This window comes from Solanum stenotomum, chromosome 10 (assembly GCF_019186545.1).
Source record: "Solanum stenotomum isolate F172 chromosome 10, ASM1918654v1, whole genome shotgun sequence".
Taxonomy (NCBI): domain Eukaryota; kingdom Viridiplantae; phylum Streptophyta; class Magnoliopsida; order Solanales; family Solanaceae; genus Solanum; species Solanum stenotomum.
In genome coordinates this window covers 29,735,605-29,807,693 of record NC_064291.1, presented here as the reverse complement: position 1 = coordinate 29,807,693, position 72,089 = coordinate 29,735,605, and the positions used below count along the sequence as shown (strand labels likewise).

The following is a 72,089-nucleotide window of genomic DNA, read 5'->3' as shown; positions in this document are numbered from 1 at the left end:
CTAATTTGTCTTCAATACCATGTCTGCTGATCTACGGTCATAACCTACGGACCGTGAATGGACCTACGGTCCATAGATCACCTCCGTGGATGCCTTTATCTGCATTTCCTTCAGCTGTCTCTAAACTTCCGCGCCTGAACACCTTTCCTACAAAACATGATAAAACACATAAAAACCAATATAAAAAGACCCTAGACACACACAACTTGTAAGTGAAATGTATTAGAAATATCGTAAACTCACGGTATATCAATCATGAGTAGGAATTCTACAGGGACCGCAAATATCACAATGCAACAACTCAAAAATAGACTTAGAATAGGTACTACTAATAGGAAAATGATGCTTAGTATGTTTTGCCAAAGGGCATACAATACACATATGATGTGAATGATGTAAATGTTTAAGATGTTCATGCTTTCTGATGACATCCAAAGGAGCATGACCCAGCCTTCTATGCCAAAGAGTGTTGGACTAAGGAGAGTTATTAGGAGTATTGACACATCTAGTTGTGAGACCACATATAGCTGGCTTCACAGACTTGCCCTTTAAGATGTACAAACCCTATTCTTCTCTACCAATCCCCTTCACCATGTCATTGGAGAGATCCTGAAATATGCAAAAAGTCGGGAAAAAATGCTACAAAATAGTGTAATTCCCTGGTTAACCTTGAGACTGATAACAGGTTAAATTTAAAATCTGGTAGTAGTAGGACATTGGAGATAAGACTATCGTTGAATATTTTTGAACTCCCTGTATAAGCTATTGGTACTGCCTGTCCAGTAGGAAGATAAACCTTATTGTCTTCATGTTGTGCAATTTTATGACATGTATGTAACACCTCAGGATTAGATGTCATATGATTAGAAGCTCATGTGTCTACTATCCAACTAATATTTACATTATTGGTTGAAGTAAAACTTTGAGTACCTGCATTTGCAGTTTGAAGAGTAGGTGGTGACTCATCATTCCCTTTGTTCAACAAATGAAGTATCTGCTGGTACTGCTCTGGAGTGAAGGAGGGAAGAGGAGGTGTTTGTGCTGCAGTTCCTTACTTGCCCTTATTTGTTCTATCATAAGAGCTTGAGTTCTCTAACTCGGATTAGAGGAGACATAGTTTCCTAGTTGATTTGCAAACTGAGATGATCATTTTTTCCTGTTCTTAGGCCAATCAAAAGGATATCCAATAAGCTTGAAACAATGCTCCTTAGTGTGCCTATTGTAGTTGCAAAACTCACATATTATTGATCCCTTCTTTTGAGGTCTGACTACACCTACTGAGGACACTCTACCATTGTATTACCTCCCGAATTAGAACCCCTCCTGAGAATGTCATACTAGAGTTGATACCTCTTCCATTATAGCTAGACTGACTTCCCTTGTGACTGAAGAAGGCAACACCTTCCAACAACTCAAAGACCTTACTTACTGAAGAGGTCATGGCAATAAATCTTTGACTTTCGTGATTTATCACCAATGAGTAGGCCTTGTTCAGTGTTGGAAGAGGTGTTAACATCAGGATTTGACTTCTACATTGGGCATATGTCTCATTAAGGCCTATGAGAAACTGTAGTAGCCTTTGATATCCATAATGTTGAGCATAATTGCGAGACTCAGGACAATTGCACCCAGGACATGGCATGAGTGCATCAAACTCATCCCATAGGTTTCTCATCTGAGAGAAATAGTCAGAAACAGATTGATTGCCTTGTGTGAGTGTAGCAATCTCTCTATGGAGATAGAACACTCTCGAACCATTCACAGTATCAAATCTCTCATGCAAATCTAGCCAAACCTTATGAGCATTTGATGCATAGATGATGCTGCTTAATAGCTCAGATTTTACAGCATTCATAATCCATGACAAAACCACTGCATTCACCTTCTCCCACTGATCATGCAGTGATGTTTCAAACTTATCTCTAGTGTGTCTTCCATCCACAAAGCCTAATTTGTGTTTTCCTAACAATCCTAATCTTATCGATCTACTCCAAAGTGCATATTTCTCATATATAGTAAGTTCAATTGAGATAAGTGAGCTACCCGGAGTATCATTAGGTTGTAGGTATAGAGAATGTGTGTGATCAATCACAGATCTGCCCGAAATTGATGTATTTGTTGTAGGAATTGTACCTTCCATTTCCATGATCTCGATCTTCTTATCAATTTGAATATGAGACTAATCTAGACTGTTGCACTCTCTGATCGAGGCTCTGATACCATGTTAACTTTCATGGATGAAGAATTCCTAAGTTCTCAAACAGAGGAAGAAGACAAGTGTAAAGGGAAGAAGAATTTGAAGAAATCTAAATTCTCATTGAATTCATCTTAGCATACAAGTTACATCATATGGACTATTTATACACACACTTTACAGTAGCTCATCTAGAAGATTCTCTTAGCAGTTAGTTTAACTGCATAACTAACTTTTAACTGCTTTCTAACAAACTTAGTTAAGCCTAACTCAAGTGTGGTTACATCAGCTTGCTTCCTTGGTTTAACAGTATAAGAAGATGAATCTTCAATTTATAGAGTTTTAAATTTTTCCTCTAAGAAAAGAATAACCAAATATGATAATGTTTTGATTTCTTTGCGAGAAAAAAAATCAAATAAAATAAGAAAATGAGGGCAAAACTGTTAACATTTTTCCCAGATGACATAAACTTTGTGCTTAGCAACTTCGGAAACGGGGAGTTCAAATGGTTTCAACTTTTAAAGCTATTTGTATTCTTTTCATGCATGAGAAATGACTGAAGATTTAGATAAGTGAATCAATTGCGAACGTATAACAGGTTCTTTCTGTCATAAATATCAAATCCGAACCTATAAATTATTTTCTATATATGTACCTTCATAATTTTCATTTGATAATACTGAGTTACTGTTTCATTATAGTGACTAATTTTATTGGGATTTTGTTTACTAAGAGACATTTGTATTTTCTTTTTTAATCATTAACATCTTAAACCTCTGATGGTGAATATATGCAGGGGCGGATGTACAGTGTACCGATGAACCCCCTCGATAAAAAAATTACTCTGTATATATAAGATCGATTTTTTGTTTACGTGTATATAATTAAAATTGAACCCCCTGAGTATATGTGAAAGGAGTAGCTCAATGGTAAACTGGGTTCAGGAAATTGCGTTTGTGAGCTTGGTCACGGGTTCGAATCCAGCAAGCAACATATTTTGTTTCCTAATTTTTAAGCGTTTTTGTTGGCTATAAGTTTTAAGGGTTTTCATTAAAGTAAATAAACCGAATGACGACGTTTCAAAGGATTAAATTTTTTAAAATTTTAAATCACTAATTGAAAAGTCAACAAATAAAAAAACCCCTCTTTTCTAGGGATTTCAATATTTTAATTTTTCCTCCTCCTAGTCTTCTCTTTCAACGGAATACTTAGTCTGGTTTTGCTGCTTGTTGTTGCCGCCCCCTATTCCTGCTTGCTGTCGCTGCTCGCTGCAGTGCCACTGGTGGTCCTCCGACCTCGGCGGATCATTTCATTCTCTCCTCCATTCATGATTCAACCATTGATGGCAACCTCTATAAGTTCTTGTATTTTTTAAATTTTTTTCAAAATTCTATATGCTTTGATTTTGGTATTTGTTGATGTGCTCGTATATTTAGCTGATTTAACTCGGATATTCACTTCTCTTGACAATTTTTTTTCATATGAAAATTTCAATTCTATTCCGTATTCACTGATTACATGAACATGAAAGTTATACTCTTTTTTGTTTTGGCTTATTGGTTGATTTTATATATTTATTCGTTGGCATGGACTATGGTGTATGGACATTCAACATTTGTTCCTGAACATTCAACTTTTATTTTGTTAGAGATTCAAACTTTGGTTCACTGCCTTATGCCTATAATTTTGTTTTGGTCCTTATTGCATGTTTAATTTTTGTAAGTTCTAACTAAATTATTATTTTACGATTCAATCTCAATATGAAGAAGTATTTTACTCAAGTACCGAAATCAAGTTTAGCCCCTCATAGTCATAGTCAATCTAATCAAAAAGAAAATACCAATCATTCAAAAGTATCATTAGATTCTTCTCAAGAATTTGATTTGAGTTCTTTAAAGTTTGATCCTGGAAAAAGAACATCAATATTGAGCTATCATCCAAATCATCATGATTTTATTAGAATAGCACACCTTTTGAATGGTCCTTGTCAACCTCGTCTGGTGGTGCATGAGTATCCTCAAACAAATATTTATGGATCAATGCGTCGTTTTAATCATGAATGGTTTGATGATATATATCATGATTGGTTGGAGTATAATGTTAGTAAAGATGTTGTCTATTGTTTGTATTGCTATCTATTTAAAGATCATAACACTAATCAAGGAGGAGGGTAAACATTTTCAACTATAGGATTTAAGAGTTGGAACAAAAAGGGTGGTCTTGACAAACATATTGGTCTACCAAATCGCATACATAATCGGTCAAAAAACAAATGTCAAGATTTACTACGACAACAACAGTCTATTCAATTTGCATTTGAGAGGCAATCTAATTAACTCAAGCATGGATATTTGATGCCCTTAAGTGCGTCGGTTGATGTAGTAAGACTTCTCATAAGTCGGGGATTTGCATTTCGAGGTTATGATGAATCTAAATCATCACTTAGTAGGGGTAACTTTCTTGAAATTCTCTCATGGTATGCAAAAAAATATGATAAAATTCATAATTATGTTTTGGAACATGCTCCTTCAAATGATCAAATGACTTCTCCAATGATTCAAAAAGATATTGTGAGTGCATGTAAGATAGAGACCGTTAAAGCTATTCTTGAGGAATTAAATGGTGACTACTTTGCTTTACTAGTTGATGAATCATTTGATGTGTCACACAAGGAGCAAATGGCTATTGTATTTTGAAATATTGATAGAAAGGGATTTGTAATGGAGCGATTTATTGACATTGTCCGTATTCAAGATACTAGTGCTTCATCTTTAAAGGAGGCAATTTTTAATTTACTTGCTCAACATTCTTTGAGTCCATCAAGTGTGCGTGGACAATATTATGATGGGGCAAGTAATATGCAAGGTGAGATCAATGGCCTTAAAGTGTTGATTAGACGAGAAAGTAAATCGGCTCATTCCATCCATTGTTTTGCGCATCAACTTCAACTAACTCATGTTGGGGTCTCTAAAAAGTGTATTGAAATGGGAAAACTTGTAGTATTGATCTCAAATATTTTTAATGTATTGGGATCTTCTTTTAAGCGTATGGATATTTTACGAGATTCTCAAAAATCAACAATTCAAGTGGCATTAGATATGGGTGAACTTACAAACGGTAGGGGCATGAATCAACAACTTGATCTTTCAAGAGCTTGTGATACTCGCTGGGGATCTCATTATAAATCCTTTAATAATTTTATTATTATGTTTGGCTCTATTCTTGAGGTTCTTGAATCACTTGCTCTTGATACAAGGAGTATGGATGAAAGAGCCAAGGCAATGGGACATCTTGAAGCTTGTCAAACATTTGAGATTGCGTTTATGTTGCATTTGATGAGAGATGTCTTAGCAATCACAAATGATCTTAATAAATGCTTACAAAAAAAAAAGAGCAAGATATTGCTAATGACATGCTACTTGTTGAAGTAGCAAAGAGAAGGTTGCAAGTCTTAAGAGATGATGAATGGGATTCTCTTATTGCCAAGGTATCTACATTTTGTATCAAACATGATGTTTTGATACCTAACTTTGAGGAGCCATATGTTAGCTCTTTAAGATCACAACGAAAACTTGCTAACTATACAATCTTACATCATTATCGTGTTGAAGTGTTTTGCAATATCAGTGATTGGCAACTTCAAGAACTTAATGATCGTTTTGATGAGGTGACTACCGATTTGCTCCATGGAATTGCTTGCTTGAATCTAATTAACTCATTTTCAAGTTTTGACTTAAGAAAAGGTTCTCCGAGCTAAATGGTCTTTGTGATCTTTCCAAAAGATTAGTTAAGACAAAGAAACATTCAAATTATCCTCTGGTATTTCGCTTAGTGAAACTTGCTCTACTCTTACCAGTTGCCACTGCCTCCATTGAAAGAGCTTTTTCGGCAATGAAGTTTATCAAGAATGATTTGCAGAGTCAAATGAGTGATGATTTTTTTAGTGGTTGTTTGGTGCCTTATTTAGAAAAAGATGTATTTGATAATATTTTTAATGATGTTATTATTAAGACATTTCAAGATATGAAACCTCGTAGAATACAATTGTAATAATGTATGTAGTTGCATTTTCAAATGTAAAATTATGTTTTGATGGTTTCTTAACCTCCCTTCAAAGTTGTGTAGATTTGTAATGTAATGAAGCCATTTTATGCCAAAAAGAATTTTTGTGAAGAAAAAGTGTTTTTGCTTTGATTTGTGTTTATTGTTAGTCTTTCTAATGGTAAATTTGTGTTTGCTCTTCATTTGCACTTTTAGGAGTCGAAGAGAATTCTAAAGGAATTGAAGAACTTGTACAAATTTTTGAATGAGTTGTGCTATTTTATTATCATTTTATAGATATGTACTTTAAATTTGTTTCTTAAGATAAGTTGTAATTGTAAAAAATTATTTGAACTAAGGATTTATTTTGTCAACCCGTTTGTTATTCAATCCGTTCATATATGATCCGACCCGTTTATTTATGGATATTATTAGCGTGCTTAACTTTTTTTTTTGAACTCCCTTGATTGAATTCCTGCCTCAGCCACTGAATATATGCATGAGTACTATCTTTATCCAAGCTAAATAAACTAATCAATATTTTTTAACTTTGCTGTAGGCAAAATTATGTATAATATAAAATGTAAAAGGTGTGTTTTATTAATTTTGACCTCTGCTACAGTTAATTAATAAAGCTCTCTACTTAGGGATCCACGATGCAACAACGTATGTGTCCAAAACTAGTAGTGAAAGAAAAAAGAGAAAAATCTGGTTGACGTCCAATTTTTTTTTTCTGATCATCAAATTCTAAACAAATTTTCCCTCTGTCTCTCTATCTATCTCATTCTTTGTGTTTAAAGAATGTCCTCCAATCAAAAGAGATTCTAAATCTAATTCTTTAACAATAAACCAAAGCAAACCCCTTTGAAATAGAATGGGAAAGGGACCAAAAATGGTGTTAGTGAATCAATGTACAAGTCAGAAATAAGAAGAAGATTAATTGAAGGTTTGCATACTAATATTAGTCATGCAGACCTCAGACATAATGGAGGACGAAGATGTTAGCCCGAATGCTTCATTACAAAGGAATGGATCATTTATTTGTGTAGCAGCACCATTCTTGTATGATAAGTTACCTGAGGAACCCCTTAAGCTTTCCATCCTCAAATTGGATGGCTCTTCTTTCGGTAATTAATTATACGTACATTTCTATTATATTATATTATATTCATGTGTATGGATTTTTATTAGTTGATGAATTTTGAGATTTAATTGTAGATATTGAAGTGCCTAGAAATGGTAACGTGGAAGATCTCAAACGGGCCGTGGTAGAGGCCTTCAGCCATTGCAAGATTTCATGGTATGTACTATATATGTATATTGTCAATCCATATCTTTTTTTGTTCACCTAGCTAGCTATGAGAATTAATGAAACAATTTGGTAGAATAAAAAGAAAATTTTATGGGATATTGTGAATTTTATTTTTCTCCGTCATTCGATATTCATGACATTAATGAATTTTAAATGTCATTAAAAGCAGCGAGTGCTAGCGTTAGATCACCCTAATTTGAAACTTTTGCTATTGCAGGTTACATGTATGGGGGCATTTTTGTCTGAGCTATGGCGGACAGAAGCTACTTTCAGATGATGATTTGATAGGAACCTACGGGATCAAGGATGGCGATGAGGTTTATTCTCTTCCATTGGATGTTTTCATAAAAAAATAACATTCATATTATCTTATATAATTTAATAGTTGTATGCTTGTTGTAATTATATTGGAAACTGCATTCCGGAAAAGGGGATGATATAGGGTCAGAGTGAAAAAAAGTTCAAATTGTTGAATCCTAGAGTATCTTTAGGTTTTATGATATCTTCACGTTTCATAGCTATAATTTTATTCACTGTCCATCTGGTTGATTAGTTTCCTTTTTTCATGGTCGAAAAAGGATCTTTGATCTCCTAATCTTTCAAGATAATAAATCTGAAAAATTCCAATAGACATATTTGGTATAAATTGATCATATGCAATAGCTACACAACATAACCCTGGAGATAGTTATGTTTGACTTGGATCTCTTAGATATATTTATAATCCTTTGTCTGAGAACCTGTATTGTTATAACCCTTGATTAGCATACAGCTTCGAGTTGATTTTCTGCATACCACATTATTGATGTGCACTTATATATGCAAATGTATTATTTTCTTATGTGCTAGCTGTAACTGAAATTATTGGAGTATTTCTTTGATACCCTAACATTGATAATTGTTTTTGTTGATTTTGCAGCTTAGTTTTGTGAGACATGTATCGGTTGGTTACAATCCAAAAATGACACAATCAGAAGGAGAGGAGCATCAGTTTGATCATCATAAAGTGTAAGTTGTATAATATTGATTTCATCCTCATCATTAGGGGTGTGCAAAAACCGATTTAACCAATAAACCGAACCGAAAAAAACACTATTGGTTTATTGATATTGGGTTATTGGGCTAACGGTTTTTAAACGGTTTTGCAAATTTTTTTATTGGGTTATTGGTTCGGTTTCCGATTTTATAATTTTTGTTAATGGTTAAACCGATAACCCAATAAGACTATACTAAATTTACTAGTCTTATTGTTAATGGTTAAACGATTGTTACTTTCACACTTTTTGTTAATGGTTAAACGATTGTTACTTTCACACTTTTTCCTTTGAATGTGTCTAGTGTCTAAACTTGCAAGAAAAATGATTGTTACTTCTATGATTATTACTTTCATGCCAAATGCTGGAAAAATCATATGGTTTATTTGAAAATTTTCTTATCGTATATATAATATATATGAGTATTTTCTTATTGGTTAAACCGAAAACCGAACCGTTAAGTACCATAAACCGATTAACCAAAAACCGATAAGAAATATGTTATTGGGTTATCGGTTTGAAGTATTTACAAACCGAAAACCGATAAACCGAACCAATAACACCTAAAACCGAACCGAACCGACCGATGCACACCCCTACTCATCATTTTACGTGGATATAGTTGTTTTTCATAAATTCAACTATTGTTTTTCCTCTAGATTTGCATTTGAGCTAATAATATTGTTGGAACACCTACTCAATCTGCAGATCGAATGATTTTGATGAGGAAGAGCTGAAAGGTGAAAAAGAGTATAATGATCACCAAGATGATGAAGACAACAGTTCGGAGGACGAGAATAATGGGTGTGGTGTTGGTAACTGCCAATACAGGCTATTTCATTTATTTAGAGGATTATTCTCATATCAGAAACTGGAAATTTCAGAAAGAAGTGCAGAACAGAAGACAGAGTAATGCATGCATCAAGAGTTGTAAAAATGCTTAGGGATCCAACTTGTAAAAATAAGTATATTATGACATTCAGAGAGATGGACGTACGTGGAAATAAAGCATGCAGAACAATTTTTGCAGTTCTAGGATATGAATCAACTTGAACGAACATCTATTGTAATCAACAATCTGATCCGACCTCTAGACTTGTAATAACTTTGCGGAGAAAGTTACAATTATTTGAAAGAATATTTGTTACGGCTAGCTACTCTGTCTCATTAATTTATAGATGACAAATAATGTATATAGGTTGAAACGAGATGGATTCGACCTGTGTTGAGAGCTACATAACTTGGATAATTGCACTAAAAATCTCATGCAGCTCTACTGCAAAACATCTAAAAGAAATCCCCCTGACTGATCATACTTAAATGTTGACAAAAATACTCTATGTCATAAATCATAGCTTGTTAATTTTAGACTCTTTTAACTTTATAATTTCTGTCTATCTATATATTTCGAAAGATAAGAAGATAAATGGTTTAGTCCATCAGTTATTAGATATCATACCAATGTTTAGTCATACCTTTATGCATATTATTTCAAATGATTACAACATCTACCATAAAATTCGAATCAGCAGCATCTACCAGATAGATTGACATTTTCCTACCTTTAAATCTTATAATATTGTTTTGAAGACAATGTATGTCACAAAAGCTTCGATTATTTCATTGCACACCTGTTGTATTCTTTATTTTGATGAATTAAGAAACTATGGTGCAACGGGACTTGGTCCGCTGAGGGATCTAGCAAAGGTGTCTGCAGTAGTTGGTGGGCACTGTAGCAGATGGAAGGAAAGGACAACAGTCCTCGACCAATGGCGTTGCTCCTAGGTTTTTGTCACGAGCCGAGCCTATACCCTGGACGTGGCCGGCACTCAAAGACCATTGCTAGTCCCCAAGCAAACCCTCATCCTGGCTGACTACAAGCGAAAAACTGATTCAAGCATACAAAGCTTAAAAACTGAAATAAAAGTTCATAAAACTTAAATAGAAAGCTTTAACTCAAAAGAAAACTCCGAATAGAATAAATTATTCAACTCGCCATAAAATAGGCAACTTAAGTCTTTAAAACATTAATAAAATAAATGAATAATACAGACTTCTCAACTATACTGACTATCTATGAAGCCTCTAACTTATAAAGATGGAAGTCAGGACAAGACCCACGACATCCTAACAACTGATATAACTGAAAGGTAAATGAAATCCTCCGAAAGCAAGGAGGCTCACCATAGCTAACTCGAACTCTCGGATGTATCAACGAACCTCCTGTTGATGATCCTGAATACCTGTGTCTGCATCATGAGAAGATGCAGGCCAAATGGCTCAGTACGTGGAATGTACGAGCATGTAAGAGGAATTCTAAAACATAAACGTAAGCTTGAAACTTGATAGAAATGAAACATACTTACCTCTTCTCAAACTTACTCAACTCAAGGAATACTCAAGGGTACTCAAATCTACTCAAACTTACTCAACTCAAAAGTACTTAAGGATTATAAGATACTCAACTCCGAGATTAGATACTCAACTCAAGGATATGATATTCGACTCTGGATACTCAACTCTGGATACTCAACTTTGAATACTCAACTAAATATGACTGAACTCATTTCATTATAAAGCAATTTAAAACAAGTGCAATATAAAGAAACAAACTGTTTAAAAACATGCTGTCAAATCTGTGTGTATGCAAGGATACAACATAACTCTGAAATGTATATAAAAATACAATAAACTGATGTATATAAAAATACAATAACTTCTGTGGGAGTTTCTCTAACCGACAACCATCACATAAGAGCTATAGTGATGATACAGCGATCTACCTCACGCTGCCAGCGCATCCTATACCCGGCCAAAGGTATAGAACCTGAACTGCCTAATGGATCCACTAGTCTATTTCGAAAAAGGTTCATCTAAAAAGTATGACCCTTTTCTACCCATGGTGGCTACATGGTTTATGGAGGCTGTGAGTTGTCTAAACTCTCCCCCATATCGGTGCTCAATACTACTCCCAAAAATATACTAGCTCTTATGTTTTAAAAACATACTTCTTTCTGCTGATTTGAGATAATTGCTCAAAAACTTAGCTCAAAGGCTATCTTGGAAATCTCAGTTTCCCTGCTTGCTTCATTTAGAAAGCTATTACTCTTTTCTGAAAACTAGCCCGAAGGCCCTTTGGAAATCTCAGTTTCCGTTCTTATTTAAATGTGAAAACATTTATAAACTCTTTGGGAATACTTAGTCCCCATATACTTTTGAAGAAAAAGACTTCAAACTTTACTCTTTACTCTTTACTGAACTCAAAACTTAAGTCTTAAAACAAAGTTAAAACGTTTGTAAAAGACTTCTTAAAATATGGTTCATACCGAATTATGGACATGAACTACTCAATGCAAGGTTTTCAATAACCATAGATAGAACTCAAATACTTGGAACTCAAGAACTTCAATGATATTACTAATTTCAAGAATGCTCAACTCAGAGGGTTCGTGCGGAATTATAAGCATGAACGACTCAACTCAAAGACTCAAAGATACTTCTCTTCTCAAGACTGCTCGACTTATAGGATTCATGCGGAATTATGGGCATGAACAATTCAACTCAAAGACTTTATGGGTAACATGTAATAGTCCCATGCTTAGAAATATAATCTCAAAGGGGATTAGGAACTCAATACTCAAGACTTAGAACTTGAAGATACTACTCCTCTCAAAGATACTCAACTTCTGGAGTTCATGCGGAATTTATGGGCATGAACGACTTGACTCGTAGGTCTACATAACATTATGAAACTCATGTATGTGACTCTTCTCATTCTCTGACTTACTTCCTCAAAACTTAGTTCAAATCGATAGTTGATCTCAAAGGATTCACAATTGAACTCAAAGGCTTCCTTGAACTCTACTCTTAACTCTCTCTTGAATTTGAATTATGAATTCAAGAGTTATGATTCATGATATGAAGGATCTCAATAACAATATAGCTATTCGATAATTAGGAATATAACTTTTAAAAGAAACGTGAATTCAAGAACTCAAAATCAACTTATCTCAAGAATACTCAAATCTAGGGAAAGTTTCCTAGATTACTCTTTTACTGATCTGAAAGTAGATGTAGGGTGTGAGGACGAACTAGTCCAACACTATGATAGCCTTACATACCTAGAAGAACAAGATTATTGAAGAATCTTGAAGAATCTTTAAGAATCTTGAAGAAGAACTTGATTAGAAGCCTTGAAACCCTAGCTTGAAGGTAAACAATCAAGAAGACCTTTCTTGAGATTCTCGAGTTAGTTTCTTAAAATCTCTATAGCCAAAAATTATGATTTTCATGAGTGAAGATGAAAATCTGATTGTTTTGAGCTTTTTATTAGTCAAGAAATTCGTTGATGGTTTTCTTGGAGGTAAAAAGACAAAAACCGATTATTTTCAATATTTTCCCGTCGGCTAATTCGTAACAGCACTGTATAGGTTACTAAAATAGTCATAACTTTTTACTCAGATATTGGATTGACGTGAAATTGGTGGGGTTGGAAAGTAGATTCAATTACCTTTAATTGGATAGGTTATGGCTCACGTAACTCTTAATATTCTAAGAGATATGGTCGTTTAAAGTTGACCTAAGCAGAATCTTACTTCAAAACTTAATAAACTTCAAGAACTCATCAAGAACTTAAATCCATAAATTTCAAGAACGAAATTACGCTGAATAAATCATGATTGGCGTGTGGGTGAAAGAACCCAACACTATGGAAGCTTACATACCTCTTAGGGATTAAACCCATGGCGAAAATCCGCAACAAGATGCAAGAATCTCGACGAACGCTTGATCCTCTCCTCTTTTCTCCTCTTTTCTCTTCTTGAACTCTCAACTAAAACCCTAGGTGTATTTTAGAATTATAAAACTGAACCTAATCAGATTAGACCCCTAAAATATTACTAAAAACGAATTAAATCTGTTTGGATAAGGAAAAGACCAAAATACCCCTCTAAAACCCGATTTTGACTTTCCTTAAATGGACAGCCTAACTTCAAAAGGCCATATCTCACTCATCCGACCTCGAAACTTAGCAAACTTGGCGGCGTTGGAAAGATAATTCAAATATCTTCCCTACGGTATATGGTAGTACAACTTAATCATCCTGAGCTATGAGTTATGGTCGTTTGAAGTCGACCCAAAACTCATACTTAGCTTAACTTGCAAAATTTCAGATTTTGCTATTTCCAATTTAATTCTTTTTGGAACTCAAGGTGCTACATCTAATAACCTTAACACTTAAGAAATTTTTAATTCCTTGCAAAAATCTCACCCACTATGAAGAAAGGTTCGGGTCTTAGTTCGAAAATTTTCTGGGGTGTTACAGTTTTTGTCACTCTTTAAAGAGAACATGTTGACAAGATTAAACCTAATTTTTGCAATTAGAATTATTAAAAAGCAAAAGCCACTCTCAAGGAAGAACTGCTAACATACATAACAAGGGACCTGATCGAGTGTTGTAGCACCTTCAATTCTTGTTCATATTGTAGATCTAATCCTATGATATAAAGGATCATAAATCATCTCATCTGTTGTTATTGTTGAGTGAGTTTGTGGCTAGAGTTAGCCAAGTTGTGTTGTTGAAGTCTGTATTAGCTAGAAGTAGTTGATATAGTAGCCAATAGAGTTATTGTTTTGTGTCTTGTAATAGAGGAGTTACAAGGTGTATAGGATTCTGGGTGTAATGATTTGTAAGTATTTGATAACAGTCAACTACACACTTATAATTCGATGTGTAAACAAACATATGCAATATAAAGCCCAACGAAGAGATGGGGTTGATCTCACATGGAATGGATGATAGTAATTCACCCTATGATGTATTCTATTTCACTATGGATTTGTACGTTGATCCAATTTGGGGGNGGGGGGGGGGGGGATGACGATTCAAATTGATGACGATTCAATTACAAATTTGAACGCTTGATATGTTGTAACAAGTTCTCGAACGCAAAGCCTTAAACAAGGGATGTTCACAAGTAATTGGGGACTCTTAGCTAGCATTTGGCCACAGATTTTTAAATATTTTTGGCAAATATTATTTGGGCGAAAATTTAGGCGAAATTTCCACATGTGTCTGGTCATAGTATTTAGAAAACATATTTTACTTTTTTAGAAAAAATATGATTTATACTCATAAGTTTTAAAAACTATAAAAAATAACCATAAGTTTATATTACAAGTCAATTGAATCTTCGTTGCAACAAATAACAAGTAGTGTCCGTTACACTAGAGCAATGTGGTAGTTTGGAGTGAGTGCACCAAGCATCATTTCATACAATTGACAAAGCACCTAACTTTGTTATCCTAAGCCGATTGATCTTCATTTTCACCAACAACCATATCATCACTTTCAAGTGAATATTTCATTACTACTTTAGTGTTCACGTAAAAATTTATGTAATATAGTACAAACAACTACTATAGAGTGTGTTTTTGTAAAAGATAAAAATTTGGTGTAGAATTTGAATTTTTAAAAGATCACAAATAATGAAATTTGGCCCAAATACTAATTTTTTCTAGTATTTGAGAATTTGGGTTACTTGCCAAAAGTATTTGCCAAATAATGACAAATTGTATGGACAAACACTATTTGCCAAAAAAAATTTCCAAACTTTACTTGGAAATCTATGGCCAAACGGGTCCTTAAGAGTGTGCTAGCATGGATTATAATTCTACAGATTGGGTATTAGCAATTGCTAAAATTGGTTAATTCTTAATGGGTAAGTTATATTCAAGGTAATGACTACTATTTATCAATTGACAATCACAAATCATGTAGGTTTTCATCAAACCCCAACAATAGCATTAAAAATTTGACTTGAAAAAAAACATGAATTATGGGAAGAAATGGTATATATTGCAGAAGAAGTTCAAGAACCATAGGTGGTGAAGATCTCAATTATGATACTAAGTGAAGAGGAGAAGTTAGCTAGGGGGATTGTGGTTACCTAGAATAAGGCAACTAACTTTGCCTTCTGCATCAATAGTTGTGCATTAGCATATATTAAAGTGATTGAAACAGATACACCAGTGGAATGGGAGGACAGAAGACGGGTATATTTTCAAAAGACCGGACAAAATCTTGATAAATCAAGCCTTCATAGAGAGTTTCCCTTCAAGCAAGGTTCACCATCTCATTACGCAAGGGTCAAATCATGGCACATTGCATATAATATTTACTTCTGAAGAAGAACCTACCGTCAGACCATTTAGATTCCTAAACTTTTGAGCCAAACAACATCAATTTAAAGGAATAGTGTAAGAGAATTGAAACACTGATTTTGTGGAAAGCTCTATCATGAAATTTTAGTTTAAACTCAAAGAAGTAAACATAGCCCTGACTAGATAGAGTAAGGAGGTGTTCGACAATATTTTCCAACAACTAGCCACTTTGGATGATGTGATAATGGTTAAAGAGGCTTAATTGGAAATTCATTTAATAACAACTATTATAGAAAGAATATTGGTAGCAGAAAATCGGGGATGAGGTGGTTTTCAGAAGGACACAGAAATACTAAATTCTTTCACTTCTATGTCAAAGGAAGAAGGAAAAAATTCCACCCAACTCAGATAAACCATATATATAGGGAGATTTTGTAACCACCAAACAACAAATAGGAGAGGAAGTTGTTGATATTTTCTCAAAGCAATTCACTGAAAAGGTTTTTAATCATGACTTCTCCATGCTCCAGAACATCCTACAGGTGATTACAAAGGATCAAAATAAGGATATAATTAAATTGCCCATCCTGGAGGAAGTAGAAGAGGTGGTTTTTGAGCTCAATGAGGATAGTGATAGTGGCACTGATGGCTTCTCAGTATAAGATTAAATACTTTCAGGATCTTGAACACGATAATCTTACATAGAAATTATTAGGGGCACATATTTGATGCGGAAGACACCATCACAGAGAGAAGCGGAAGCGTTAGTCGTAAATTGGTTTCTACCTCCTTGCCCAAACTTTATGTTACCACAACTGTTAGCGATGGAATTATTGTAGAGAATATGTGATAACCCTAATGGGTGGAGGGATGACTAATTTATAGAGATTATGACTTAATCTGGTACGTCCATCAAGTAACTAATGTACGGACGAGATCTATTCCTAACGTGGGCCATAATTAAGAAATAATTAATAATAATTCTTACATTCTCCCACTTGGCCCAATGACCATATAACATTAATATTTCATATTAGTGGCACATGTAATAAATTTCTTCTATAATGTCCATCATACATACCACAATATAACAAACTACTAATGCGAGTTATGGCGGTTGTACATAAATTTTAAGCTGCATACTTCCTTCCATATACTACTATATTAGCAACTCATTATACTAGGTTCATAAGCTATAAAAACATATAACATTATGGTCCACAATAACGTCTCATAGAGACTTATCTCGTAATATCTCAAAACAATAATGTATACACCATTATGAGAAATAAGAAATTCATTAATGTATATCAGAAACACATAATTTGAGCTCAGAGTGTAAAAACATCATAAATATATCAATCATACGTACAACCAAGACCCATTCTTTGAACATGTTCTTTAAATGTCTTTGGTTGTAAGCCTTTTGTTAACGGATCTACAATCATGAGATCAGTTCTAATATTCTCAAGTAACACGATTTGTTTCTGAACTTCTTCCTTAACAGTAAAGTATTTTAATTCCATATGTTTGGCACATTTGGAGTACTTATCGTTCTTGGAGAAGAATATTGTTGCAGCATTATTACAATAAATTTTTAGCGGCTTCATAATGGTGTCGACAACCTCAAGTCCTGAAATGAAGTTCCGCAGCCATAATGCATGAATTGTGGCTTCATAACATGTCACAAACTTTCTTTGCAGTTTTTTCATTAATCCATTCCAGGATTACTTTAATATACTCATAGCATTCCGATCGCAAAACTAATATCTGGTCTTGTGCAAGTTTGAACATACATCAAACTTCCAACAATAGAAGATGAAGGAATTGATTTCATTTCTTTTCATTCTACATCATTCTTTGGGCATTGCATGAGATTAAATTTGTCTCATTATTTTGAATAGGAACTATTCTTAATTATTCATGTTAAATCTCTCTAGAACTCTTTCGATATAACCTTTTTGAGACAGTCCCAATAATCCTTGTGATCTATCACGAAATATTTTCTATCCCTACCACATATGATGCCTCGCCCATATCTTTCATTTCAAAGTTCATAGAGAGAAAATCTTTCGTCTCACGCAATATGCCTAAATCATTAGCAGCAAGTAAAATGTCATCAACATACTGAAAATACAAACTTACTCCCACTAATCTTTTGGTATATACACCGATCAACGGTAATCTCCTTAAATCCAAAAGATGATATGGTATCATTAAACTTTATATATCATTATCGTGAGGCTTGTTTGAGTCCATCTATTGACTTCTTTAGCTTACACACCATTTGATCTTTTCTTTAATTTTGAAACCCTCTGGTTGGTCCATATAAACATCCTCATCAAGGTCTCCATTAAGAAAGACAGTTTTCACATCCATTTGATGTAACTCTAAATCATAATGAGCTACCAAGGCCAAAACAATTCTTAATGAGTCTTTCTTTGAGACTGGTGAAAGGTCTCTTTATAATCAATGCCTCCTTTTTAGTGTATCCCTTGGCAACAAGTCTGGCTTTATATCATTCAATATTACCATTAGAATCGCATTTGGTCTTGAAGACTGATCTACACCTGATTCTTTTAGAATTTTCTGGTAATTCAACAAGATCCCAAACTTTATTGTATTCCATGGATTTTAACTCTTCATTATAACATCAATCCATTTATTAGATTCAGTGCTTTCTATGGCCTGTGAAAATGAAACCGGATCTTTATTAATTCCAATGTCAAAATCTGACTCTTGTAAATAAATCACAAAATCATCTGAAATGGCCGATTTTCTTAATGGCACTGTTTGTGGTTCATTTGCGTCAGATACTTGTGAGTTAGTTCCTTTTTGAAGTGTTTCACCCAAATGTTGTTCAACATTGTTAAAGTGTTCTTCAACAAGAGGAACAACATTTGTGATTGGTGCGGAAGTAGGTACATTCATGGGCAATGAAATATTTACCCTTACCTCATTAATTTCCACACTTTGTCGTTCAATACTCCCACTAACTTCACCATTCTCAAGGAATTTTGCAAATGGATTTGGACATTGTTCGGATTCGTTATACTTTCCATAATATTCACCACCTCTATCTGACCTAATGATTTTCACCTCTCTATCTAATTGTCTTTCAACCTCATTAATGTACACTTTTAGAGCGTCTGCTGCTTGAGATTTTTCTTTCAACAAATAGATAAATCCATAACATGAAAAATCATCGATAAAGGTGATAAAATATTTTTCTCCACCTTAAGATGGAACATCAAAGGGTCCGCAAATATCAGTGTGTATAATTTCAAGAAGTTGAGTGCTCCTTGTGGCACATTTCTTAGCATGTTTGATTTTCTTTCCTTTAATGAAATCCAAACATATATCAAGATCAGCAAAATTCAATTTCGGAAGAATTTCATTCTTTACTAATCCTTTTAATCGTTCTTTGGATACATGGCCCAAACGTTTATGTCACAAATAATCAGAACTTTCATTTAGTGAACTACGTTTAATTTCAACATTTTGATGAATAGTAAGCAGGGAGTCAGAAAAATTATTATCGAGTTTAAATCTATATAAACCATCAATAAGAACACCAAAACCACAAAAATAGTATTCTTATATAAATTGAAACATTCATGTCCAAACTTAAAATCAAATCCAGAAACATCAAGTCTTGAAAGGGAAATCAAATTCCTAGAAACTGAAGGAACATAAAGAGTCTGTAATAGATCAAGGTGATGTCCAGTCTCCAAGAACAATCGATAAGTCCCTATGCCTTCAATTTGAGCCTTCATGCGATTTCCCATGAACACGAAATCCTTAGTTGGATTTGTAATTTGGATCGTAGTGAATCCCTGCAACATAGTGGATACATGAGTAGTTGCACCAAAATCAAGCCACCAAGTATTATTAGGAATTTCTACTAAATTTGATTTGAAACATACAAAAGCACTAAATGTACCTTTCTTTTCAAGTCAGGCTTTACGTTTCAGGCAATATTTCTGATAGTGTCCTTCCTTTTTACAAAAATGACACACATCATCCTTGAGTTCCTTATGAGTATCCTGTGGAACTTTAGCAGGTGCTTTCTTTTTCTTAAACTTGTTGGCCTTCACTTTAAGTCCTTTATCAGCTCCTTGACCTATTAGGTTAATGTAATGACCTCATTGTTTCTTAAGTCTTGACTCCTCTTGAGTAAGCATACTGGACAATTCACTAACATCCCACTTATCCTTAATAGTGTTATAGTTAATTTGGAATGGTCCATACTCAAGAGGCAATGAGTTTAGAATAAACTAAACCAAGAAGGTGTCATCCAATTTCATCCCCAAGGTCCTAAGTCTTGCTGCAATGTTAGTCATCTCGATGATATGATTTTGCATACTACGCGACCCATCAAACTTCATGGTCGTGAGTTCAGCCATTAGTGTACCAGCGAGAGACTTATCATCAGAACGAAAACGTTCTTTCACAAACTTCAGGTATTCCCTGGCACTTTTTATTTGTGGAATAGTACTCTTAATGTTGTTAGCAACAATCATTCGCATAAACATAAGGCTTAATCTGTTAGAGCGTTCCCATGATTTATGAAAGACTTCTCATCCTCACTACTCTTATTAGTAATGGCAGTAGGTTTGTCATTCAGCAGAGCCAAGTCAAGATCCATTACACCTAAGTGGAACACAGTAACAGACGAAGCATGCAAATGAAGATGAATAACTGCAAAATAGATATACATGCTCACAAAGCAGAAATTAATGTGAATTCAGTAAAGCGATAAAAATATATCGTAATTCTCCTTTGGGTAGATACTACGACATCATAATTTAAATGCCAATTTTATCTTTAATAGGTAATTGAATATATTTTAATCAAACATATACGATATCTTTGGATATACAATATATGTTTGACTAAAAAGATTAATTTACCTCATAATTTTCACTATTCGTAGAATGATTGATTCACCTTTGGGTAAATTCTTAAGTTCTAGCAATAGTGAAAGTCAATTTATCTATTTATTTTCAATATAGGCATTTCATTAACTTTCATAGATAAATGACAATTTTATGAATGCACATTTTTTTTAATCATACTAGTTTGGCCACTTTGGTGACTAACAAACAATATAAATACAAATGCACACATAATATCATAAAATTTTGTGCATGTGCATAATTTTATACATTTTAGTTTGGTCACTTTGGTGACTAACAAACTATAGAAACATAATAAATGCATCACGTGATCATAAACATGATATGTGTAGACGTTAATTTCTCTAGTTTGGCCACTTTGGTGACTAACAAACTATAGAAACATAATACATGTATCAAGTGATCATAAACATGATATGTGTAGACGTCAATTTATCTAGTTTGGCCACTTTGGTGACTAACAAACTATTTTGCACAAAAAATACACACATATTATTTATTGCTTAGTATAACGACCACTTTAATTTATTGAATGATTTGAAACAAAACATATTAATTATGTCATAGAAAAATTATTATATGGTATACAAATTCATACATTCTTACACAATATCTCATCAGAGATCATAATATTTTGCAGACTTATAAAGTTGGAAATCATAAATGTATGCGGATATGCAAAATACGTGCACAAATTGTTCAAAACAAGAAGAAATAATTTGTGGGAAATTCGTCAGAAGAATGGTACTTATGCACATGACTTTATATATGTACCAAATTTTCAATAATAAATTAGTTATTATTTATTTATTTACTTAAGGGCTAAGATCACACACGTCTTAAACAAAACCTTTCCATACACACAAAGGTTTGAGGCACTGATTCGTTGACATTATTGTATCAGAATTCCATTGCGTTACATGATAAATATTTCCATATATATGTAAGATTATTCGTTCAAACAATCCAGGCTCTGATGCCACATGTAAGATTAAATACTTTCAGGATCTTAAACACGATAATCTTACATAGAGATTGTTAGGGGCACATACCTGATGCAGAATACATCATCACAAAGAGAAGCGGAAGCGTTAGTCATAAATCGATTTCTACCTCCTTGCCCTAACTTTATGTTACCACAAACATCAACGATGGAATTATTGTAGAGAATATGTGATAACCCTAATGGGTGGAGGGAAGACCAATGTATAGAGGTTATGACTTAATCTGGTACATCCATCAACTAACCAATGAACGGACGAGATCTATTCCTTATTAATTATTATTTATGGTATTACTTGGGTTACAAGTAAACTTGGGCCATAAGTAAGAAATAATTAATAATAATTCTTACACTCAAAATTAGTTTTTCACAGTTACGGGGACATTGTGGGAGAGGATACTACTAAATTAGTGAGGTCTTTCTTTTGTGGGCAAGAGTTGTCCAAATTCATTACACATACTAATTTTGTACTTGATTTCAAGAAAGAATAATGTACAGGAATTCATAGACTTGAGGACTATCATTTTGAGTACATTAATTGATTAGAATATTTCTAGAATGCTTCATGAGAGATTAATTGGGGTCGTGTCATTGATAATATATCAAAATTAATCTTGCTTTGTCAAATGAAGAAGCATAACAAAAAATATCTTGTTGGAAAAAGAAATCATCAAAGACATTAACCTTAGGAACAATAGTATCAATATAATGTGAAACTAGATGTAACACGTCACGACTTTATTCTTAAAATCTGAATCATTCGTTGTAAGTATATAAGCTTGAATTAGGTGATGTCCTACTTGTGCTTATGTGTAAAGGTTCATTCCTATGTGTGGGAAGTATATTGAAAGTGGTTTAGGATCATAAGATCCCTCTACTACCAAGTCTAGTTCAAAAATTTCCTACCAACTAAATATTTCGTATTAGTTCATAAAAGGGTTAACTTCAAAAAACTATATCTCTCATCAAATAATGAATTAGGTGGCTCATGAACTATAATTAAAGTTATATGAGTCATGTTTCAATAACACCAAGTTTGCACCATTTGTAGTGTGGGTTAAAAGTCCTGATCATTTTTATTAGAGACTGCCACAACAGAATTTTTAGATTCTGATAACAAAGAACCTCATTTATGGGTTATAGAAGTATGACCCGTACTATGAAATCTTAAAATAAACTTCAGAAATTTAATTTTTTGGTCTGATTCTTATGGACCGAGTTACGGGTTGTAAAATCATCTATGGACTATAATTTGGACTCATACAATGATGTTCTGAAACCTGTTTTCGGGTATGATTTCCATGGATATGATTACGGTTCGTAAACCCAATTACAGGCCGTAATTTTAGCCTACAGAATGAAATTCAGAAACTCAAAATCTTAGTCTGACTTCCATGGATGGGATCTACAACCTGTAGATCAAACCATGGACCATAGATGGCCTCAGGGAAGGTTTTTGACAGCTTTTTAATTGGGGTTTCTTTAAATTTTTTTCCCACTTTTCCTAAGTCTAAGCCACAAAATTACCCATATCCTAAAAGGGGTTTCATGCTCAAGACTCGATTCCTACACTCATAACTCCCTCAAACTCAGAAACTACATAAGCAAGGCATACATTAGGGCTTCAAGTCTTTCAAGCAAGTTCTTCTTTCAAATCTCAAGCATGTAAGGCTTCAATGAGAGAAATCCTTCACTCTCATAACTAAAGTATTTTGATTCTCAAAAAATTCACAGCATTACTAGAAACAAAGCTAGGGTTTCTATGAAATTATGATTTTTCTTCAATAGTTTACGTTTTCATTTTTTCACTTTGGTTTTAAAATATTATTATACTACTTTAGCATGACTTTTATGGTCATTCAAACCTTTGTGACTTTTAAGCTAGAAAACTAGTATGATAAGAATTTCAACCTAAATTTAGGTTATTTTAGGTATGACTTTCGAGCTTAGTCTCACATATAATTCAAATAGATACATGATTTTCATATCTATAAGCATTATATGAATATATGTTATTTTGGGAAGACTATTTAGTAGCGAGAGGACACGTGTTTATGAAACCCAAGTCTCATAACTACGTGTCATCGTAGGTTTATGTTTCACCACTTTGATGATTGACCATAGTCACGCCTTCAGCTACACCCTGGACGTGACCGACACTTGAGAACCATTGCTTGTCTCCAAGAGAACCGTTGGCATGGCTGACTACTTAGCAGAATACTTAATCAAGCAATGATAGGCTCAAAATAGAATTAAATCAATTAAACTCAAATATTGATTTCATAAAGTCTGGAAAATACTCAATAATAATATAGTTTGTTAAAAAAACTTACAAGAAAATAAATGCTAAGAGACACCTCGTACTATTAACGAAGGATGTCGGGACAAGATGCACGACATCTCAAAAACTACTAACTAGAAAGTAAATGTGAAGTCCTCCGGAATGCAGTGAGGCTAACCAAAAGCTAGATGGAGTATAGAGTGATCTTAACGAAGCTTGATAATCCTGAACACCTGTATCTGCATCATAAAATGATGCAGGTCGAATGACATTAGTATTTTGAATGTACGTGTATGTAATATAGCCGAAGCGAAAATAACTGAATGAAGGGACTGCAATAGATAAGATATACTCAAGCTGAATGTAAAGAAACAAAGCAGGTAAACCATTTAAAATTTTACAAAATACTTATTCATCTCTGAACTCAACTTAATATGTGATATATTAAAATATACTTTAAATCTATTGGGAGATTCTGTAACCAACAACCATCACTATGAGCTACGTGATGATACAACGTCTCGCCCACGCTTCCATAACGTTCCTATACCGTGTCGAGGTATAAAACCTCTCAAAAGTGGATCCACTAAGCAATAATTATTCATCTAAAAAGTATGATCTTATACCCATGTTTGCAAGACATTGTTTATGAGGATTTTGAGTTGTCTAAACTCATCCTCATAGCGGTACTCAATACTACTCCCAATAATATATATACTCATGCTCAAATATAAAAAAACATACTCTTTATCTGGTTTGAAATAAATACTTAAACTATCATCTTAACAGAGGTAACTGCTCTAAAATATCTGTGAAGTCATTGCTCATTTAGAAAACAAGGTTTCGCTTTGCTCAATGTAAAAATACTTTCTCTGGGTTGAGATAATTACTCAAAAAGACCTCTTTAAGAGGTAACTGTTATGTACTCAATCTTTTTTTAAACTCTTTTACTTTTCTCAAAAGAGTACTCTCTTTATTCATGTAAAAATGAAACATTTGGGAAATACTTAGTTCCCTTATACTCTTCCTCAAATCTTGGTTAAAACTCTTACTCAAATTCCTCTTTACTTTCTCAAAAATTCAGTTTAAAACAAAAAATGTTTGCTTTATAAGATTCTCAAAATTTATAACTCAAAATAGAGTTCATGCTGAAATATAGGCATGAATAACTCAACTCAAGGATCTCAATAATAATATAGAAAAACTCAATACTCAGACCTTAAGAACTCAGAACTCAACGACTCATCTTAAGAATACTCAATTAATAGGGTTCATGCTAAAATATAGATATGAACCAATCAACTCAAGAATCTCAATGCATAACATAGAGAAATTCAATAATTAGGAACATAATTAAAAAACAATTAGTAACTCAAGAACTTAGAACTCAACATCAACTCATATCAAGAATACTCAAATTTAAGGATAGAATCCTAAATTACTCTTTTACTGATTTGAAAGTAGATGTAGGGAGTGAGGACGAACTAGTCCAATATTATGATAGTATTATGTACCTGAAAGAACAAAGTTCTTGGCAAAATCGATGAAATTCGAAGAACGCTTAAAACCCTAGCTTATTCTCCTCTTAAAACCTTTCTCTAAAGACTTGAAGTGTTAATGAATTTAAAAGAACTGATTAACACCTTCTAAGCCCTTAACTAGGTGTAAAACATCGTGGTTTAGACTTAAAATAGGGATTAAAACGACGTAGCTTAGGTAACAAACACATAGGGGAAAGAACAAAACGACCCTAACTTAAAAACTGATGAAGTGCCCTAAAAGGAAGGATTCACGAATCGTTTTGGGTTCCACGGTCCGTGAAACACTTCACAGGCCGTATAATCATCCATAAAACTTCAACTATCTGACACGGCCATACTAAAACAAGCATAACTTTTTACTCTAAACTTGAACTAGAGCAAACTTGGTGGAGTTGGAAATAGGACTCATAGACCTTTAATTTGATAGGTCATGGGCCACTTAATTCGTTATGTGCCGAGGGATATGATCATTTGAAGTTGACCCAAGTAAAATCTCATATTGAAACTCAATCGGTAAGAAGACTTTCAACTCAACGTTGTGCTAGGGAATTCTAGTGACCTTAATTTATATCCAAAATCATTTCTATACTAAAGAATTAAACTTATACCTAAGAACAATTAAGAATCACTTGGTAAGACCTTATACACAAATGAAGAATGGGTGCATAAGAATAAATGTTGTCAAACCCTAATAAGAATGACACGATTATTTTGAATTGAGGAAGTATTGCATTTGAGGGATAAAAATTGAATAAATATTGGTAAGTGCTATTTAATAGATTGCGCAAATATATTTGGGCATCTACCAATTTAAGAAGCAACAAATGGCGTGAAGATTGATGATAAAGTGGAAGAATTTTAGAGCTTAAGTAAAACTCTCATGACGCAGATCAAATGCTAAATAGATTCTATGAAAGGTGGAACTAATGAAAAAATATTGCTGGTTAGAAAAATAAGATTATACCCGAAGGGATTTAGAAGAGCTTGAGAGGGTAGACGTTTAAACACCCAAGTTTTTTAATTTGGGACACCCAGAGCTTGCGCGAGCTTGAAATAATTATGCTCTAGAGTCATTAAAGTGTGTTAAGCACGGAGAAATTATTATTATATGAAATGAAAAATGTATAAACATGACATAAAACTTTTTAAAGATGCCATAAGTAATCAAATAATAAATAAATAAAGGCAAATAATTATCTCTTCTAAAAACAAAAAATAAATAAAGATGATGTTAGTAATAATCAATTAAAATTATGTTTCATATAAGTCACGTAGCAAGTAAGCTAGCAAATATTTATGAAGCACGTAACACAAGTATATTAAATAATGTGTCCCATATATAGGTGACATCTTTATGCCAGAGGTAGGCCTAACATGTATTTAAAAAATAAATGTTTCAAAATATGTCATGCCATTTCTCTTTAATTAATTAAATGAATCTATTACCCAAATTAAGTACAAAAATAAACTTAAGCTTTATTACATGTAAAATAAAATAAAATAATAAAGTTCTCCATCGCATCTACACATTTTCGTCTCATGACATGCTCGTGGCTCAATCTTCATAGGCCAAAGCTTAAGATCTGTAGCTATATGCATTATAAAAGGGTTAGTAATATCCTCTATCCTAAAGTTTAATTAATTTAGAACAAACGGTCCATATTTTGGCACAACTATTTTCAATAATGCACACATAAATAATAAGAGTCACTCGGGATTGTGAACTCACTTGGACATTTGGATAAAACTGACTAATGAACTTAATATACCAATGATATTAAGTCTCTTAAGTTTACATGATGCATGTACCATAAAAGGTGTTGGTTTAGCTCTATCCTAGATAGAATAAGAGTGGGTGTACTAGACACAAGGTTCCTCAGTGGACAACTCGAGTGAGTAGGCTACACAGTCACACGAAAAAATATTCGTACACCCCTCACATATGTCAACTCTCCTAAAATAATTAAGCTCAAGAATGTTTGAAAACATTCAACTAGCTAAAGAAGGAAACTCAAGTCTTAAACATTAACAATGGAAATGGAAAAGACTCCTCAAAACACTACTGTTTATGAAGCCTCTAATAACTATGTTGTTAGTCGGGATAAGATTCACAACATCCTAACAAAATAAAACTGAAAATCTCAATGTGAAACCCTCCGGAAAGCAAGGAGGCTCACCAAAGCTAGCTGGAATATGACTAGATCAACAGAGTACCGGTTGATGATCTTGAATACTTGTATCTCCATCATGAAACAATGCAGTCCAAATGGCGTCAGATCAATACATTGAATGTATCAGCATGCAAGGAAAACTCTGAAATATAAACATAAACTTGAACTGGAAGAAAGGAAGACATACTCACCTCGTTTCAACTCAACATGAAAGCAATGATAAAAGATGCAATGTATATATCAAACTTTTAAAAAAGTAAGTAATAACTCAGATGTATATAAAAATACAATAATAAACTCTTTACTTTTATTTGAAAGATTCTCTAACCCACAACCATCACTATGAGCTACGTGATGATGCAACGTCTTGCCACGCTGCCAGAACTTTCATATACCTTGTCGGGGTATAGGACATCCTCAACTAAGTGGGTCCACTAAGTTATGCTTAAAATCAATAAAAAATCATCTAAAAAATGACCCTTTAGCCATGTTGACATACATGGTTTATGAGGATTTTAAGTTATCTAATTAAACTCATCCCCATATTGGTGCTCAATACTACTCCCAATAATATATAACTCATTCTCATATGTTTAAAAACATAACTCATCCTCAACTTGAGATTATTACTCAAAAAGGTTCTCCTAAAAAAGATAAAGCGCAAAAACTTCTAATGAACTCATTTAGAAATCAAGATTAGAAGCTCAAAAAATGTAAATTGAAGAAAAGAGGGTCAAAATTGGGTATCAACATCAACAATGTCAGCTAGCAGTTAATCAACGGGATAAAGGTCTGAAAAATATCTCAACTTTGATCGAATTTGCTGTTGCGATACTAAACTTTCATGAGGACCTACTACCTCCCTAGACTATTTAATACCATATTTTAAACATATATATTTGCCCACGTGGACATAAAAAATAATGCAAAATTATAAATAGTAATGTGTGCACGTGGGCGCATATATACCTTTAAAATGCACTATTAAATAATTCAGGGGATAAAAAATACGGTATTAAATAATCTAGGGAGGTAATAGGTCCTTATGAAAGTTTAGTATCGCAACATTAAATCCGACCAAAATTGGATATTTTTCAGACTTTTATCCCTTAATCAACTCATCATGGTAAAGTACCCTTCGATGAGGAGGATTCCAAACCACTTGTAAGGGATGGTTGATATGCTACAACATTATAGACCGTCACTTCATTAGTATCATATTGTGAAGTGAAACCTATCAAAGATTAGTTGGGTGAAGTGCAATATATATATATGGGGCTAGCAAAGGCAATCCAGGGAACAACTCTTTTACGCAAAGCAAATTAAGGACATTTAAATTGCAACTATCTTGGAAGCTTAGTCGATGGCCATTTGGAATGCCATCCAGTTTTGCACTCTCCATAACTTCAACAACATCATTCTGGAGACTGTTTCGCTAGCTCTCAAAAAGATGATTGTTGGAGAATGCAAAATACCCTGGGAGCTAATAGAGAGGATGGAGGAAATCAAAGATTTAATGAGCAGATCAACATTCAAGTCAAACATATTTTCAGGGAAGTTAATCAACTAGCCGATTACTTCACTAACATAACCATCAATCAAGCAGAGAAAAAAATTCCAAACTAAAAGGATCACCATTAAAAAAAAAAGGGGTTTTGAAACTGAATTGGCAAGACTCAACTCGTACACAACTGAGTGCTCAAACGGAGGAACCTGGGAGCAAGTTAGTTTTCTCATCCACTACATCAAGTAGATTCAACAAAAAAGTTATCACACTCTAGATAATGAAAGAAAAATGGGAGAACTGGATTAACTTACTGTGAGCTACAAAACTTAAATACCCAGTTCTAACCCCTTTTCGAGTTTATCCCAAACTCTTAAACCTCCACTGAAATACACACCTGAAAATTTGGGATGCCCATAACCCGGGATTTTTGAACAAATATCAGGAATGAAAAATGAAATAGCTACTTCTACAAGTTGAGGATGAAGATCGAGAATCACCGGTGAAGAATATTGATCACCCAGAGGACGAGCTGGTGACGGTCTTTGTTATGAAGGGTGCGAAGCGACATTTTGGTGGTGGCAGCGGAGGAGACAAAGCTGAAGTTGCTTTCATTAGGAAATCCTATTTTTAGGTGTGCAGTCTATCTGAACTTGGTCACTTTTGGACCGAGTTCATGTGTAAATATTTTTTGCTTCCTTTTTCCTTTCCAGTTTATTTTTTGGGAAAATTATGTGGTTAAATAAACTTATACTACTTAATCACTCATCATAGTTATAGTTTGCTATAATTATTACTCACGACTAACATTAACCCTTAATTACGTGGGCTGCCTTTGAGTTTGTAAAATTAGCCACGTTTGTATATGTATAATTCGCCACATTTATATAATTCACAACTAACAATTCTTTGTTTGATTTGTATTTGTATATGATTGTTTGTATTTGTATATGACGATTATTTCCTTTGGTTTTTCAGTTTTGTCATCATATACATTCAATTTTTTTGTGTATAACTTTTTAAAGTTTGTATAAACGTGTAGTTTTCGGATTTTGTATAATATAATTTGTATAATTATTTAAAGTTCATATGTTTATATTTGTATCAATTCGTTATTTTAAGTTTTATTATATTTGTATAATTTCAGACTTTATATTACTCAATTATACAAAAACATGCGAATTATACAAATGTACCTGTGAATTATACAAACGAGATGCGAATTATACAAATTATTGTCCTCTCTCGCTCGCCTCTCTCCTCCCTCTCCCAATCTCGCTCGCCTCTTTCCTCTTTCTCCCAGTCTCGCTCGCCTCTCTCCTCCCTCTCCGAATCTCTCTCGCCAGAATATACAAATACATATGTATAATATATAATTATCTAACCGATATACATATACAATTCACCTTTCTCCCACTCTCAGCCCTCTCTCGCTTGCCTCTCTCCTCCCTCTCCCAGTCTCACTCGCCTCTCTCCTCCCTATAACATGTAGCTACGAATTATAATTAGCAAGCTATAATTATGGAGCGTAATTAGGTTATTTTTGAATGGCTATATGCGAAAATTCCTCTTATTTTTTGGGCTCTTTTAGAGCCTTTTGGACTGATATTGAATAAACGGACCTTAGTTCATAATTTGCACAAAAAAGTGTTTCGAGCAGAAATTCGTATTGATAACGTGTTATAAATAATAAAGCAAGAAGAAGAATATTGTAAAGAAAGGTAGGCATAAGGGATGACAAATCTATTAATGAGAACACATGTATTAATAAGAAAAAAATTAACCTGGTGCCAAAGTGACTACCATAACTTTTTTGAAAAAATAAAATAAATTAGAGATTCAAAATATTATATAAAATATATTTATAAGAAATTCTCCCTTCATCTTCAGATTTCGAGATTTGAATAAGTTTTTCTTTGATCGTATATTTTTTTATAGTATATTTAAAAAAAATTGATTATTTATATGACTTGTACTTTTTATTTAGTATTGTCAAAAATTAATGGTTTGACTCTCAAAATTTAAACGTGGCAAGTAGAAACATAGGCTAACTAACATTTTCACTTACACAACTAGGATATGGAACTTGGGCTAACACAGTAAGTAAAGGCTCGACACATAATGTGCAAGTTTTGACAGAGTAGAAGGTTAATTAGAAGTGTTAGTATCATTAGTTGTGGACAAATAATTTGGCAACTACCATAGTGTGACAATAACAATAATAACATGAGTGGAGAGAGCACAAAACCGTACATAGTGAAGAAATGCATTGCCCTTTTGCTTTCATGTGCTTCCTCAACTTACAAATTCAAGCAAGTTCATGCATTTTCCATCAGGCGCCGCATCCCTTTATCAAGCCCAGAAATGGGCAAATACTTGATTTTCACTCTAGTTTCTCTTTCGGGTCCAATGTGTTATGCTCAAAAAATCTTTAATCAAATTCAATTTCCCAATATATTCACTTGGAATACAATGATTAGAGGTTATGCTGAGAGTGAAAATCCATATCCAGCAATTGAAATACATAACCAAATGTGTGTTAATTCTGTTGCCCCTGACACACATACATACCCTTTTCTTCTAAAAGCTATTGCCAAGGTGATTGGTGTTAGGGAAGGAGAAAAGGTGCATTGCATTGCAATTAGAAATGGGTTTGAATCGTTGGTGTTTGTTCAGAATTCTTTGGTTCATTTTTATGGAGCAATTAGTCAAGCTGAAAAAGCACACAAGGTGTTTGAGGAAATGTCTGATAAGAATCTTGTGGCATGGAATTCAGTGATTAATGGGTATGCTTTGAATAGTCGACCTAATGAGACGTTGACCCTTTTTAGGAAAATGGTTTTGGAAGGTGCTAGGCCTGATGGGTTTACTTTGGTCAGTTTGTTGACTGCTTCAGCTGAGCTTGGTGCGTTAGCATTGGGTAGAAGGGCGCATGTGTATATGTTGAAGGTGGGATTGGATAAGAATTTACATGCTGCAAATGCACTTTTGGATCTTTATGCTAAATGTGGGAATGTGAAAGAGGCAGAGCAAGTTTTTCATGAGTTGGAGGAGGATAGTGTAGTGTCTTGGACATCTTTAATTGTAGGTTTGGCTGTCAATGGTTTTGGTGAGAAAGCAATTGAGCTTTTCGAGGAAATGGAAAGAAAAGGATTTGTGCCTACTGAGATCACATTCGTCGGGGTCTTGTATGCCTGTAGCCATTGTGGTTTGGTGGACAAAGGGTTTGCTTACTTCGAAAGGATGCAAAAAATGTTTGGAATTAAGCCGAAAATTGAGCATTATGGCTGCATGGTTGATTTGTTAGGAAGGGCTGGTTTAGTCAAAAAGGCATACAAGTATATTAAAGACATGCCATTGCAACCCAATGCTGTGATTTGGCGAACATTACTTGGTGCCTGCTCAATACATGGTCATTTAGCTCTGGCAGAGATGACTAGAAATCACCTTAAGCTGTTAGAACCTAATCATTCTGGGGATTATGTGCTCCTTTCAAACCTTTATGCAGCCGAGAGGCGTTGGTCAGATGTGCATCAACTAAGGACCACTATGCTTAAAGAAGGGGTGAAAAAAGTCCCAGGGCATAGCCTTGTTGAGTTAGGAAATCGGGTGCATGAATTTGTTATGGGAGATAGGACCCATCCTAAAAATGAGGCTATATATGCTATGCTTGGAGAAATGACTAGATTGCTGAGATTGGAAGGTTATGTCCCTCATACATCAAATGTGCTTGCTGATATAGAGGAAGAGGAGAAGGAGACTGCTTTGGCTTACCATAGTGAAAAAATTGCAATTGCATTCATGTTGATTAGTACACCGCCTGGGACCCCTATTAGAATTGTGAAGAACTTGAGGGTCTGTGCTGATTGCCACCTTGCCATTAAACTAATATCTAAGGTTTTTGATCGCGAGATAGTGGTTAGAGATCGTAGCCGGTTTCATCATTTTACCAATGGATCTTGCTCTTGTAAAGATTATTGGTAGGACATAATTGTGGAATTCGAACTAGACTTTGCATAAGTTGCTTAAATTAAAGCATAGCCTTCTGAAAAAACAAGATGGTGGAGAACAAGATCTGACAACATCTACGTAGGTTACGGAGAGCAAGATATGAATTTCTAGGTCATTGCTTGGTGGACAGATATGTAAACTCTATACGTTCTGAAGAAAAATTCCTCAACTCCCTTCTACAGTGTTTTGGGTATCATATCAAGAGATCGTCCTGGGCTCTATATAAGTCACAAAAAAGGGAAGGTGTTTTCTGATCCTAAGCAAATGGGATTCATTCACTTTTCACTAAGCCTTTAATAACATCAGGTGATTGCGCATTCTTTTCAGCTAGTATGGATATATACTCAGTATTCTTGCATAATCTGCTAGATTTTAGATGTTAATACCCAATTGACAGCTATGTTCCATGTTTCAGCAGGTATAAATCAAGTATCTAAGAGTTCTTCCGAATTCCTTTCATAACCTGGTGATACACATTCCATTTCAAGTTGACAATGACCTACATGAGTTCTCAAACTTTTATGCTCAAAATAAATAAATATCTTTTTAGGTGTCTTCTAGGCCCAACATGCTCCCACAACAACAAGATGCATGGTCAGGACACACACCCCTGGAGCTGAAGTATCCAGATCTTTTAGGTTAGTGGAAGCAGTTGAAGCAACTGTTGCCCAGTGTAGATCAGGAAGTGAGTGGATTGGGAATTTTAGAATAAACTGCTTTGATTGGGAAGTAACAAGCATGTCCATGGAATATGATCTGGAATGGGTTGCTTCAGTTGGTTGTTGAAGCATGATGCATGTTTGACTAGTGGTGGCATAGTTCCAGAAACCAGACAAAGATCAATCATGGGGTGGACTAAATTGCCTGGAGGACTTCTGTATTGCATAGAGAATCACTTACACTGTTCACCAGGAGAAGTCCTCCATGCCTGAAGTCTTTGTTAGCCATCAGCAATGATTCGATCAAAATTGCCAATCCTGGCCAACCTTCTGTTCTGCTACAAAGTTTCTTCATTCCTATGATAATGAATTTCATGGCTTCAGTGCGGTTTTGTCCAAAGATAAAATAGAAACTTTGAAGAAGTCTCGGATCTCCAGCCTTCATTTCAGCTCATAATTAATGACAGGTCTATTGAACTACAAAACTACCCAAACTTCTGAGGTCTTTGACCCAGGTATGATCAATGGTAAAGTTGATTCAGGCTTCTGGCCAGATATGCTATTTAGCTATAAGGATGATGGTATGCCTGAAATCCCAAAAAAGATGGAAGGGAATTGAAGTTTAGCCAAAAAATCATTTTTTTTTATCCATTGTTTGCCTCACCTTTAGTATTTTTAATCGTTTTTTAGTACAAATTATAGGGTATTGTTGTACTTAATATTGTGTGTTTAGGGCCGTTTCGTAGAGTGCATAAGAATAATACTTAATAAGGTGTATTAGTATTTAGTAATGCCGAAATTAGTAGTGCTGGGCTTGTTTCTTATACAATATTTGGTTTGATATGTTAAAAATAATATGTATTCCTATATTTAGTTAAAAATATTGTTTGTTTACAAAAATACCCTCCACTTTCTATGACTCTGTGTATTTTCTTTGCAACTTTTTTTTCTTTATTCATTTTGATATATCACTTGAATTATTTGAGGGTAAATAATTGTCATCTTAAACAGTAGTAAAATCGAATAAACCATCTATGTTTACTCATAAAAATTGCAAGTTGTAGTTTTACTCTGTATACAATTTTATAAATTGTTCAAAATACAAATAATTAGAAAATCATATATATATATATATATATATGACCAAACAATACATTCAATTAAGATCACAAACGTCATGTGGTCATATATTGTACTGATTTGTATTAGATTTATTTAGCAACAAACAACTCTCTCTAAATAATAAAATTTGTAAACTAATTTATTTAAATAAATTTACTAGTACAAATATAAAACATAAAACTAAGAAAATAAACAAAATGATAAGAAGGATTTGAAAGGTATTTTTATCTTTACATATATTAATCTCATGATATTAAATTCTATGTATTACTAATACCACCAAATGAAAGGTATTAGTTATACACCCTATAATACCAAATAGAGTATATAACTAATACAGTATAACTAATACAAGTATTAGTTATGCATAAGCCTAAAAATTGCACCTAACATAATACTAAATAATACAACATATAATACATGAACTATTTCTCCTAATACACTTTACCAAACGACCTTAATATATACGATTAGAACACTGGAAAGATAAATTCAGAGCAAAAATTTATTGAAGCTCACATTAAATTTTAATTCAACAAGGAATAAAAGTAAGGAGTAAAAACTAATGATCGAAGGGAGACACCTGGCCTAAGTTCTTGCTTAGATAGGAGACACATGACATAAGTTAGGAGTAATTACTAACTCAGACCATCTCCAATCCACCTCTATTTTACTCTCCATTCTCTATATTTGGAGAGTAAAATAGAGAACAAGCACTCCAAACCCTACAACACTAGTTCTCCAAATTTGAAGAACTACTATTCACACTCTCTATTTCACTTTTTGGATATTTTATTATTATATCTATTACTTTCTAATTAACATATTATTTTGCATATTGTCATTAATTAAATATCTAATATTCATAATTCTTTTTAAATATAATATAATATTTTAAAAAATACATTATTTAATATATACTACTTTCATCCCGAATTAATAGTTTTTTAATTTTTCCTAATTTTCGTCAATAATATAGTTTGATTTTATTATTAATTTTCACTATCAAGAATACACAAAATTAAAATGATAAGATGAAAATTTTAATTTAAAAATGCAATACTTAGTATGACAATTTAAATACAAGATAACAATACAATACATAACATAATAATTTAGATACAAGATAAACTACAATACATAACATAATAATTAATTTATCACAACAATATTTAGTAATCCGGTAGGCCGTTTTCAGATTTATCACAACAATAATTTAGTAATCCGGTATGTTTATGTAATTGTATTTCACTCTTATATATATATATATATATATATATATATATATATATATTCAGAAATAAAATATAATTTTAAATTAAATAAAATTTTATATCACATGACAATTATATAAAGTAATTATTGGGAAAAAGAAATAAAAGACTTATATTATGAAATAAGAATGAAATAGAAATAATAATAATGTAACATTGAGGAGAGAGAAAAAAATTCTTTTTAGAGAAAAAATAGAGAATTGAGTTAGTTGTCTGAAAAAATAGAAAACTTTATATTTGGAGTGTAAAATAGAGTGTAGGGTTGGAGATGCCCTACTACTAAAATATGACCCTAACATGATTTAGATATGAACATTTTATATATTTTCTCTTATAAATTTAAGTAATTCCACAATCATAGCATATAAGTCGTGTCGTATTCATATACATTAAGAAACCCGCCCCCCCCCCCGCCCCCCCGGCATATTGTGCTGATTTTTTATTTAACAATTTTCTTGAGGAAATTGAATTATGTGGTAAAAATCTCAAAGAATTTCTTTGTGATCATTATTTTTGGTGTTGCCAAATTATTTTACAGCAGAAATATGTTTTGGCACGAAAAAGAAGTAAAGAGATTAAATATATCGGAGATATAATTGAGACTCTTCATAAATTGATAAGAACATATTTAGTATCTAAATCATAGTTAGGATCTTGCTTTAGTATATTAAATCTCAGCCATTAATCTAGTTGGGCACGAAAAAGAAGTAAAGAGATTAAATAAATCGGAGATATAATTGAGAATATTCATTAATTGATAAGAACATATTTAGTATCTAAATGTAGTTAGGATCTTGCTTTAGTATATAAAATCTTAGCCATTAATCTAACTTATGTCATGTGTTTCCGATCTGATTAGGAACTTGCGAAAAAATTGAGAGGATCACTATTTGAGATTTTACACAATTTAAGACTTGTCTGATTTAATTTTGAACTGAACTAAGATGCAGTGGCGGAGCCAAACATTTTAGGAAGGGTGTGCAAAATTTTAAAAAGTAACTATCAATTTTTTGTTTGAGTGGATTCACAGTCGCCATGCTCAACCTAAACCTAATGATTTTATTATAAACATTATAAATAATTTGTTTTCCACCAATACAATTTGTCTAATTTTTTATCTTCAATTTGAGAACTCAATTAATAAAAAAAAATCTTCTATTTGAGTTGCGTTTCGTTATAAAAATGCATGGTATATTTTATGGAAAACTAGGCAAATACCCCATAAAAATAAAATAATTACAAACATATACCCTTTTACTTTATTACCACACTAAATAATTACGCTATATACCCCATTTTTTATCTTCAATTTGAGAACTCAATTAATAAAAAAAATCTTCTATTTGAGTTGCGTTTCGTTATAAAAATGCATGGTATATTTTATGGGAAACTAAGCAAATACCCCATAAAAATAAAATAATTACAAACATATACCCTTTTACATTTATTACTACACTAAATAATTACGCTATATACCCCCCCNCCCCCCCCCCCCCCCAAATTAATTTCACTTAACTGATACTAAATCAATAATATATCATATTTGGATAGAAAGAAATCAGAGAAATTTTCAAGCCAAGAGCAGTACATCCTTGTCAATCACAAGGAGAATCATACAAGAGGTGTTTGTCAGAGGACTCCGTTATCCAAAAATTGCAAAAAGACTGGAAGGGCTGAACTTTTATCCTTCGTTTCCTAGGCTTGGTGATTGACTATGGTGTTAGATGTAGTAGGAGAAAGTATTTTGATTACTCCTTGGCTGTCATGCCAGAGTAGTTTTTGATATTGTACAAGAACAACAATTTGGTAATGAAAATTCCTTTTAATTGCCAAAAAAATAATAATTATATATTGTATTGGTATTATTAAGACTGATAATTTCACTTAATTAATACTAAATCAGTATATATATATATATATATATTCTGTATTGGTATCATTAAGATTTCTTATTCAGAAATTACTCATTAGTCAATGATATTATACGAGTATATTGATTGATACTTGATGTAATTATCACTACGAATTACGAATGAAAGTGTGGAAATCAAAGACAAGAAATAAAGATAGATAGATAGACACAAAAAGAGGAAATAGAAAACAACCAAAAGGTATATTAAACCTTAAGACTTCAATCTGTTAATCCTACAAGAAGCACCTAACTCTTACGAAGACTTGAGGAAAATAAATTCACCTTGAAACCAACGTTTCTAAACAAAAGTCCACCAAAGCCTGTACCAAGCTCTCAATACTCATTCATGAGTTTCACAATATCAATATTCAAAATAGCCTACCTAAAATGAGAACCCAAATTAGCTATTTATTGTTTTAGGTAATTATTACAAAAAAGTCCCAAAAGTGGCCCAAAATAGGAAATGGGCGAGCTGGGTCGACCTCGCCTAAGGGACTCGGCGAGTTGCCGACTGGATTGGCGAGATGACCCATTCTCTTGGGACTTCTGGAACTTTAGGCGAGCTGGTCCTTGCCTAAGCAATTGGGCGAGTCGCCGAATGGATCCTGCTCGCCTAAAGTAGCAGTTTCTTCAACTGTTTTCCCTTCACTTCCCCAAGCGATCTTCAAGGCATGGAACCCTTTCTTTGCCATCAACACAAACTCAAAAACGTCTAACTTCATGAGCAAACCTTGCATTCTTTGAAGGTCCCGGGATTGACTTCGAGTGAACGGCCTTGGTGTAATCCGAATTGCATTATTCTCTCCTTCTTGAAAAGAGACTCGTCCTCGAATCCAAATCTTGCAAAACCATGTAAAGTACAAACAACAAACATATCCTCATAGCATGAAGGTTAGTACAATGGTTAGCATAAAAAACATTACACGAAAGAGACTCAAACTCAAGGAACAACCAAGTATCCTCTATTATCATGATTATTAAGCCCACAGATAGAGAACAAGGAAATTGGCTATTCTTCACATCAAAGGATAATACCACCCAAAATATGACACTTCTACAAGCTCAAATACTCCCAAACATTCACCGGGGTCAAGATAATAATAGGTCCACATAATCGAGTCATACAAACAAGTATAGACCTCAATGATACCCCGACCCAAATGCAATGCACCTTTAAGACAAATAAGAGACTCATCATATGCAAAGAGATAGTAGAGAAAAGTGTCATGCACACTGGGATCATCTAAGGTGTACCTATATGCAAGATCACAACCAGGTTCAAGGATCCTAGCACTCATTACATCACAAGATGGAGCACACAAAGACATCATGACGAATTTAAGATAAACTTCACCTTCTTTTGACAAATAGCTCCTATCCCCATAAGATGCACAATCAACATGATCATACATAAAGATATAATCAAGAAAGGGGTTTAGAAAACTACCCTTCTCCACAACGTAGGCCCCTAAAGTGGATTGTAAACCCTCAAGAAGGACTTTCAATCATAGGGAAAGGTGCCAATAAATTAATCCAAATTATGCTTGTCATCTCGACCAAGAATCACTACATAAATGTAACAATTTAACTCATTACTAGGGTCAAATGAAAAGGAATTTCATGAACATGGATCAAGTACACCCTTTTTTGCCTGATTGACACTCTTATCTTCTAAAAACATACTCTACTCAAAAGCGTGAGCATCATCATAATCCTGCAAAAGAAGGGAAATACAACGAGGGAGAGAATGTAATGACCATCCTGGTCATTTCTGTGGTTTGCCCTCTGTGTGTCATTTAGAGCATTTGTGTAGCGACCCCAATTCATTTATGACTTGCTGGGACTTACAGTTCGGTCACCTTGTCGTTCGTTTGGTTATTGTGCGAGTTTTAGTATTTTTACAGCTTATGAACCTTGAACGATCATTTTCGATTAAAAGTTCAAGAAGATGACATTTGAATCTAATTCTGACGATTCCATCAACTCCGAAATGGTCATTATAGGCTAGTAGCATTGTCGACATGACTCCCGAGGTTTTCAGTATGAGTCAGTGCGATTAGGCGTTTTAACTTTAAAGTTTAAGCCTAAGTTTGACTTTAGTCAACAGTCTGAGAAAACGGGCTCGGATGAGAATTTCGTCAGTGTGGTTAGGTCCGGAATGTCGAGTTTGGTCTAGATTGACCCTTCTTTTGTGTCCCGAGGATTTCGAGATTTTTCCGAACCCTTTTGTAGTTTTTGACTTAAAATGACGGTTGGGTGTGGGACCCACTTTTTGTCAAGATGTCTTATTATGGAAAATTTGACTACGCCATTAAGTCTAGAATATCGAATTTAGTATGTTTGCATATCTCGTTTATGTGCACAGGGTTCCGAACGAGTTCGGACTACCCGTCGGAGTTTTTAAGTTTCCAAAAAATGCTGAAAATATGGTGTATTAATGCAGAAAAATCAGCTCAATTTCTAAAACTTTAAAAGCTTATATCTCCCTCAATTCTCAGCCAAATAATGCGATTCGAAGTGCGGGAGCTTCATCTTTGTGGTGGATTCACTGTAGAGTGTTCGGAAGTTGTCAGGTACACATCGCTCGAGGTAAAAATAGCGATAAACCAGAAAGCTGTAGCCCTTTTTTGAGTTCTTATGTTTGGCTTTCTTGAATTGGTGATATATTGCTCATTTTAGCTCAGTTTTGGGTGATTCGAAGTCCCACGTGTCGAGAAGTTTCCTACCAACTTACCTAGCTACCCCTAGAGCGTGATGTTGATTTTTCGATTGAGCTTGAGCCGAGTACTCAACCTATTTCTTTTCTGCCATATCGAATGGCTCCTGGAGAGCTCAAGGAGTTTAGTGTTCAGCTTCAAGATCTCTTGGGTAAGGGATTCATCAAGCCTAGTGTATCACCTTGGGGTGCTCCCGTTCTTTTTGTAAAGAATAAAGACAGTACGATGCACATGTGCATTGATTATAGGCAGCTGAATAAGGTGACGGTGAAGAATCAGTATCCTCTGTCTAGGATTGATGACCTATTTGACCAACTACAGGGAGCCTCAGTGCTCTCTAAGATTTATTGAGGTCTGGTTACCATCAGTTGAGGATTAGGGTAGTGGACATCCTTAAGACTGCATTTTGGAACTGTTATGGCCATTATGAGTTCCTAGTGACGTCCTTTGGGTTGACTAATGCCCTAACTTTCTTTATGGACTTGATGAATGATGACGCGGGTGTTCAGGCCTTATCTTGATTCATTCTTTATAGTCTTCATTGATGACATTTTGATATACTCACGGAGCAGGGGTGATCATGAGCAACATTTGAGAGTTGTGCTCCAGACTTTGAGAGATCAGCGAATTTATGCTAAGTCTTGAAAGTGCCAGTTTTGGTTAGACTCTGTAGCGTTCTTGAGGCACGTTGTGTCCAAGAAGGGCATTATGGTAGATCCGGTGAAGATTGAGTCTATTTGTGATTGGGCTAGGCCCACTTCAGTTATTGAGATTCGGAGCTTCATCGGACTAGCAGGCTACTACAAAAGGTTTGTGCAGGGTTTCTCTACCTTGGCAGAACCTCTGACCTGATTGACTCGTGTTGATGTTCCCTTTGTTTGGTTAGAGGAGTGAGGCGAGCTTTTGGAGGCTCAAAGAGTTATTGACCATCGCTCATATATTGACTCTTCCAGTTGAGGGCGAGGGCTTCATGGTTTATTGTGATGTATCCGACATTGGTTTGGGTTATGTATTGATGCAGCAAGGCCGATTTATTGCTTATGCGTCGATGCAGCTTAAGTTGCACGAGCACAACTACCCCACCCGTGATTTTGGAGTTGGTGGTAGTAGTTTTTGCGCTTAAGATTTGGAGGTACTACCTGTATGGAGTTTGATGTTAGATCTATACCGATCACATGAGTCTTCAATACATCATGAGCCAGAGGACCTTAATTTGAGGCAGCGTTGTTGGATTGAGCTCCTAAAGGACTACGACCTCTCTATTCTCTATCATTTGGGCAAGGCGAATGTGTAGCTGACGCCTTAAGCTGGAAGATGATGAGTATGGGTAGTCTAGCCTTCTTATCCGTTGAGGAGAGACCATTGGCTTTGGACATTTAGTTCTTAGCCAATAGCATGGTTCAGTTGGATATCTCAGATTCTAGACGTGTCTTGGCCTATATGGGAGTTCAGTCTTCTTTGCTTGATAGGATCCGTGGTTTCCAGTTTGAGGATGAGGCCTTGGTGGCCCTTAAAGATCAAGTATTAGCGGGTGATGGTGGTCAGGCTACCTTAGATCCTAATGGAGTGTTGAGATTCGCAGATCGCATTTGTGTTCCAAGAGCTGGGGGTTTTATACGGTTGATACTTTTTGAGGCCCATGAGTCTAGATACTCTATCCATCTGGGCACAGTGAAGATGTATCATGGTTTGAGGAAGCATTATTGGTGGAGTGGCATCAGGAGAGATATTGCTGACTATGTTTCCCGTTGCTTGTGATGCCAGTAGGTAAAGCCCGAGCATTTGTGGCCTAGTGGTGAGTTTTAGAGATTACCCATTTCAAAGTGGAAGTGGGATCGCATTACCATGGATTTTATGGCCGTTATACCACAAACTTCTAGAGGTGTTGCTAGATTTGGGTCATCGTTGATCGACTGACCAAGTCAGCACATTCCTTCCTGTCCAGTCTTTATTTAGCGCCGAGAGGTTGGATCGTATCTACATTCGTGAGGTGGTTTGACTTCATGAGGTACCAATTTCTATTATATCAGGGTTATTAGTTCACATCTAGCTTTTAGAGGACCTTTCAGGATAAGTTGGGCACTCGGGTCGATCTTAGCACAACTTTCCATCCGCAGACTGATGGTCAGTTGGAGCGTACTATCCATGTCCTTGAGGACATGCTTCAGACTTGTGTTTTGGAGTTTGGTGGTCATTGGGATCAATTCTTGCCTTTGGCAGAGTTTGCGTAAAATAACAACTACCATTCTAGTATTCATATGGCCTCGTTCGAGGCGTTGTATGGTAGTCATTGTCGCTCTCCGGTGGGCTAGTTTGAGTCTACAGAGCCTAGGCCACGGGGTATAGATTTGATTTATGAGGCTTTAGACCAGGTGAGAGTGATTCAGGATAGACTTGGGACGGCTTAGAGTAGGCACCAGAGTTATGCGGATCGGAGGTGTCGACCTTTGAGATTCTCTATTAGTGATAGGGTATTCCTCTGTGTGTTGCCCATGAAGGGCGTGATGAGGTTTGGGAGGCAGGACAAGCTTAGCCCCAGGTACATTGGGCCTTTTGTGATACTCTAGACAGTTGGGGAAGTTGCTTATGAGTTGGTTCTACCTCCAGCATTTTCAGCCATCCACCTGGTTTTCCATGTCTCGATGTTGCGTCTATATGTTCCTGATGAGTGTCATGTGCTCCAGTATGATATAGTTGAGTTGGATGACCGTTTGACATTTGTAGAGGAGCCAGTTGCCATTATAGCCAGATATGTGAGAAGATTGCGCTCGAGAGCCATTCCTGCTGTTAAGGTCCATTCGAGGCATCGTCTAGTCGAGAAGGCTACCTGGGAGACCGAACATGAGATGCGAGAGCAGTTTCCTGTCTTGTTTGAGCCTTCAGGTACTTTTTGACCCTTACTTCGCGGACGAAAGTCCTTTTTAGTAGTGGATGTTGTAATGACCCTCTTGTTCATTTCTATGGTTTTCCTTTTGTGTGTTGTTTAGAGCATTCGTGTAGTGACCCCAAGTCATTTATGACCTGCTGGGACTAATTGTTTAGTCACCTGGTTGTTTGTTTGGTTATTGTACGAGTTTTAGTATTTTTGGAGCTTATGAACCTTGAACGATCATTTTCGATCAAAAGTTCAAGAAGATGACATTTGAATTCAATTCTGATGATTCCATCAGCTCTGAAATGGTCATTTTAGGCTAGTAGCATTGTCAACATGACTCCCGAGGTTTTCATTGTGAGTTGGTGCGATTAGGTGGTTTAACTTTAAAGTTTAAGCCTAATTTTGACTTTAGTCAACATTCTGAGCAAAAGGGCTCGGATGAGAATTATGTCCGCGCGGTTAGCTTTGAAATGTTGAATTTGGTCTAGGTTGACCCTTCGTTCGTGTCACGAGGATTTTGAGACTTTTCTGAGCCCTTTTGTGGGTTTTGACTTAAAATGGATGTTGGGTGTGGGACTCACTTTTTATCAAGATGACCTCGTATGGAAATTTTAACTGCGCCATTGAGTCCAAAATATCAAATTTGGTATATCTCATTTGCGTGCACGGGGTTTCCGAACGAGTTCGGACTACCCGTTGGAGTTTTTAAGTTTTCAAAAAATGCTGAAAATCTAGTGTATTAATGTAGAAAAATCAGCTCTATTTCTAAAAACTTTAAAAGCTTATATCTCCCTCATTTTTCAGCCAAATAAGGCGATTCAAAGTGCGAGAGCTTTGTGTTTTTGGTGGCTTCTCTGTAAAGTGTTTGGAAGTTGTCAGGTGCACGCTGTTCGAGGTAAAAATAATGATAAACCAGACTGTTGTAGTCCTTTTTAGAGTTCTTGTTTTTGGCTTTCTTGAATTGGTGATATCTTGCTTATTTTAGCTCAGTTTTGGGTGATTCGAAGTCCCACATGTCAGAAATTATCGAGCCTACATTGTGGAGTGTTCAAGGAGTGGTGGGCACCCTTTGATTTTTGTAAATTTCGAGTTTAGCTTGCTGTATGCTTTCTTTTTAAGTTAGTTAAAGTGTGTTTTTTTGCATGTTGAGTTTTGCTGCATTTTGTGCCCCAAATTGTGCTCCATTTTGGAACACTAGTTGGGGGCACTATTTTGGGTCTTTTGGTGGAGTCAAATCCGGACAGTTCGGTGCGGGTCTCACAATTCCCGTTTCGACTAAAAAATTGACCCATCTCCGTTTGCTGTAATTTTGGTGTCTAAACGACCATACTAACATTGTGATCCTATATTTGATAGCGTGACAATGTTCAAAGGTCGTTCGGGTCTCACAAGCCAACTCATGTGGATCACATCATGACACAGACCAACCAACTGACACACAACATACACCTTCTCACTGTCACCCAGGTACCAACTTTCCAACAATGGAACTAGTGCCCTTACTTCAAACGAAATCCTCTTTTAGCAAAAATTTGATTTCATTCATGGTACAAGGATTTATTCAACACACACGCTCAAAAGTAATTTCAAATACAGTTAGTGCTTACTGCCATAAGCTTGCCCTTATTTTCACTGCTCAGACTCTTCAAACTAGACTCCAGGATCACTATAGGACTTTATTGGCTTGTAACGTAGGCTCAGGGTCAGGTGTGGTACATTTGGGTACTGTTTAGTGACTTTCTGCCCTCCTTGTCATTACACTAGGCTTTTAACCTCTTTTTGCCCTATTTTTGTCATATTATTGCTTTACCGCTTTCCCTTGATTTTCTTCAACCACGGAAGTGACTTTAAACTTTGTAGCTCAATTTCTTTTTATTTTATTGCTCCTTTCTCTTTGAATAATTCACATCATTTCCTTACGTTTCCCCCATTTTTTACTTTTATTTTTATTTTTTATTATTTTTTACTTATTTTTTTTTGTCCCCATTTTTCTTTCAGTTTCCTCTTTCATAGCCACCCTTAACTTATGGATTTTCCGTTAGTTGAGGTGCACAATACCCGATGTCAGGTCAGGGCCAAGATTGAAGTTACTTTTTACATTAGCCACCCTCAACTTAGGCTTTTGGCCTAAGTCAAAGTGCACATGTCCAAGGAGGGACTGGGCCAACATAGTAGATTATGGGAAAGTGAGTTCGGGGTTTTAGAAAGAAACGGCTTATTTTTAGGTTCAAAGTTGGATCAAAGGGAACAGTTATTTCATTTGGTTGAATCCTTCTAGGCAATTTATGGATTTTTCAGAACAACGGCCTATGATCACTTCCTATCCTCTAGATTGAATTGTCTTAGCAGGACTTACCGGGCAAGTTCTAGTTTTGCACAAAACTGTTTGAACAGTCAATGATTCTCACCCACTCTTCGCACAAGTTTCATTATCAGATTATCAAATTACCCAGTTCAAGTTTCAGGTTTAATCATGCAATCAGGTCGATTGTTATTATGTCATACTCAGAGCCAACACAATTAACAACTCGTAGCCTACTTCTAGCATACAACCCAGAATCTGACGGGTATCATTTTTCCTAAGCTATCATGCTTCGTTCTGTATCATGCTTCTACACACACAATCCTAAGACATGCCGGTTCAACAAAAATTAAACAGTCTCTTGGGGTAAAAGAACACAGGCAAGAAAACCCCAAGAGAGGATTCATAAGTTGGGTTACTCAGGCTTCACCCTATCATTCATAATCCATTTACCCCACCCCCAACAAAAATAGATGCAATTGTCCACAATGCATACATAGACAGTAAAAGTGAATGGATTTGAGTGAAGCAAACCTGTGGCGCAAAGCGCTGGCGAATCATCAACAAGCAGGGGGATCCAGTTTCCCGGAGCCCTCTGGAACATCAGTGGGGGCACTATCTGTAGTGCCCACCTCAGCAATCCTAGCACCCTCAGTAGTGCTCTCTATCAAACACTCCGCACCATCAGTGGTGCTCGCAACGCCTCTCAAAATGGGCTGATCCTCTGCAACTGGGGCAGAACTTGATGCCCCTGCAGCTCTCTCACGCACCCTCTGCTGGCGCAACTCTTCGTCTGCGATCGAAGCCCTCCTAGCCTCCTTCTCCTGCCGACGCTGTCTTTTCTGAGCTTTCTCTTTCTCCGTGCGATAAGAGCTATGCCGCTTGCCCTTGGCATGTGTCGGTGCAGGACCCTCCTCGGCGATGCCACTGAATAGAGCATCTAGCATTGTATCATCAGCCAGCGCAGTAGGGGCAGCCTGAGTCTCCACTGAAGGTGCAATAAGAATGGCATCAATATCAGTCCGGAGGCTGGCTATGTCAGCCTGCAAAGCGGATAAGTCTGCAGCCGGGACTGATCGCTCGAGGACTCGCAACTCAAAGGCGTCAAGCCGCTTATTAACCGCCAGGACCTTACGGTCCATCATCCCCTCCATCCTGCGCTCCAATCTAGCCTCGGACTCGGCAATCGACTTTTGCATCCAAGGCTGGATGTGATGCAGCAGTGTGGCCATCTGCGCCTCTAACTTTTATACTCTGGCCATCGGGACAACCGTCGCTCCTAACTGTGGTGTGGACCGGGAAGAACTAGGAGCAACACTAGCTACCTGAGAAGAGGAGCCTGGGACAGTTTCGGTGTGGTCTGGGATAATGGGGTCACCGCCCTGTGCCTACCCCACAGTGTCTGCAAGATCGGAGCCCGGGGGGTACCTCAATTTGGGGCTCACTGCGAGGTGCTGCCACATTTGCGTCATCCCGAATAAGGCCGATGTTCAATGCCCCTGTAGGGTGGACTAGCCTGTCACAATGCCAGATCGGCACTCCAGAGTCCCTGCACAAGTGAAATATCAGACAGGGGAAAGGGTAAGTAGTGGAGGTCCTGAAAGCTCTCTCGTGGATCTCTGCCAGCAGCATTCGGGCAAAGTCGATCTCTACTCCCGCCACCAATGCAGCAACCATCACCGCTCTGTCCCAAGTGACCTGATTGTCAGCTTTTGTGGGCGACACTCTGTTGCGTACCAACAGCCAGAAGAATTTTGCTACGAAGTTCAATGTGGCCTTCCGGATGCCCAACCGTGGAGCAACGACCCATTCTGCTCGCTCGCCATCTGTAGCAATGTACCTGGCCAGCCATAGTATCACAGCCTCTTGCTGCTCATCAATCCTCTGGAAAGTGCCACTCCGTACGATGTCCCAGCAGTAATCAAATTCTGTCGTGTTAGGAGACCAAGAGTGGCCCGTGGTAGGACCATAGAGAAAACGGCTAATGGTGGCGGGTGATATGTCCACCAGACACCCTCGAACCAAGGTGGAAGTGAGCGGGGCCTGAGCTAGTGGCTTTGACCGCTTGGAAATGGACCCGCGGAGGGTGGCAACATAGAAAGCATAGAACTCCCGGACAATCTCCTCGCTATACGTCCCTGGGTCTCGAGCCATCCAGTCACACGTGAAGTTTGAACAGCCGGTGAATATCTGGCACAGTATGCAAGCTCCCCGTGAGGACTCTGCGCTCCTCTTGAATTAATTGGGCCATTTTTTGTTTGTCATTCACCATCTTTGCGTCCTGATAGATTTGCCATTGACCCTAGACACACCACCTATTCAGCTCCCCTGCTACCGGAGCGGGTTCATCATTCCTTGGTGCAGGAATGGCCTCTGAACTAGTTGCCTCATCAGACGAGGCTGCTTGGTCATTCTCTCCAGACCCTGTGGACGATTTGGTGTTGGAACCTGTAGCATGGACAGACTCTGATTGTGAAGAGTGGGCAGACTGGGAGCCTGAGGCATGGGTAGACTCGGATCCGGACATAGGTCCCTCCGAACTGGAAGCAGCCCCAGTTGGTGACCCGATCAGTGTGTGCTCTTCATCAGACTGGGAGACAGTGACTACGTCGGGGATCACCTTTCGGGGGGTGCTCCTGGGTGCTGCGTGAGAGGTCCTAGGGTTGAGAGGCACATATGCGGGGTCAGAGTCATTTTCGATGTCCTTATTAATCAACCGGAAGCTAGGGGCAACCGATTTGGACTTGCCCCGTTTCGAGTAGGTGACCATCTTCTTGGGTGCCATCGTACCTGCAGGAACGTCATTAGTGCCAAAACTAACCATATGCAGTACAAGAACTTATTTAGAGTTGGTAACGACCCTAAACTAAGTCCACAAAAAATATGACAGATGCTACAGAAGTCATCCACGGAGGAGACCTACGGTCCGTAGACTGATCTACGGTCCGTGGATATCTAACGTGGATCAGGGGGTCGGAAATGTAGGTCGCAGATGGAAACCACGGAAGTGCAGCACGGTCCGTAGATCCATCTACGGACCGTGGTCCACCTCCGTGGTTTTACACTTGGTGACAATTTGCAGGTGCCTCTAATGACGAACCCCATCTACGGTCCGTAGATGGATCTACGGTCCGTAGACGGGGTATCGTGGAAGCCATTAGTGCCAGGTATCATACATTTTTGGCATTTGGTTTCAACATTAACACAACCTAATCATGCATATACACACTCAAAATATGCTAGTTCATCATTCTTAAGATTCCGACCGATTATTATACCCAACAATTTAGACTAGATGTGGAACCCTAAGTCGAAACTAGCATATAGTATTTACGATCACATAAAAACACACATTACTATTAATGCTATACAATCACTATCTATCGTTCCAAGGGCATTGTACTATTCAAGTTTATCATGCAATTTCATCTAACAATTACCTAAGGTCAAGACCCACTCCCGACCCTCTAAATTCAACCTATGAATCGAAATTCAAAGTGAAGAGAAAGTCTATTACCTTACAAGCAAAAAGGAGTGGGGTGATTGCGTGTGATACTATGATTTAGCAAGACCAAGGAGTAACCTTTTCGTCACTGACCAAACACCGGACCCTGTTTGTCAGATTATGGAGTGGGTTGACTATGGTATGGAAGGGGTTTAGGGAATATATGGAAGGGAGGATATTATGTGGTGGTTATGGAGTGATTTGGGGAGTTTAAAGAGTGGGTGAAACGGTTTTGGGAGTAATGGAGGGAAGGGAAATGATTTGAAACAATGGGGGTTTTAAGTAATGGGGGTCCGGGTCGGGTCAGTCAACTGTAGGGTTTGGACTCACGAGACCCCGTCTACGGTCTGTGAGTCGATCTACGGTCTGTAGATTGGGGCCGTAGATCACAATTATACTAGGACAATTTCAGGGACTTACCTGGGATCTACGGACACCATTGACGGTCCGTGGATTAATCGACGGACCGTCGATGGGGTCCGTAGACCTCTGCACCAGACCATTTTCTGCAGATTTCTTGCATAGTGTACTTGCACATGTAGCAACCAATAGGCTATTTTTTTACATTTTCTGGACACTTTTTAGACACGGACCCTATATTACTTCTAGCCAACACTAAGAACTAAAATACTGAAACCCCTACCTACATTGATACAGAGACGCAAGTAATCAAAGAAAGCTAAACTACGTAATGGAAAATAGAACCCTATTGTTGGCTAGATTGTACATCTTGGGTTGCCTCCCAAGCAGCGCTTGATTTAACGTCGCGGCACGACGCAGGTATCTTGATTACTCAGACTTTATCAAGATTGCAGGCCTCGATCACTTCTTGCACAGTTTCAGCATTTCCCAAATAGATCTTGATCCTTTGCCCGTTCACCACAAACTTTGTTCCATACTTATTTTCAAGCTCAACCGCTCCATGCGAGAGCACTTTTGTGAGCAAAAATGGCCCAGTCCACTTGGACTTGAGTTTGCCTGGAAACAAGCGCAACCTAGAGTTGAATAGCAGCACACGATCACCAACCACAAATTCTCGCTTTTCAATTCTTTGATCATGATACCTCTTCATCTTCTCTTTGTATAAGACTGAACTTTCATAAGAGTTTAGGCAAAATTCATCAAGCACGTTCAAGTCATTCATCCTTTGATTAGATGCAGTGCCCCAATCGAAATTTAACTTCTTCATTGCCCACATAGCCTTGTGCTCTAGCTCTACTGGTAAATGACAAGACTTCCCATATACAAGTTGGTAAGGCGACATACCTATGGGGGTCTTGTATGCAGTGCGATATGCCCATAGAGCATCATCAAGCTTCCTTGACCAATCCGTTCGATTGGCGTTCACCGTCTTCGCCAATATCTGCTTTATTTCTCTGTTGGACACCTCAACTTGACCTCTAGTCTATGGATGATAAGGAGTGGCTACATTGTGACGGACACCATATTTCTCAAGTAGTGTTTTGAACAACTTATTACAAAAGTGAGAGCCTCTATCGCTAATAATGGACCTCGGTGTACCAAATCTGGAGAAGATATTCTTTTTCAAGAATGCAGTGACACTTTTACCTTCGTTGTTGGGGAGTGCTTCTGCTTCCACCCACTTCGATACATAATCAACCACGACCAGAATATACTTCATCCCATATGAACTCACAAATGGGCCCATGAAATCAATGCCCCATACATCAAACAATTCGATCACCAGTATGGGATTCATAGGGAGCTCTTGCCTCTTTGAAATCCCTCCATCTCTTTGGCAACGATCACAAGACTTGGCGAAATCATGAGCATCTTGGTGGATGGTAGGCCAATAGTATCCACACTGTAAAATCTTATGTGCAGTCTAAATACCACTATGATGCCCACCAACGGGGGATGAATGTCATGCTTCAAGTACACTCAACATTTCAACCTCAGGCACACAACGACGAATAATCCCATCAGCACAACTACGATACAAATAAGGTTCATCCAAAAAGAATTTCTTCACATCATGCATAAATTTCTTTCTTTGGTGAAAAGACAAATTGGGTGGCACAATGTCGCTTGCCAAATAATTAGCAAAGTCTGCGAACCAAGGAATCAAATCATTAGAAGCAGCCAATACCTGTTCATCTGGAAAAGCATCATTAATTTCAGCCCTATCTCCAAGCTTTAGCATGGCCTCTTCCTCTAATATGGACAAGTGGTCGGCAACTTGATTTTCGGTTCCCTTTCTATCTTTTACCACAAAATCAAACTCTTGCAGCAACAATACCCATCTAATCAATCGTGGTTTTGCATCCTTTTTTGCCATCAAATACCTCAATGCAGAATGGTCAGTATGCACGATGACCTTAGTACCAAGCAAGTAGGAACGAAATTTTTCGAATGCAAAAACCACTGCAAGAAGTTCTTATTCGGTCACTGTATAATTCTTCTGGGCCACATTCAGATCTTTGCTAGCATAGTAAATGGGGTGAAGAATTTTCTCACGCCTTTGACCCAATACTACACCAAGCGCCACTCCACTCGCATCATACATTACCTCAAACGGTTGTTCCTAATCTGGTGAAATAATGATAGGTGCTGTAACCAACTTTTCCTTCAACTCTCCAAATGCTCTAAGACAAGCATCATCGAAGCAGAACTTATTCTCCTTCTCGAGCAGTTTGCACAAGGGATGTGCAATTTTTGAGAAATCTTTGATGAATCTCCTATAAAAACCTGCATGCCCAAGAAAACTTCTAACACCTTTTATAGAGATGGGTGGTGGAAGCTTTTCTATTACCTCGACTTTAGCTCTATCAATATCGATACCTTTCTCTGAAATTCGATGACCCAACACTATACCTTCTTTTACCATGAAATGACATTTCTCCCAATTCAGCACCAAGTTGTAGTCTTCACATCTTTTGAGCACCTCGGCCAGATGTTCTAGACAATGATCAAACGAATCACCTACAATTGAAAAATCATCCATGAACACTTCAATAGTGTCCTCCACCATATCAGAAAATATCGACATCATACATCTCTAGAAGGTCGCTGGAGCATTGCACAATCCGAATGGCATCCGTTTGAAAGCAAAAGTCCCATATGGGCAAGTGAAGGTGGTCTTCTCTTGGTCTTCAGGAGCTATAGAAATTTGATTGTAGCCCGAATACCCATCAAGAAAACAATACCAACCCTTGCCTGCAAGCCTATCTAACATCTGGTCCATGAATGGCATAGGAAAGTGGTCTTTCTCTGTCCACGCATTCAGCTTTCGATAATCCATGCAAACTCTCCATCCAGTGACAGGCCTCATTGGAACAAGCTCATTTCGTTCATTTGGAACCACAGTCATACCACCTTTCTTTGGTACACACTGCACAGGACATACCCAATTACTATCTGAGATGGGATAAATAACTCCCGCATCCAGCCACTTGATGATCTCCTTTTTGACTACCTCTTGCATAGGTGGATTTAATCTTCTCTGGTGCTCAACACTGGGCTTATGATCTGGCATGAGTTGGATTTTGTGAGAACAGATACCGGGGGGAATCCCAATAATATCTGCAATAGTCCACCCAATCGCTCGCTTGAACTTCTTTAATACAGTCACCAAACACTCTACTTGCCTTGCATTCAAATCTGCTGCAATGATGACCGGCAAAGTATTCTTTTCGCCTAAATATACATACCTCAAGTGTGGTGGTAGAGCTTTAAGCTCCAATTTCGGTGCCTCCACAATTGATGGTCTTGTGGGTGGGGACTCGCGATTCTTCATGTCTAGCTCATACTTCTTTGGTTTGGAGCGGTATTCACCCTTTTCAAGTGCGGCTACCAACTCATCATATTCTTCAATACCATCACTATCAAAATTCATCATGACTGCTGCTAGTGCCTCAACACCTAATCGCTCTTCAATTTGCACTTCTGACCCACTCTCCACTCTGTAAGTTATAGCAGATATTGTTTGTAGCTCACCATTCTGCTTCATGGATCTACAGATATTGAAAGTTGCTTCTTCATTGTTCAGTCTGAACTTCATCTGTCCTTTTTCCATATCAACTAACGCACGCCCTGTGGCAAGGAATGGTCTCCCAAGGATGATGGGAACCTCAAAATCAACCTCACAGTCAAGGATCACAAAATCTGCCGGAAAGATGAAAGACTCTACTTTCACTAGAACATCATGGAGCACACCTATGGGCCTCTTCACAGTCCGATCAGCCATCAGTAACCGCATCGCCGTGGGCTTTGGATCCCCTAGACCCAACTTCTTGTAAATAGATAAAGGCATGAGGTTGATGCTAGCACCAAGATCACACAATGCCTTAGCAAAGTGTAATAACCCTATAGTACATGGGATCGTGAAAGCACCAGGGTCTTCCTTCTTCTGCACCAGAGATCTTGTAGCAATAGCACTACAATGCTGCAATCTATCATCATCTTCAAAACTCACAGACCTTTTCTTTGTCACCATATCTTTCATGAATTTTGCATATCCAGGCATTTGCTCCAAGGCTTCTATCAAAGGGACATTGATAGAAAGCTGCTTCAACATAGTGATAAACCTGCGATATTTCCCATCTTCAGTCTTCTTCACTAACCTTTGAGGAAAAGGTGGTGGAGGTCTAGGTATGGGAACCACTTTCTGAGGTACCTCCACTTCTTGTTCTGTCACAACCTCTGACTCCTCTCTAACTTTCACCACATCATCTTCTTTTCTATTCTCAACTTCCACCACAGACGGCATAGGTGGATCTATGGTTTGCTTACCTCCTCGAGTGGTAATTGCCATACAATGTCCATCATTCTTTGGATTCTGGATGGTGTTGCTTGGAAGAGTGCCAGGTTGACGCGGGTTCACTGTAGTAGACAACTGTGTCATCTGCTGCTCTAGATGCTTTATTGACACTGCATGGGCATCAACCTTTTGACCAATACCAGATAAGTCGTTTCTCATCTCCTTCACATTCTCATCAGTAGCATCAAACCTTCTCATCATCTTCTGCATCATATCTTCAATACGCGTCATATTACCTCTAACTTCCCTAGCGCCAGATTCCCGATTTTGAGGGGAACATAGGGTCCAACCCGATCGTTCCTGTTGCCATAGCTGTTCCTGTTGTAGTTGTTGTCGCGATTGAAGTTCCCATCTCGGACATAGTGACCCTCTCGATTGTAATTTCCATAGTTCCGACCTTGGTTCCCTTGACCTTGGCGCCAATTTGCCGTGTTGGATCCTTGGGCGTTTGGTCGAAAACCCCCCGTCTGATCGTTCACCGCATAAGTGTCCTCTTCATAGTAACACTCCTCAACTGGTGGTGGAGTTCTAGTTAAGTAATTTACAACATTTACCTTTTCTGCTTCTCCACTCACATGCTTCAACACCAACCCCAACTCTGTCCTCATCTGAGCCATCTCCTCACGAATATCATCGGCAGAGTTAACAGTAGCATTATGAACATCAAATGTCTTTCTCCCAGTATCTGACCTTCTAGTGCTCCACGCTTTATTGTTGCGAGAGATCCTCTCCAATTTTTCAACAATCTGTGCATATGTACAATCACCATATGAACCTCCAGCAATAGTGTCAAGTACTGCTTTATTGTTGTCATCCTGTCCTCAATAGAAATATTCCTTCAGTGACTTATCATCAATACGGTGCTTTGGGACACTTCTTACGAAAGCAGTGAATCTGTCCCACGAGCTACTTATAGACTCTCCAGGTAATGCCACAAAATTGTTGACCCGATCTTTGTGATTGAGCTTCTTAGACACTGGATAGTACTTTGCTTTAAATACCTCTGCTAGTTGGTCCCATGTGAAAATTGAGTTATAAGGAAGCTCAGTGAATCATACCGCAGCATCGCCTGTCAGTGACAGAGGGAACACTCGTAACCCAATGACGTTCATATCCAAGTCTAGTCTACCTACACAACTTTTGCAAACCACCCTGAGCTTGGCTAAGTGAGCATGTGGATCCTTCGATGGTGATCCTGAAAATAAGCCTCTTGTTGTAAGCATCTGCATCAAACTGCTAGTCACCACAAATGTGTGCCCTGGAGGTAGAGAAGGTAGGACGATGGGTCTATCGGAGTCTGCTATGTCGACGTTGCCCCGATATTTGTCATGGTGTTGTGGGCCTGGTGGACCATGCACTCTCACTGCATCTCCCAATTGATTTTCAGCTAGACCCCGGTTTTCCCCACCAACTACTCTTGGCTGCTGTAACTCAACTGCTTCATCTAGATTTCCTCCGATAGGATGAACTGGAAGTCCTTGATTGTTCATTCTTTGCAAAGTTCTGTTCAACTCTGGATCGTACGGAGTAAGTGGTTCACCTTGGCTCTGTGTACTTGACATACACTAGAGTCGGAACCTGAGAGAGACAAAAACAAAGAAAAAAAGTAAAATTAGGAAATATTTGACTAACGTTCAATATTGTAGTTAAAACTAAATCTAAAAGCCATATTCCCCGGCAGCGGCGCCAAAATTTGATACGCTCAAATTACGCCTCCTTTCAGAAGCATAAGCGATCGTTATCAAGTAAAGAACCCAACTTGTAGGTTGAGATCGATCCCACGAGGAAAATGGTTTAGACTTTACTTTTAACCAATAATTATATTCGATTAGTCAAATTATTTCCAGAAACAGGTAATAAAAAGGGGGGTTTGTGCTTGTGTGAAACAAATAGTAAGAACTTAAGAAGTAGTCAATAATTAAAGTCAACTTTGGTTGTTATCAAGATAAGAGAAATAACTAGGGTATACGTGTTTCCCATAATCTCATGACGCAGTAATCCTAGTAATAGCAATCCTTTTCTAGTGTATTACATGCAAAGTGATAAGTTAGGTATCTCTAAATCCTTGGTCCGGCATCTAGAGAATTTCACCCCGCACCTTGGTCCGGCTACGTGTGTATAATTTACTAACCCTTACCTTTACCTCATATTAGACATCATAATCGATGTTTGGTTTAGTTTTTACTTCGCACCAATCGACACTAGCCTATTAGATAGTATCACACTAAATCTATGTTGATAATTCTTTTCTTGTTGATTACCTCCTTGGTCCGGCAAGTAGCAACAAGGCGAGTTCTAACGTTGGCCACCGTTAAAAAGACTTCTAACCGAAAGAATTATCAATGCATGCAAAATACTAGTTAAGAATTGCTTATTTACTAGTCATACTTTGTTAATTGATCATGGTTCCCACAACCCTAGTTGTGGATTTAGTTACTCTTATTAGCAAGAACACAATTCATAGTTGTAGATGAAGAAATCATGAACTTACGTAAAGAGAATAATAAACCCAGAAAATTAACTTGAGTTGCAAAGCCAAAATCTTCAAAACGAACTTCGGAAATCAATAATTGCTAGGGTTGCAAATTAATCTCCAAAGTTACAAAGAGAAAAATAGAATAATAGTCTCTAACCCCCAAAAAGGAGGTTTACATGTCCTATTTATAGAAAACAAATCCTAAATAAAACAAAACAAATTAAGGAAAGTTTTGTTCAGGTACGCGTCTTCGATCCACGAGACTGACTTACGGACCGTCGATAGATCTACGGTCCGTAAGTCCCTTCCGTCACTCGAGACTTAGAAAATATTTCAGCATCCAAAAATCAGCTTCTCTGAAGCAAACGACGGACCAACAGCACGGACCGTAGATCGACCTACGGTCCGTCAATCCATTCCGTAACTCCATACTTAGAATCTTCAAAAATCAGGTACTGGAACCCTCGCAGTCTCACTCTATGGATCAACAGTACAGTCCATAGATCAATCTACGGACCGTCAATGGGCACCGTGGTTCCACACTTGGTTAGATTTCCCTGATTTGTCCTCAACACCATACCTGCTGATCTTTGGTCATCACCTACGGACCGTGAATGGATCTACGGTCCATAGATGACCTCCGTGGATGCCTTTTTCTGCATTTCCTTCAGCTGTCTCTAAACTTCCGTGCCTGAACACCTTTCCTGCAAAACATGATAAAACACATAAAAACCAATATAAAAAAGCCCTAGATACACACAACTTGTAAGTGAAATGTATTAGAAATACCGTAAACTCATGGTATATCAACGAGTGTACCTTTTGGGCTTATGGGGTCCAGTTAGGTTTAGTTTAGCTGTACTTAGTTTATTTCTGGTATGCTCGTGTGCTTTCTTTTTATAACCGCTTTGACCTCTCTGTGTTAAGATTCTATCATTTCTTGTTATTTTTACCCTTTTTGCTCAGTCGACCTTTGATGCCTACTGAGTACCTGTTATTTTGGTACTCATACTACACTCTGCATCTATTTCGTGATGCAGGTTCCAGTCCCAGTTACCAGCGGTGCTTAGTTCCAACCTTCTTTTGCAGCTGTGTTTCGGAGATGAGGGTGAGTGCTTGGCATTTTGGATTTGTCTTGTCTCCTTCTTTTGTTTTAGCTAGTCTTGTTGCTTTTGAGACACGTTTTGTTGTGGTCCACTTTTGTAACTTTTACTCTTTATTAGACAGCTCTGTACTAGTGACTTCTAGGTTTTGTGAGGGATTTTTGTATGTATTTATTTTGGTTTGCTTCTGCCTTGTTGTCCTTGTTTAGATTATTGTTTTCGCTAGTTTCTGCCCTGACGCTAATTACTTGATGTTCTGGGTTGCGGGTTGGCTTACCTACTGGTGGGGTATAGTAGGTGCCATCATGATTCAAGAAATTGGGTCGTGACAGAGCAAAATCAGATTGGTTAGTTTGCAACCTCTTATCCATATTTGTAATAAGGATCAATGAGCTTTTAGTCTCCACTTCCTCCCTTATCTCATTATGCTTAGCCAACAACAATTGGGCTTTTCCTCCTCAACTTCCTCCTTTCTTCCTCTTCATTGCCCATGACCTCCATATGTTCCTCCTCATCCTTCTTTTTCTCCCTCAACTCACTCATCTTTTGATACACTTCATCGACTTGAGAGGGTGACATACGATGTAGGACATATTTATGTTCATCCAACACAAGTGAATATATGTTGGTTCATCTCTCATGTTTGGTCGAACAATCATATTGTCAAGGTCTTTCAAGTAGTACATGACTAGCTTGCATTGGGACCACATCACATAGGATCTCATCTTAGTACTTCCCAATTTTGACATTGATCAACACTTGTCTATGAACCCTCAATTCTCTACACTTACTCAACCATTGAAGTTTGTAAGGTATAGAATGCTTAGTGGTAGGACGTTTTAAGAATTCCACTAAAGTGTTGGGGCCAAACCTCTTCAATTGGGACTTTCCTCATCAAACCATTATGAACGATGACATATTTTCCCTCACATGGGTTTTGTTCCTTATCTTCATCACCTTCAAATTCATCAGCTTCTTGGGTCTCCTCTTCACAACCCTCTTCTTGATCTACCCTTTCACCAAGATACAATGCTCCTTCTTGAACTAGAACATTCAACCGATTGGGAGATTCACATATCATATGACCCCACACTTGTGACATTGAATGCCTTTAGGAAACTTGATTGGGTCTTTATTACCTCCTTCTCTTTGTGGGTACTTTGGAGTATTTCCTTCAAAGGGTTTCTTCTCATAAGGCTTCTTGAAATTCTTACATTGGTTCCAACCCAAATATGTTTGAGCTCCCTCCTTGTCCTTACCTAATAATTTGAAGATGAAATACACTTGTACTTAGGTACTTTCTCCTCTTTGAGTTCCCTCTCTACCTCATTAGCTACTTCAAAAATGTCATTCAAGCTAGCAAACTTGTGAATAGTCATTTTGGAAGAGACCTCTTTGTTCAACCCTACCTTGAAGAGAATAACATCGTGCTCTTCATTCTCGTTTTATTCTAGCTTCAAGATCAAATTTTGGAACTCATCATAGTAGGTTGCAACACTTTTTCCTCCTTGCTTCAAGTTGTACAATTTAGCAAGTAACTCTTGTCGACTCCTTTCTGGCACATACTTGACTCTCATAAGGGATTTCAATCTGGCCCATGGTGGAGGGTGTCCATCTTGATGTATTAGACGATACCTTTTCATGTATTCCTACCACGTAATAGCAAACCCTTCAAATTGGACAATGGCAAAGCAACTCTTCTTAACCTCGGTCAAATCATTGACCTAGAAGATTCTTTCACAAAGCGAATCCCATTCAAGATAAGCATTGGGATTTCATTCCCCTTTGTAAAGTGGGAGACTAGTCTTGATAGAGTTGATTCCAACATCTCGACCTTCATTTCCACCTTGGTCGATGTTATAGTAACCCCTTTGGACTTCCCCTTGATATTGGTTACCATGTTCTTTTCCTAAATATTGACCATACTCTTGGTTGGCATAAGTTTCCCTTGGTCCTCCACCTTGAGGTTAGTTCCTATATTTTCTTCTTCCATGTGGTACCAGGCCAAACCTACTTCCTCATTCTCTATGCCCCATATGACCACTTGGTCTATTTCTTTGTGCTTCATTCCATGGCGCTTCGTCACCTTCACCTTTATATCCCCCTTGGTACTCATCATCCCTCACCTCTATTACTTGGATTGGTTGGTTTTGTGGAATTTGGTTGGTTGGATTTTGGTTTAGTAGTGCTTGGTAATGTCGGTTTTTATTTGGTGGAGCTTCTTGATTGAGTTGGGATTGGAGTGGTCGATTGGTATTTTGGACATTGGAACCGAAATGTATTGGTGTTGGGTTGAACGTTTGATGGAAGACTCCTAGTGTAATAGTAGGAGAAGTAGTGTGGGTGTGTCCACTTGTGGAAGCACGAAAAGTAGCTTGTGGGCTGGAATTAGTAGAGTTAAGTTGACCCTAAACATTGATCATTCTACCATCCATCTTTGTCACACTACCTTGCATAGTGGTCATTTGTCCTTCCATGTTCTCCATCCTCCAACTCATATTAGTAATTGCTTCCATTATAGATTCCAAAGTAACCCCTCCCATAGGTGGTTGGGTTTCACATCCGGTTTCCATGGTACCTAGTATTACTCCCAGAGGCTACCCCCTTGACGTAACACGGGACCTAGGGCACCATATATCAAGCATACTAAAATATAACTAAGTAAATCATGCACTATATGGAAGCTAAATCATTAGATATCAGGAGAGGAATAATCCTAACTAGTGTGATTGTAAATATAACATAACATACGAGCTTTAGTGAAGACTAAAACAACACTTAACAACTCAAGTTGAATCTACTACTATGTATAAAAATCCTCTAACTGAATAGAGTTATTGGACAAACTATAAACTGAAGTAAAGACTGAAATGTAAAACATGTCTATTGTCCTCGAAGTATGAGGACTCACCACTGAAGCTGCTGAAGTCGAACCGAGAGTCGATCTAAACGTGATCTGGAAGCTGAGTGCCTGAACCTATATCATGAAACGATGTAGTGCAAAGTATGAGTTAGTACTTGGAATGTACTGAGCATGCATGATATAGATATGCTAAGCTGATAAAAATATATAAGCTGGACAATGCATAACAAAGCAATGATATAATCTGAACAAAGATATAGATATGTACTGAAGTATAACTAAAAAGAACCTAACTAAATGTAATGACCAAGTACTAATCATGAAAGTAACATGTTGAACTGAATGCTGAAGTATATAATTACAACCTGGTCAATGCACTAAGAGTTTGACTGTGGAAGCTACTATTAACCGACAAAAACCACATGAGCTAAACGTGGATTTCGATGTATACGCCCCATCGAGAGGACCCAATATACCTTGCCAGGGGTATAAAAGCATGACTGTGGCATAATCACTAAAATTGATGCTCAACTGAGGGGACTTATAAACCTACGCGGGCACGTAGTTCTGGGACTTTGAGGGTACGCTAAACCCTAGTCCAACTTGGTGCTAAGTCTACTCCCAACTGAATATTCATGAAGCTAAAATGCACTAAGTACTGAATAGCTAAAAAACTGACATGCTAATTAAGAATGCAACATTTATATACTGAGAATGCGATATTCGAAATATGGAGCATGAGTTTTTGTTTAACAGACATAGCAAGTATAATTCTTGAACAAGAGAATTTACACAACTAGGGTTCTGAGTTTATACAAGGAATTATGCAACATTTCCAAGAATATATATTATTTAGACTATGGATACTATACCAACTGAAATCACAACAATTCTCCAAAATTTTTACAAACCCTAGGTCTTTACTCTTTACAATTCATGTAGAATCAAGGAACTAACTGAATTCTAGGGACCTAGTGGATGAAAGGAACCCACTAGTGAAATTCCACATTCCTGGTGACAAAATCTACAGAGAAATCCTTTGGATTTCGGGGCTAAATTTCGAAGAACACTCCTGCTTGTTCTTGGGAGAAGCGGACGACTTTTCCTCTCTTTTCACTCTAAGTTGGGTGATTTTTGGAGAATGAGGGTTCTAGGTGTTGTCTGACTAGATTATTAGACTGAGTAAAATGACATAGTTTAGGCATCAAATGACGTAGTCTAAGTGCCCAATGCATAGGGAAAAGACAAACACGACCCTGACTTAAATGCTGTCGAAGTGGCTTCAAAACAGGCTTCACGGGCCGTCATGATGACCAAGGCCCGTCTAGCAGCTCATGAAGATGCCCTTCCGGACATGGCTTTACTAAAATGGGTATAACTTTTTTCTCCAAGCTTGGAATTAGGCAAACTTTGTGGCGTTGGAAAGAGCACTTCGAGATCTTTAATTTTCTAGGTCGTGGGCCACCTAAATAATTTTGTGCAAAAAGATATGTTCGTTTGAAATTGACTCAAACCTCAAAGTATGTCAAGCCTTTTTCGCGAGCCACTTCACGGCTCGTGTGAAGCTCCACGGACCATCTAGTGGTCCATGGTCCTTCACGTATCCATGGTGGTTTTATGTCTCCTTCATGGACCACTTCACGACACGTGTGGAGCTCTATGGACCGTCTAGTGGTCTGTGGTCTTTCACCTTATGTTGGGTGCACAACCATGAGCAGGGTTACGGGTCGTGATTGTCTTCACGACCCATGGACCCCTCCGTGGTTTTACCCTTTTCTCTTGTTCAATCTTAGTTATGATTTTTGAGGTGTTACACCTAGTAATAAGACAACTCACCAAAAATAACAAACAACGTTAGCGTTAGTAAAATGAACTCACAATCACTCGTGTTTACAAACCTTTGATTGCCTCTTAAATTGGCTCAACTAAGGTTGAAGATTGCTTATACTCGGTTGATCACAAAATGTCAATCTCTACTCTTGGCTAGAATGGATTCTTGTTTCGAGAAAAGACAGATGACTCGATTAAATCAAAATGAACTTGAATAAAAAAAATTAACTACGAAGTAAAACTAATAAAATAACGAAATAAATGACACTAACAAAGAAGAGAATTCAAAAACCAATAATCAACAAGTAGATCAATCCCAAGCTGAAAATTAGTTTAGGAATCTTGAGAACGATTGGGAATCAAGAAAAGGAAACTAAGGAATTAAAAAATGAGATTAATGGCATAAAATGAAGTACGGGTGACCAAATTCAATGTTTTCTTTGCCAAAGTTGAAGTTCAGATCGCCAACTTGAAGTTCAACTCGCCAAAGTTGACATAATTTCTGAGCAATTTGGTGATCTAAGGGTCACTTCGGCGAGTCGCTGAGTGGACTTGGGCAAGCCAAGTCGGGCTAGCCGAAAGGACTAGTGTGTGAACCTGCAAACTTTCAAAGTTTATGCTTTTGTGGTCTCCCCTATCCTTTTTCCTTTATTCCTTACCCCTTCGGTAAATTACCTTGTGTACTAACACTTATCCACTTTCTCTTTCCTTTCCTTTTGAATTAAACACCTTTTTTTTTGTAGATTCCTTCTTCTTGAAGATTTGAATAACCTTCAAGAACACTATAAACAACATGAATACCCAATATAATACCCTTAATAATTTTGGCTCGAAAGTTCACGAAATTTGAGATAGAGATTCCCCTTGATGTAGGAAACAATCCTCAATACTTTTTATCTTTCAATTCCTTATCAAATCCTTCAGATTTTAAAACTCATTTGCACCTTCTTCAAGCTTCTTCACTCAACAATGGTGGAATCTTTAATAGTACCCCAAACTCTACCAAATTTCAGATTTAGACTCAAGTAAGGCTAGGGAATACATCTAGATTTAGAAATTTCAAACAAGACTCAAATAAACAAAAATATTTTGGGGTTTTCTTGAAAAAATGATTTCGACTCTTTTTTTTTTTGTAGTAGCAAACCCAAGACTAGAATCATAGGAACGAATCTAAGCACGACTCTGATACCAAATGATGTAATTCTCACTACGAATTATGAATGAAAATGCGGAAACCAAAGATAATAAATAAAGATATATAGATAGACACAAAAGTGGAAATAAAAAGCAACCAAAAGGTATATTAAACCTTAAGAGGGAAATGAATTCACCTCGCTACCAACGGTTCTAAACAAAAGTCAACCAAATCTTGTACCAAGCTCTCAATACTCATTCATGAGTTTCACAATATCAATATTCAAAATACTCTACCTAAAATGAGAATCCAAACTAGCTATTTATTGTTTTATAATTAATAATAAAAGCAACAAGGTGCAAACAACAACCTAAACAATAATAACATACAACTATTCAATATTATTTCAACAAAAATAATTGATAAAATAACAGTTCAAAACAAGCAACGAAAAATAATAACCTAATAGTGACAAAAAATAATTGATTAAATAACAGTTCAAAACAGCCAACAAAAAATAACAACATAATAGTGACCAAAAGGATCTATAGCCTGTCATGGTAAAAAGGAACGAGGAAACAAATAAACCGTGCAATCAACCTAAACAAAAATCAATAATATTTATTTTATAGAAGAGCCATGAGAAGGACGACCAATGATATTTTAGTAATTCTTATATCATTTAAGGGCAAAATAATAATTGCATAATTAATGATCAAAAGGAAAATCTAGAAAAATTCATACATGTCTTTACTTTTGTTATGGGCCCATAAGGATAGTTTTGTAATTATGTTAAAATAAAGAGTTTCTCTTGGTTAACTTCTTACAAACAATAATAAATCCTAAGCTTGTTTTGACATATTTTAGAAAGAAAATTTTGAACTAATTTAAAATAAAATGTGTTTGAAAAGTTAATATATTGTTCGTAAAAATACTTTTAAAAATTATTACGTAAACATATTTTTAATATTATGGTACATAATATGACCACTACTAAAATTTGTATCTGGATATTATTGATTATTAAAATAATCTATTGTAACGACCTAGTTCTGCCATTATAGAAAATCCAACGGGGAAAAATGTTGGGTCGAAAAACTTTTTCATAGTAACTTGGATTTTCCCAACCTAGTCTAGATTTGGATAAAATTAAAGTCACTAAGGCGTAGGGAAATCTGGTAACAATCAGGTAATTTATTTGTGATTTTGATTACATAAGGGGATAGATAACTCGTTAAGGAATCCATACGACTTTACGGAATTAAATTCGAGGGAGTAGAACTCCCGAAATCGATCTTAGCGTGAAGGGGATTTTCTGAGCATCGTTGGTTAGAGGTGTGTTGTGAAATGGGGGTCTTGGAATTATTAAAATATCTCACTGGTTCCGTGCAAGCCGTTGAGGGGGAATTTTTGCTGCCAGAGCGGGGCCGCTGTAGTGGGATAGGTGTAGCTGTGGCGGGTTTGACGCGACTTAAAGTCGTAAATAAACCCCTAAACGACCTTATTTTGTACTTTTTGATTTTAAGAGCTAAGGAACAAATCCCAGGCAACTCTTGACAGTTCTCTACTATTCTTGAGGGTAAAGGTAAGCTTTTCTCTCCCCGAATCCATTTTTCGATATGTAGAACGTAATAGAATGAGTAATTATCGATGGGAGAGGGTTTTGATTTAGAAACTATGGTGTAAAAAGCCCTAGTTTTGATACTTGGGATCATGAGTATGATCTTGGGTTCATAGAGTTGTTAGTAATCCGGTTTATTAGTGATTGTTTATTGATTCCCGTGTTATTATGTTTGTTTGTAGACGAAGAACAAGTGGAATGAATTTGGAAAGGGAAGGATCAAGTTTCTTAGGGTTTCAAGCTTGTTTCGAGGTAGGTGATAATTGTGATTCTATGATTGTGTGGTGTATGTAATTTGTTCTTGCTTCATTATGATACATGTATGTATATGAATGTTGCATTATTGATCAAACTTGTTGTAAATGAGATAGATGAATGATTATTGCCATGAAATCATGACTTGAATGTATGATCTTGAAGATATACTTGTCATTGTGATTGTGATTGTGGTGTGTTAAATGGATCGGTTGCCACGTGGCATAACTAACTTGGATCAGTTGCCACATTCCGGCATAATTATGGGATTGGTTGCCACATTCCGGCATAATTATGGGATTGGTTGCCACATTCCGGCATAATCATTGGAGTACCATGTTCCAGTATGCTAACTGTTTGGGCTTAGGTTCCATGAGAGGACCAACGATATGATATAATTATGTATCTTGAGAAATGTGAAGTTGTTCATTGTTCGTAAAGGTTGATAATATTGTATATGCTCGATATATGCATGTGATTATATTATTGTATTGACTGATGTATGTTGCACTTAGTGGGATAGCCGGGTGATCTTACTAGTACACTGTGGTTGTGTATTGATACTGCACTTGCTCTTTCTTTGTTGAGTACAGGGCCTCTTCAAGCGGCTACTGACAAACCTTGCTTAGAAGATCAGTGATCGCTCGAATTCAAGGGTGAGCTAATTCTTCCGTGCTTCCATGAGTTCTCTTTCGTCTATGTCTACCATTTCGGACTTAGACTTTCTAGTTAGTTGATTAGTTCATTAGTTGGGGTTGTGACCCTTCTTGTTTAGACTTTGGTTCATTGTTATTTGTTTTGGTACATTGACTTTCAGCTTCTAGGTGTATTTTCCGTATTATTTAGTTATTAGATCTTTTGGAAGTTTATGAGAAATTCAGTCTTTAGTTATTTAACTTGCTTCCGTAAGTTAAATGCTTTAGTTGCTCGGTTTGGGTTGTAGTAATGGTTCTCCCACCGAAGGGTTAGTGTGAGTGCCAATCACGACTGTCTGGGTCGTGACAAAGTTGGTATCAGAGCCTAGGTTCGTTGATTTTGATGTACCAAAATGAGTCTAGTGGAGTCTCACGCAACGGTACGGGGACGCGTTTACTTTTCTTCGAGAGTCTATAGGACTTTAGGAAATCCCTCTGTTTTCTCTTGTCTCCTTTCGTGCTATGACTTGATTCCAATTGGTATCTTGCTATTCAAATTGGTATCTAACCTCCTTCACTTTTCTGTCCGCAGATGGTTAATACTAAATTCAACGGCGTAAGGACCATTGCTCCTGTCAATGCTCCAACTGAGAAATCTGCAGCGAGAGGTCGCGATTGTTGCAGGGTTAGAGGAAGATCTAGGGGTAGAGGCCGTGGAAGAGTAGAGCATGTTGGGAATGGAGCTCCTGTTGAGAATGCTCCTGTAAATGAGGCCCCTCCTGTGCATCATGAAGAGATAGAAGAGGACATTGAGGTAGAGAACGCTGAGGAGATTGGACAAGAGGAAGAGGTACAGGCTGAGACTATTGATGTTCCTCCCATAGACCCAGTGTTAGCTCGACAGATCATGTTATTTTTGAAACAGTTGACTGGTCCTGGAGTTCTTCTTTCTGTTCAGGCAACTCAAGCTCCCGCTAATCCCCCTATTGCTAGCACCGCGCCCAAGATGGGTGGAAAGGGAGGTAATTATGCTTTCTTCCGTCCTTTGTTGGGTTCTGTTATGACTGGTTATGAGCATGAAATGTTGACTAAGTTTTTAAAGATAAAGCCTCCTGTATTTCTTAGTTCTGAGAGTGAGGATGCTTATGAGTTTATCTTAGATTGCTATGAGAGGCTTCATAAGTTGGGAATTGTCCATCAGCATGGGGTTGAGTTTGTGACTTTTCAACATCAAGGTGAAGCTAAGCAGTGGTAGAGAACTTATATGGAATGTAGATCTTCAAATTTACCCCACTCTCTTGGACCTAGTTTCATGCTCTGCTTTTAGAGAAATATGTACCTAGGACTTTGAGGGATCTTAAGAAAGATGAGTTCATGGCTTTGGAGCAAGGTGGTATGACTATGGCTGCTTATGAGGACAAGTTTCATACCTTGTCTAGATATGCTACTCAATTGGTGACTACTGAGGAAAAGAGAATCGGTTATTTATTAGGGGACTAAATTCTGAGTTGCAAATATTATCTGTTCATATGACTTCTGCAGGGAGGAGCTTTAATGAGGTAAGAGACTTTGTGAAGAAAGTTGAGGGGGTGAGGTGAGACAGTCAGGCTAGGGCATTGGATATAAGGGCCAAGAACTCGAGTAACTTTCAAGGTTCTTATTCCAAGGGCTCCGAAAGGCCGACGCTTGCAGCCAAGACAATTCAGTCTGCTATCCTCGCCTCTACAGGTAATCACTCTAGAATTCCACCTTATAATTTGATTCAAGATAGCCCGAGAGTCAAGCCTTCGACGGGCGGCAAACTATCTTTTGATCGTACTTTTTTAGAGCATGTGCCTGTTGTTTTTTCGGAGCTGGTGGAACAACGCATTCAACAGCTCCTTAACCAAATTCAATCCCTGGAAGAAGAAGGGAGGACCCTTTCCCGAGACAGGGAAGACCTTATTGTTAGGATGTAGGAATACAATTGTGGAGAACCTGGGCATATGAGGAAGGATTATCCCCACCCACATTCGTTAGATTCCGCGCAGCAACAGTCTAGAGTAGTGGTACCCGCGGGGAATGGTAATAATGGTAGAGGACGTTACATGGTGTGCGAGGAGGTAATCAGCGAGGCCGTGGGGTAGAGGAAATGGTAATGCAGGCAGGGATAATGTGTAACCAGGCAGGGAAGTGGCTCATCAAGATGATATAGCTCAGTGTTATGCTTTTCCAGGCAAGAATGAGGTAGAGGTGTTTGACGCGGTGATCACATGTACTATTCTTATCTGTGACCGGATCGCTAATGTGTTATTTGATCCGAGGTTTACTTAATCATATGTATCCGTGCGATTTGCCTAAGAATTTGCTATGATTTGTGACATACTTGATGCCCCTATCCATGTTTCAACCCCAGTTGGAGAGTTAATCATAGTCACCCATGTCTATCGTGCTTGTCCTAATTTGTTTATGGGTTTTCAGACTTGGGCTGATTTGGTGATTTTGGATATGACTGATTTTGATATAATCTTAGGCATAACTTGGTTGTCCCCCTATTATGCTGTGCTTAATTGTAATACTAAGTCTGTAACGCTAGAAATTCTAGGAAGGGAAAAATTAGAGTGAGAAGGGGTGTACAAGCCTAAGCAAGCTAAGATCATATCCTCCATTTGGGCTAAGAAATTGATAGGGCAGGGTTGTTTAGCCTATTTGGCTCATATTAGGGATGTTGAGATTGAGGCTACATCCATTGAGTCTATTCTTGTGGTGTCAGAATTTAGAGAAGTGTTTCCTAATGACTTGCCTGGTATGCCTTAGGATAGGGATATAGACTTCTCCATTGATTTAAAACCTGGTACTCATCCTATTTCTATCCCTTCATATCGCATGGCTACGACAGATTTAAGAGAGCTTAAGTCTCAAATCCAAGAGCTTCTCGATAAGGGATTTATCCGTCCTAGTGCTTCTCCATGGGGTGCTTCAGTTTTGTTTGTTAAGAAAAATGATGGTAGTATGAGAATGTGTATAGATTACCGGCAATTGAATATGGTCAGCATTCGAAACAAGTATCCTTTGCCTCGAATAGATGATATTTTTGACCAATTGCAAGGTGCATCAATTATCTCTAAGATTGATCTAAGGTCTTGCTACCATCAGTTGAAAATTAGGACTGGGAATGTGTCCAAGACGGTGTTTAAAACCCGCTATGGGCACTATGAGTTCCTAGTTATGTCCTTTGGTTTGGCTAATGCGTCTGCAGCTTTCATGAGTTTAATGAATGGGGTGTTCAAACCATTTCTTGATTCTTTCTTCATAGTCTTTATTGATGATATTTTAGTTTATTCGAAAAGTGAGAAAGAGCATGCCGACCATCTTCGCATTATTTTGGGTGTTTTTGGGAAACAAAGGTTGTATGATAAATTTTCTAAGTGTGAATTTTGGTTGAAATCGGTTACATTTTTGGGGCATGTAGTTTCAAAAGAAGGGGTAATGGTAGATCCCCAAAAGATTGAGGCGGTTAAGAATTGGGTTCGGCCTAGCTCTGTGACGAAAGTTAGGAGTTTTGTGGGGCTCGTTAGCTATTATCGTCGATTTGTGAAGAACTTTGCTTCTATTGCCACTCACTTGACTAATTTGACCAAATAGGAGATACCATTTGAATGGACTGAAAAATGTGAGTAGAGCTTCCAAAAGCTCAAGACTCTTTTGACCACAACGCCTATTCTAGCATTACCGGTTGAAGGTAAAGATTTTATTGTTTATTGTGATGCTTCACATTCTGGTTTGGGTGCTGTGTTGATGCATGATAAGAATGTTGTAGCTTATGCCTCGCGTCAATTGAAGGTGCATGAGAGGAATTATCCAACTCATGATTTGGAGTTGGCAGCGGTAGTGTTTGCTCTTAAGATCTGGCGGTATTACCTCTATGGTGTTAAGTGTGAAGTATTTACGATCATCGTAGTTTGCAGCATGTATTCACTCAAAAGGATATGAATTTGAGATAGTGAATGTGGATGGAGTTACTTAAAAATTATGATGTCACCATTCAATACCATCCAGGCAAGGCTAATGTGGTGGCAGACGCTTTGAGTTGAAAAGCGGTGAGTATGGGTAGTTTAGCTTGCTTGAGTGTATCAAAGCGATCTTTGACTAAGGAAATTCAGACCTTAGAGTCTAAGTTCATGGAGTTGGGCATCTAAAAAAGAGGTGGAGTGTTAGCTAGCATTGAAGTGAGGGCCACATTCATTGATGAGATCAAAGCTAAATAATTTGAAAATGAAAATTTGGAGGAGCTTTGAAAGAAGACTGCGATTGGTAAGGCACAAGAGACCACTCTTGACGTGGAAGGCATGCTCAATTTTAAAGGAAGAATTTGTGATCCTTGAGTTGATGACTTGATTCAGAAATTGTTGGCAGAATCTCATGGTTTGCGGTATTCTATTTATCTGGGTGTGACGAAGATGTATCGAGATTTGAAGCGAATTTATTGGTGGCCGAGCATGAAGAAGGATATAGCAGAGTTTGTGGTTAAGTGTCAAAATTACCAACAAGTGTAGTATGAACATCAAATGCTTGCAGGTTTGCTTCAAGGATTGCCAATTCCTGAATGGAAGTGGGAGAGAATAGCTATGAATTTTGTGGTTGGTCTTCCTAAGACTTTGGGGAAGTTTGATTCTATTTGGGTAGTGGTTGATAGATTGACTAAGTCAGCCCACTTTATTCCGGTAAGAATAGATTATAATGTTGAACAATTGGCTAAGGTGTATGTGAAAGACATAGTGAGGTTGCATGGGGTGCCCTTCTCTATCATCTCAGGCCGTGGTACCCAATTCACATCCAAGTTTTAGAGGAAATTGCATGATGAATTGGGCACACAACTCACTTTTAGCACAACCTTCCATCCACAGACAAACGGGCAGTTAGAGAGGACTATTCAAGTGTTAGAAGACATGTTGAGGGCATGTGTAATTAACTTTGGAGGGAATTGGGATAAGTTCCTACCTTTTTGTGAATTCTCTTATAATAATAGCTATCACTCCAGCATAGATATGGCACCATATGAGGCACTCTATGAGAGGGGATGTAGATCACCCATAGGATGGTTTGAGGCTGGGGATGTGAAACCATTGGGGCTCGATTTAGTGAATGATGCTCAAGATAAGGTGAAGAGTATTCAAGCTAAGCTTTTAGCAGCCCAACGTAGACAAAAGAAGTATGCAGATCATAAGGTAAGAGACATGACATTTCAAACCAGTGAGAATGTTCTTCTTAAGGTATCACCCATGAAAGGGGTGATGAGATTTGTCAAGAAAGGTAAGCTAAGTCCACAATATATTGGTCCCTTTGAGGTTCTTGAATGTGTAGGACCGGTAGCGTATAGATTAGCTTTACCTCATAATCTATTAGGTGTTCATCCTGTATTTCATGTGTCCATGTTGAAGAGATATCATGGTGATGGGGATTACATTATTAAATGAGACTCAATTGTGTTAGACAAAGACCTCCAATATGAGGAGGAACCGATTGTAATTCTTGATTGTGATATGCTCAAGTTGAGGACCAAAGAGATTAAGTCCGTGAAGGTTTAACGGAAGCATCATCCAGTTGAGGAAGCTACTTGGGAGCTGAGAGGGACATGTGAGACAAGTACCCCCAATTGTTTGTTGATTCAGGTACTACTTCATTCCATCTTTAGCCTGTCTTTCATAAGTTTGTCACTCGGGGACGAGTGATGGGAAAATTGGTATATATTGTAAGGACTGGGTTCCGTCGTTATAGAAAAGCCAACGGGGAAATTTTTTGGGTCGAAAAACATTTCGTAGTAACTTGGATGCTCCCAACCTAGTCCAGATTTGAACGAAATTGGAGTCATTA

At 37.1% G+C, this 72,089-nt stretch overlaps 4 protein-coding genes and 1 long non-coding RNA gene across 5 annotated transcripts; 4 read left to right on the top strand and 1 right to left on the bottom strand.

The window, feature by feature from the left end:
- Positions 1–4,914: 4,914 nt before the first annotated feature.
- LOC125842876 (uncharacterized) lies at positions 4,915–5,625 on the top strand. Its single transcript, XM_049522161.1, has one exon. The coding sequence runs from the start codon at positions 4,915–4,917 to the stop codon at positions 5,623–5,625; it is 711 nt and encodes a 236-aa protein (XP_049378118.1).
- A 1,450-nt stretch (positions 5,626–7,075) lies between these two features.
- On the top strand, positions 7,076–9,502 carry LOC125842116 (uncharacterized). Its single transcript, XM_049521323.1, has 5 exons — positions 7,076–7,362; positions 7,454–7,535; positions 7,765–7,864; positions 8,467–8,555; positions 9,290–9,502. Exons 1-5 carry the CDS (start codon positions 7,203–7,205, stop codon positions 9,492–9,494), a joined length of 636 nt encoding a protein of 211 aa, XP_049377280.1. The 5' UTR covers positions 7,076–7,202; the 3' UTR covers positions 9,495–9,502.
- Positions 9,503–26,883: 17,381 nt separating this feature from the next.
- Positions 26,884–29,790, bottom strand: LOC125842098 (uncharacterized). Its single transcript, XR_007443869.1, has 4 exons — positions 29,662–29,790; positions 29,476–29,558; positions 27,664–27,799; positions 26,884–27,075 (listed from the first exon to the last, which is right to left on the bottom strand). It is a non-coding gene; the product is annotated as an uncharacterized LOC125842098 (long non-coding RNA).
- Positions 29,791–31,351: 1,561 nt separating this feature from the next.
- On the top strand, positions 31,352–33,246 carry LOC125842610 (pentatricopeptide repeat-containing protein At4g21065). Its single transcript, XM_049521914.1, has one exon. It carries the CDS (start codon positions 31,388–31,390, stop codon positions 33,143–33,145), a length of 1,758 nt encoding a protein of 585 aa, XP_049377871.1. The 5' UTR covers positions 31,352–31,387; the 3' UTR covers positions 33,146–33,246.
- Positions 33,247–41,564: 8,318 nt separating this feature from the next.
- LOC125842875 (uncharacterized) lies at positions 41,565–43,890 on the top strand. Its single transcript, XM_049522160.1, has 5 exons — positions 41,565–41,665; positions 41,745–41,952; positions 42,342–42,596; positions 43,424–43,739; positions 43,844–43,890. The coding sequence occupies exons 1-5, from the start codon at positions 41,565–41,567 to the stop codon at positions 43,888–43,890; spliced, it is 927 nt and encodes a 308-aa protein (XP_049378117.1).
- Positions 43,891–72,089: the final 28,199 nt, after the last annotated feature.

Bases quoted from the DNA above. Each gene is read 5' to 3' on its own strand.
- LOC125842610 (XM_049521914.1), top strand. From the start codon at position 31,388: ATGAGTGGAGAGAGCACAAAACCGTACATAGTGAAGAAATGCATTGCC.
- LOC125842116 (XM_049521323.1), top strand. From the start codon at position 7,203: ATGCAGACCTCAGACATAATGGAGGACGAAGATGTTAGCCCGAATGCT. The intron at 7,363-7,453 runs GTAATTAATTAT...ATTTAATTGTAG, and splicing joins ATTGGATGGCTCTTCTTTCG to ATATTGAAGTGCCTAGAAAT. The intron at 7,536-7,764 runs GTATGTACTATA...TTGCTATTGCAG, and splicing joins AGCCATTGCAAGATTTCATG to GTTACATGTATGGGGGCATT.
- LOC125842875 (XM_049522160.1), top strand. From the start codon at position 41,565: ATGGTAGATCCGGTGAAGATTGAGTCTATTTGTGATTGGGCTAGGCCC. The intron at 42,597-43,423 runs GTTTCCCGTTGC...GTGATACTCTAG, and splicing joins GGAGAGATATTGCTGACTAT to ACAGTTGGGGAAGTTGCTTA. The intron at 43,740-43,843 runs GTACTTTTTGAC...TGTGTTGTTTAG, and splicing joins TGTCTTGTTTGAGCCTTCAG to AGCATTCGTGTAGTGACCCC.
- LOC125842876 (XM_049522161.1), top strand. From the start codon at position 4,915: ATGGAGCGATTTATTGACATTGTCCGTATTCAAGATACTAGTGCTTCA.